At 38.3% G+C, this 72,089-nt stretch overlaps 2 protein-coding genes across 2 annotated transcripts in view; both read right to left on the bottom strand.

Annotated features, from left to right (window-relative positions):
• The window catches only part of LOC117288058 (macrophage mannose receptor 1-like), a 38,776-nt gene extending 16,843 nt beyond the window's left edge, over nucleotides 1–21,933 (bottom strand). The window contains exons 1-16 of the mRNA XM_033768750.1: nucleotides 21,897–21,933; nucleotides 21,132–21,311; nucleotides 18,455–18,618; nucleotides 17,281–17,377; nucleotides 16,234–16,475; nucleotides 15,523–15,691; nucleotides 13,468–13,719; nucleotides 12,833–13,015; nucleotides 11,552–11,728; nucleotides 10,706–10,875; nucleotides 10,238–10,343; nucleotides 7,681–7,928; nucleotides 5,998–6,187; nucleotides 4,325–4,452; nucleotides 1,837–1,981; nucleotides 161–328 (exon numbers count right to left, since the gene is read on the bottom strand). Of these exons, the coding sequence (XP_033624641.1) occupies nucleotides 161–328; nucleotides 1,837–1,981; nucleotides 4,325–4,452; nucleotides 5,998–6,187; nucleotides 7,681–7,928; nucleotides 10,238–10,343; nucleotides 10,706–10,875; nucleotides 11,552–11,728; nucleotides 12,833–13,015; nucleotides 13,468–13,719; nucleotides 15,523–15,691; nucleotides 16,234–16,475; nucleotides 17,281–17,377; nucleotides 18,455–18,618; nucleotides 21,132–21,311; nucleotides 21,897–21,933 (2,656 nt within the window). The remainder of the gene's footprint in view (nucleotides 1–160; nucleotides 329–1,836; nucleotides 1,982–4,324; nucleotides 4,453–5,997; nucleotides 6,188–7,680; nucleotides 7,929–10,237; nucleotides 10,344–10,705; nucleotides 10,876–11,551; nucleotides 11,729–12,832; nucleotides 13,016–13,467; nucleotides 13,720–15,522; nucleotides 15,692–16,233; nucleotides 16,476–17,280; nucleotides 17,378–18,454; nucleotides 18,619–21,131; nucleotides 21,312–21,896) is intronic.
• Nucleotides 21,934–29,967: 8,034 nt separating this feature from the next.
• LOC117287755 (fibropellin-1-like) lies at nucleotides 29,968–65,819 on the bottom strand. The gene is made up of 11 exons (XM_033768259.1): nucleotides 65,413–65,819; nucleotides 47,653–47,819; nucleotides 46,767–46,905; nucleotides 45,771–45,925; nucleotides 42,521–42,780; nucleotides 38,607–41,304; nucleotides 38,089–38,222; nucleotides 36,915–37,089; nucleotides 34,985–35,174; nucleotides 32,800–32,891; nucleotides 29,968–30,476 (listed from the first exon to the last, which is right to left on the bottom strand). Exons 1-11 carry the CDS (start codon nucleotides 65,464–65,466, stop codon nucleotides 30,248–30,250), a joined length of 4,293 nt encoding a protein of 1,430 aa, XP_033624150.1. The 5' UTR covers nucleotides 65,467–65,819; the 3' UTR covers nucleotides 29,968–30,247.
• Between the last annotated feature and the right edge of the window lie 6,270 nt (nucleotides 65,820–72,089).

Below are 72,089 nucleotides of genomic sequence, written 5' to 3'. Positions count from 1 at the left end.
CTAGTCCTAAGTTAGGACTAGTCCTAACTCTTTGTGAAATTGACCCCAGTGTCTTTAAAGAAAATCAAATAATCCGAAAAACTGAATAGACTTAATAGCCACAGCTATATAAACAACCACAAAAAATGAAACTTGTATTATGCAAAAAGTGTCTACATACGAGCAGGCGCTTGACAGGCTAGGCCTCCTGTCGTGAAGCAATCCCGACTGCTCCATTTTCCACCACCTAGGTCTTGTTGCAGGCCCATACAATCATTCGCCTCATCTATGGAATTCAAATCCCAATTCACGTAGTCTACTAAGGAGCCGTCATCCCACACATAGAACCCTGAAATGTATAGCAACAGTGGCATTTAGTACAATAAGATAGGATAACATAACAACTTTATTATCCCACACTGGGGAAATTAAAACTGACCTCGATTCAAACAGTACAATACAAAACTAGTTGAAGGATTTGGCTGCTTTTTGTAACACACAACACAGTGTCCACAGATTTACGATAAACTTACACAGTTGGAAGATAATGACAGTAGAAAGCGCACCTGAACATTGGTTGCTGAGGTGCTGTAGTTTTAGAGAAATGAGTAAAACAGTGTCACAAAAATACGTCAATATGCTAAAATAATTTTCGTCTCACTGAGACAACAATTATTTTTTTGACTTGTTTTTCTCATTTCTCAAAACCTACAGCACCTCATATAATATTTTTAGGGAAGCTTTCTGCCATCATTGTCTTAAAGCTGTTGAGACTTTAATGTTTGTGTTGTAAAAAAAAGGTACCAAGACTCTTTAATGTCCTGATGTTTGGACCCTAGCAGAGTCTTTCTCAAAGGCTATTAAAATGACCCACGAAAAAGACTTATAGGGTCAAAACAACAGGCCATTAACTCTTTTTGTGTGCATTTATACCACACGTTTTGGTTGGTATTAAAGGCAGTGGACACTGTTGGTAATTACTCATTAATTATTAATTAATTAGCATTAAACCTTTCTTGGTGACGAATAATGGGGAGAGTTGATGGATAAAACATTGTGAGAAACGGCTCCCTCTGAAGTGCCATAGTTTTCGAGAAAGAAGTAATTTTCCACGAATTTGATTTTAAGACCTCAAGTTTAGAACTTGAGGTCTCGAAATCAACCATTTAAACGCACACAACTTCGTGTGACAAGGGTGTTTTTTCTTTCATTATTATCTCGCAAGTTCGATGACCGATTGAGCTTAAATTTTCACAGGTTTGATATTTTATGCATATGGTGAGATACACCAACTGTGAAGGCTAGTCTTTGACAATTACCAATAGTGTCCACTGCCTTTAAGTTGTTTGCAACAGTTTATTCTAACTTCTCAAAAAACAATACAATACAATACAATAACAACTTTGTTGTCCCTGCATAAGAAACTTGAGTCAGGACCACAGCTACCACGGCTCACTGTTCCAGCTGAACAGCTGAAACAGAGCAACTGCCATATCTGAGGTTCTGATTGCGCTTTGAAGAAAACAGTTGCTTCTTAAGCTTTTCTGGAATTTCACGTTAACTAACGAATTCGTTTTTTATTGTATACAGTAGCGAAAAATTTAAAAGTTTTAAGAACTCTCTAAGTGGAGAATTTTGTGACCGCGCTATATTCCGACACCCCAATGTTCCAGGAGTTCCTTTGTGACAGTTATGGTATACTCTTTCTGCATTATTTTTTTCCAATAAAAAAAAAACAAACAAAGTAGTAAAAAAACTTCAGTATTACAGTAACAAAAGTACCTAGATGAAAATAACACTTTATACAGAGAAATACAATGAATAAAAACATGGTAATTGGCTAGTAAATATTCTTACCATTCACAGAGCGGTGTAATCCTAGCCAAATGTTTCGTCTCCCCAGTTGACGGAATGCATTGTCAGCGAATTTCTGGCTGGCAGATAGACTATGTAAGCTTGGTAGGGTAGATCGACTGTATCTTGTCCTGCACTCGTACTCTGCCTATATCACAAATGAGTAGACAAATAGTAAAGCTTTCATATACAAAGAAGTTTACTTCTGAGAGTCAAACTAAGTCACTACTCTTTTATTTTCATTCATAAATGTCTTTTTGGTTGAAATGCGTAATATAAAGTAAGAAACTCTGTAAAACTTATCCGTTTTCCGAACATCCTTGAGCTCTGTACGTGTGTGTGTTGCATTGACTGAGACAGCTTTCGGATATGCATTCGTAGTCTTGAGAAACGTCTTGCACCAAGACTAGCGCGTAGTATCCGAAAACAAGCGTTATGCTCCAGCTGGTTATTATCAACCGTTTAAACACCCCCATGTGACGCGCTCTCCACCAATGGGAATAGCAAAACTGTCGGAGGTTTTAATTTTTTTTTATATTAAAGACTAGACTTTTGAAAAAAACAAATGTTTAAATAACACAGGAAATTCCCATTAAAGAATTTGTGAGTTTGGCCACAAAAACTCCAAAACTATTATACATTGTGTGAGTCAGGAATGAAAAACCATGCCCTTTTTCAGCATGTTTGTAGTTAATTTTGGAATTGTAACAACGAGGATCAGCTGTTGTGTTTTTCTTTTAGATTTTCAATTTCAATTTTTATCTTATATGACTTCGATTCAGAGGGAAAAATTTCATCGTTAATAATGGTTAACATTAATAAAAAGAACTTCATAAGCTTTCACACTAAAATTATGCGCAGTGAGGGTTTTTATCCTTATTAATCCAGTCAAAATAACTTTAACAAGGGAAGGTACACGTTTGGTAATTACCCAAAACAAAAATTAACTTAAAAACTGACTTGGTAACGAGCTTTGGAGCGCTGTTGATAGTATACAACATTGTGGGAAACTACTCCCTCTGAAGTAACGTAGTTTTTGAGAAAGAGGTAATTTTTCACTAAAACAATAAAAGACTTCTAGCTAGAAGTCTTTTATTCTTATCTGAAAGCACACAAATATCCAACATTGATGTTTTTCTTTCATTATTTTCTTGCAACTTCGATGACCGATTGAGCCCAAATTTTCACAGGCTTGTTATTTTATGCTTATGATGGGATACACCAAGTGAGAAGACTGGTCTTTGACAATTACCAAACGTATACAGTGCCTTTAAAAAGTTTTACAAAAGGTTATTTTGAAATATTTGAAGGGGAAGGTATACGTTTGGTAATCACTCTTAAAATTAGTGGCGATCAAAACTTTTGGTAAGAAACCTACAACAGTTTTTGATGGTATAAAGCATCTTGAGAATCAATTCACTTAAAGAAACATTACAGAATTGGATTGCTAGCAAAACAGTTGCTGTCAATGTAAGCACTTTATGTAATCCATCATATACATAAACTGACAAAACTGTAGAAGTTTGAGATTGATCGACCTTCTGGGTCTCGAGAGAATAGTGACAAACCAATTACAAATTTTGCATTGCATCGATGCCAAAACAAAAATGAATAAAACGCTCACTGAGCGATAAACTCCAAATGCGAAATTAGATTATTTATTTCTCATCAAATATGCCATTTCAGACAGAAATATTTCAAGGGATGTTTCTACTATCATCATCATTAGACCGTGTAAGTTTTATGTAAATCTGTGATCTTCACGATTTTTGTTTCTGACCAATTCTGTAACGTTCCTTTAAAAGTAATGTGTTAATGTAAAAAAAAGATGTAAGTTTTTATCCCCCCAAAATTGGGAAGCGCTACTACATGTCAGAAACATCCCTCAGATTGTGTATTCCACCCACGAATTGTTCTTCCTGCGTGTGGACATATTTGCTCTGGACTTTCGAGGATTTCTAAAAAACGAGACCTTATGAAATGAAACATTCACATGTATAGTTTAGGTGTACACATTTATAAGGATTAAAACAACTGATTGGTTCAAAAAACCAAAGGTATACTTTACTTTTTGTAACACAAAACACAATGTCCTCAGATTTACATTAATCTGCCACAGTTTGAAGATAGTGATAGTTGAAAGCTTCCCTTGAAATATTACTTGCCGAGGTGATGTAGTTTTTGAGCAATGAGTAAAACAATGTCAGGAAAATACGTTTGACATGCTAAAATAATGTTCGTCCCCTGAGAAGAAAACTATTTCCGTGACTTGTTTTACTCATTTCTCAAAGACTACAGCACCTCAGTAAGTAATATTTTCAGCGAAGCTTTCTACTATCACTATCTTCAAACTGTGTAAGTTCAATGTAAATCTGTGGACATTGTGTTTTGTGTTACAAAAAGTACCTTAATCCTTTAAACCTTTTAGGGAAAAAAGTTTGGTTGAAATTTCCACTCAGGTAAGATTTGATAATGATGTCTGGTTCCCTACCTCATCCCAGGTAAAGTGTACTTTGGGATACTGTGGTGTGATTGTAGTGAAGATGTAGCACATCCTATCAATGAGTACCCAACCCTCCGGACAATGAACCTCCTCTATAGGAGGCTCATCAGGTATCTCTGAAGAAAAAAAGAGCCAAATAAAGATAGATTAAAGCCATTGGACACTTTCTGAACAGAACAAAAATTACAAGTTCACAGATTTAGAAATAACTTACAGGGTTTACAGAAGGTAATGGTGAAAGACTTCCCTTGAAATTTTAGTCCATGAAATGCTTTACTTTTTGAGAACACATTCGAGAATAACAGATTTATTTTAAACACATGTCATGACACGGCGAAGCGTGCGGAAACAAGGGTGGGTTTTCCCGTTATTTTCTCCCGACTCCGATGATTGATTGAGCCTAAATTTTCACAGGTTTGTCATTTTATATACAAGTTGTGATACACAACGGGGGCCATTGCGCAATACTGTTTACCGATGTTGTGTGATTGCTTTAAAAAGCAATTATTGTTTGTATCTAATTGCTGGTAATGTCACAGAGAATCCAGCCATCTCAAAAGTGCACCACAGTCTTGATATTTGGTCCTTTGAAAAAAGTAGAAAAAAGTAGGTTTGGCACACATACATTTGCACAGTTTTCTTGATTTTTAATAACCATTTTTATGATCTTTCGGAGTGTAAACAAAGTCAGAAATCAGACTAAGATAGGAAAATATTACAGTGTAATGGAGATCTACCTATCCTGGAATAGTTCTGAAAAGAACTGATCCAAGTTGTACGCTCCTTAAGCTGATTCAGTAGCCACACATTGGCTAACTGTAGCCACACATTGGCTAACTGTAGCCACACATTGGCTAAAGCCACACATTGGCTAAAGCCACACATTGGCTAAAGCCACACATTGGCTAAAGCCACACATTGGCTAAAGCCACACATTGGCTAAAGCCACACATTGGCTAAAGCCACACATTGGCTAACTGTGTTTATATGGCTGTGGTTTTATGGCTGTGATGTCCTCTCAACCAATCAAACTGGAGAAACTGTCCCTGGTATTTATGAATATGTAATAAAGAATCTCAGTCATAGATATCAGGCTCAAATTTTGAAGAAAAATCTACAAGCTTGCAGCTCAAAATTTTAAGAAACTTTTGAACAAACCATGCAGAATCGAAATGAGAGAAGCCCAATTTCAAAAACCGGTTTAACACAAAATAAGACCAAGCTATTTTATTCAGGGACACAGTTTTGCAACAATGTAAACTTTGTGTGTTTTTTTTTGCTGGTATCCAGGTTTAGATAAGCAACAGTTTTCTTGTCTATATTAAATTAATTTGGATATCCAGCTCTATTAAATATTTGAATATTGATTTTTTTGATCAGCAAGATTTTTCTTGGTTTTATTAAAATAATCTGAATGTCGCAGGTTCAAATCCAACTCAAGTACATTTTTTCTTTGTTCAGAACCAGTTTGAATTCTGTTCGAACTGCATCTAGCCACCGGGCTATAGCTCAGTACTGTGGTCTAGTGGTAAGACATGATCTGCTCTCAACGCTAACAAGAGGGTTCAAATCCTACACTAGTGGGATTTCTTTTCACAGAAACTGGAAAAATACTGTGCTTATAATGTGAGGGATAAAGAAAAATATCAGAATAACCTTACCCTCTGTATATTCACACATAGGATAGTACACTTCAGTCGTATCACAGTCCACAGTGGACCAAGTGGAATCTGGGTTCAGCAGTGTACATCCCTTCCCATCCGGCATGCCTTTTCCCCAATGGACGTACTCGAGTGGCCACTCCCCATCATAATTTCCAGGCCGCCAGGTATACTTATCGTCTATCAGATCCTGTAATAGTAATAGTTATAATAATAAACTGTGTTTGTTTAGTGCATATCACTGCAAAGTCCCTGTGCGCTGGATAGTAAAAAAAGAAAATTACAGGAAAAGAAATACATTTTTGAGGGGGTTGAACAAAGAATTGACTAGAGTGGGATTCGAACCAGACTAACGTGCCGGCGTCAAAAAGAAATACAAACGAAAAACAACTAGTTGTGAATGTAATAGTTTTAAATTCAAATCAGATAAACATTTATTTCCATACTGCTATGAGAAATATCAACAAGTACAGTACATATGAACATAAGTAAAGAAAATACAACATTTAGTAGCAGTAAGCAGGATGAATGTAATAAATAGATTATTGGGCTGTTTTGTTAGGAAGAAGCTTGTAAATAACAGCAGACATACATTAACAAACCCCCCTCCCTAAACAAAAAACCCAGAAAGACACGCAAACAGAAGTAAAAATGGCCTTTCCCTTTCAAAACTGAAATTTCAGGCCCAAGAAAAATGTACCCAACCACCAGCACAGCATAGACTTTCATCTCGCATCAAATTGTAATCTCAAGCAATGACAACATTGGGTATGTTCAGACATAGTACTAAGTTAGACCCGAACCGGTGTAACTTTTGAGGTGGTCTTAAAAAGTTGCTCCCCCGGACAGCACTGAGTTAAGCGTGATATGGTTCATCTTCGGTTTTAAGATGTCAAAACAGGCGTGTAACCATCACTCCAACATCCATGTTTTTTTTCGTGTTCATTGGTAAAAACCTTGTGTTTTTTTTACATAATGATCACGGAGGTGAATGGGTCATCTGTTGTACGTTAAACCGAATGTGGTATTTTTTATTCTGTCCTTAACAGTGTTAAAAGATAAACTCGAAGCGGTCTAAAGATAAACCCCTAGCTCGACAGTTTAACTTTTACGGGTTGAACCCGATTCATAAAGTTTAAGGCTTAAATACAACTAAAGTGCCTCAACTTGGATTTTGTTATTTTTTTAAAATTTTTTTTATGCAAGTCGCCTGACACACAAGGCCTGAATGCCACTTCAAGGTATTTTTTCCAAAGACCATTGCCACCTACTCCTAGGGATGAAACAGGGTTACCCCTTTCACAGTCCTTACGAATGTAGGGTATCTTCAATTTGAAGCCTAGCCGGAAGAGCAGAAAGCAATACCTCCCCATTTTTAAGTGTCACGACCGGGATCCGAACCCACACCCTGCTGATCAAACACCAGTGTTTGAATCCGATGCTCTTAACCGCTCGGCCATGACACATGCTTCACTGTGTTGAAAGCTTCTGTGCAGCAGCTCGGGGAGCAGATGCGTGCTTATTTTCGTTGTGCAGTTTAACTGTAGACCCGTTCAGACACACAGGAACCATGAGTTAACCGACTTTGGTACTGTGTCTGAACAAACCTCATTGACAGCAAGCAGATCGCCCAATATCAAAGTAAACAGTGAACACCAAACCCTATCTTTGCTCTCATCTCACCTTTGCCAAACTGATCCACACTTTTTCGGTTAGAGTTAGCTCAGTGACCATCAGTGTCATCAATGCGTTAGAGAATCCGTCGCTTGCTTTGGCCAACGTGGCATTCTCATCCAGACACTTCTGCCGAGCGTCATCGTAGGTCACTTTCTCCTGGATGATCTTGAAGCAGCTGTTGCGGTACTTGACGTAATCGCTGTGCTCGGCGTCGCATTTGTCTGGGTTTATTGGATTCGGATCCAACTCGGGCCCTGGTGAGAAGGTGAATCAAATAGTTTTAACCGGCACTGGACACTTTTGGTAATTGTCAAAGACCAGTCTTCTCACTTGGTTTATCTCAAACCTGTGAAAATCTGAGCTCAAATGGTCGTCGTAGATGCGAGATAATTGTGGAAGAGAAAAACCAACCTTGTCACACGAAGTTGTGTGCTTTCAGTTGCTTGAATTCGTGACCTCAAAATCAAATTCTGAGGTCTCGAATCAAATTAAAATATTTTAGTGAGAAATGACTTCTTTCTAGAAAACTATGTACTTCAGAGGGAGCCGTTTCTCACAATGTTTTATATTATCAACAGCTCTCCCTTGCTTGTAATACCTATTTATGACAATAATTATTTTGAGTTGTTACCAATAGTATCCACCGCTTTTAAGGGGGAAGCAATTGGTTGTCATAAAAAATCGAGTTAGTTTTGGGATGAACTTAAAAATATTTACTTGAGTGGGACTTGATTCTACGGACCCTGAAATATCGTATAGGCACTTTACCTAGTGAGCTACCCAGCCTTTTTTTCATTTTATGTTGGATGTACTTTTTCAAATATTTATTAACTTTCCTCCCTTTTATTTCATGTTCCCATTTTTTTGTATTTTCTGACAGTTTGACGATTATGATGGTAGAAAGCTTCCCTTAAAATATTACTTGCTGAGGTGTTCTAGTTTTTGAGAAATGAGTAAAACAAAAGTCACGAAAATAGTATTCGTCTCAGGAGACGAACATTATTTAAGCATTTAAAACATACTTGTGTAACAATGTTGTACTCATTTCACAAGAACTACAGCACCATCAGCAAGTAAATTATTTCAAGGTAGGCTTTCTACTATCATTATCTTCAAACGGTGTAAGTTTCATGTAAATCTGTGGACACTGTGTTTTGTTTTTCTAGAGTTTCAGGTTTTTTTTCTCGTTTATTTTATGTTGTAGCCATTTCTAATTTTGTATCTTCAACAATGACTGACCTATTGCTGCCATGTGAATCATTTCAAAGTATTCTTTTTATTATTCTGGTTTATTAAAAATGTTCAATATTCACAGTCCAAGGGCTGAAATACATCTGAATTTACAAAGTGATACAAACAAGCAACTACTAAAAATGGGAAAAGATACACACAAAACACAAAATTAGGAATTGACCCTTTGCAAACGCGGTACGCAGCCCTGTACAATGTGCCATGGAGATATCATTTCCGGCATTCTGGCAGTGAAGTCCTTTGTGTAAATTTTGACTCCCAAAACAGCCGACACGATATGGGGTATTGACCCATTTCACCTCACCTCATCATCATAAAAATCTTGAATGCGCCTACTGGTGGGCAATTTCACTGTGCGTTTTCATGATAACTCTATGCATAGAGTATGCTGTGCGTTATGCAGTGAAGTGCCCATTTTAGATGACGCGGTGTAACACGCGGTGTATACACGTAAACCTAACTTGCCCACCAACATGGTGAGCGTGGCACCAGTCGCCGCCTGTGACGCGCTGCAAGGGTCAATAACAGCGCTGTGAGTTGTGTGACGATTCAGTTAAGGAGAATGGGACGAGAAAGTGTAGGTTCGTGGACATTGTAGTCTATTCTCTGACTTAAGCTATTTCCTCCATTGGTTATGTAACTGTCTCAACGATATGGATTTCTCAATAGTAATAACACTAATTATCTTCAAGTATGCGTTAATCCTCCAATCAGATTGGCAGAATGGAGTGGTGATAAAGACCTATATTGCACGGCTAATATCACTACCATGCGTATTGTGTGTTCTATGTCACGCGCCAAGTTTGCTTGAAGATAAATACGTTATCACACGCGTGCTCGTGGAAATACGGAAAATATAGCGCGTCTGCGTCCCATATCCAAATCGGTCTTCGACCTCGTTGGATGGGATGCAGAAGCGCTATATTTTTCCGTATTCCACTCGCGCTTGTGTGATAACTTATATTAGTCTATCTCATTTCGTATACATTGTCAAAGGACAGTTGGTCAAATTTGATAATTATTTTACAAAATATAGGCATACTTTATAGTGCTTGCAGCTGTGTTTTGTTGCACTTCATGCTATTTTTTCACTTTGTTAAAGACAGTCATTTTAGGGTTGAACTGTTTACTTTAGTTTGTAATGAATCTACACACAATTCACTTAAGTGTAGATTTGTAATGAATCTACAGGTAAGTTTAGATTCGTAGAATCTACAGGTAAGTGTAGATTCGTAAAAAAATAATCTACACTTTGAACAATAGAGTGACGTCACAGAAATAGTTCAAATAAAGCAGAGATGATAAAACTCACTCCAGAAAGCTTCACAGATGTATCCTCTACGCTCTCGGCAGTTGACATCATCCCATTCGCCAGGGTGATCAGGATCTGCCTTCACTTCCACACAGTCTCGGAACGGCTGTAATCAACGAAGGGGGCAGAATTCAAAATTTGATTATATTGGTTTTACTTAAAGGCACTGTAAACACTATTGGTAATTAATCAAAATAATTGTAAGCATAAAAAACTTATTTGGTAATAAGCAATGGAGAGCTGTTGATAGTATGAAACATTGTGAGAAACATGTCCCTCTGAAGTAACATAGTTTTTAAGAAAGAAGTAATTTCTCACTAAAATATTTGAATTGAGTTCCAACAACTACAGCCCCTCAGCAAGTAATATTTTAAGAGAACCCTGTCGACCATCATTATCTTCAAACCGGGTAAGTTGAATGTTAATCTGTGGACATTGTGTTTTGTGTTACAAAAAGTACTCAATCACCTCATTTGGGAGTGCGATAAAACCATCCGGTTGATTCGGAGCCCACTGAGTGAAGTCGTCCAATGGTGTACCATCAGTCCAGACAAATGACCCTTCCTCCGCAGTGTCAGACAAACCAATCCATAGGTTCGTCTTTCCGACAAAGTCCTGGAGAAGTAGTGCAAGGAGAGCTGTGGCAAAAAAAAAGTTACTGTCTAGTTTGGTATCCTAAAAAGACACTGCATTGCCGATAAATCATAAAAAGTACTCTTTACTTAGAAAGTCAAATGTAAAAGATTGGGTCATTTTATTTGGTAACGACCCCAAAATGCTTTTTGGTAATGCTTTTTGGTACAACTATGCCTTACTATGTGAAAATAGTGACAAAACATTAAAGGATTTGGGTTCTTTTAGTAACACAAAACACAATGCACACAAATGAGTAAATCAAGTAACAAAAATGATTTTCGTCTAAGGAGACGAAAATTATTTTAGCATGTAAAATGAATTTTGTGTGATATATTTTTACTCATTTTCTCAAAACTACAGCACCTCAGCAAGTATCTTTTTAAGGTAAGATTTCGACTATCATTATCTTCAAACGGTGTAAGTTTAATGTAAATCTGTGGCCATTGTGTTTTGTGTTACATAAAGTACCCAAATCCTGTACAAGCAGAGACTCAAAAAGACCTTATCACTATTGTGTAATTTTTATGTTTAAAGGCACTGGACACTATTGGTACTGTTAGCAAAAAAAGTTACTTGTTAGCAATTAATGGGGTTATACAGATGTGTCGTACAAAAAATACTCAAACTATTTAACTGAGTACATGTATCTAGAAACTGATTGAGTACACAAATACTTACACTGTGCAGACTGGGTAGTGATTTGGAAGAGTTGCCCCCCTTTCTCCCTGGCACATTGGTCTTGGGCATCTTTAAAATCAAGTCTATCAATGTCTTCGATTCCCACTGCCTTGTAGCATCTATTACCCAGGTTGTACCATCCATCCAGGCATCCACCTTTAGAAGGTGGCTTCAGTACTGGGATGAAAACAAAACAGGTGAGCACGTTGATTTTACAATAAAATACAATTCAATACACATATAATATTGAGTAGATTGACCACAATATGAAGTAGATAGACCACACCAATGAACACCACATCACACCACACCACACTACACCACACTACACTTCTCCATACCACACAAAATTACACCAAACCACACCACACCCTACCACACCACACTAAATTACACTATACTACACTTAAAGGAAGCAAAGTTTTAAAGATCTAATTTTGAACAGCACTGAGGGCGCGCAATTTTCCTCTGTGAAAAAATGGAAATTGTAAAACACACAGAATATCTATATAGGATTTGAGGCATTGCATGGTGAGGTATCAATATATATTTGGTTTGCGGTAACACCATGTGTGTATCTACTTGCCAGGTAACGTTGTTCAGAGGGAACTGTCTCCTGACGATGACTAGAGCAAGCTAGTCGAAACGTTGAGACCAATTCAGAACTGACTCCGCGGCAGTACAGTTAATTACGATCCTATAAGCCAAAGTAGTAGTCCAGTCTATTTTCTATACCATCCGCCCAGGTAATAGTTACAAAGCAGGACAGTTCTTTCCAGAACTGAGAAGTCTCCCGATACTCTGATTATCTACTCCGCGGCAGTAGAATAAAGCAAGACAGTTCTCTAAGAACAACTCTACCTGGCAAGTAGATACACACATGGTGTTACCGCAAACCAAATATATACACAGAATATCTACACCATAATAATCAATTTTGAGATATATGGTAGACACAAAACTATATAGAAACACTGTAAGGTTTGTGTAGATCTTTCTGTATACACCCAAACCACACAGTGTACTCATTAAGTGGCCACCATATATCAAAAAAGGCTAAATGCCGTTTCCTGACTTTTGATTATTATGAGCCTGTTATTGACCCCTCGCACACATGTCACACGCGGCGACTGCGCCACGCTCACCATTTTGGTGGTCGATAGGTTTACATGTAAACTCTGCGTCGCCTAAAATGCGCACTTCACAGTGCCATTGCCGACTAAAATGATGCATCCAAGATTATTCTGATGATAACGTCAGGTGAATTGGGTCAATACTCACTTATAGGTGACCTGCACACATAGCCTCCTACATCAATACACCGGAATGTAGACCACTCCGCGTCTGTACTGCCCGCTGCGATTGACTGCATTTGTATGCAATCCTCACCATCCCCATGAGGTTCTCCACCTGCGAAGCTTACGTAGTCTACAGCTGAGCCATCCTCCCAAGCAAGTTGTCCACCTAAGATTGAACACAAAATTAAAGGGTTACGGTTAAAAAAAAATTCAAAAATGCTGATTTATTGGGAAAAAATCTGGAAAATGGACGAGAAAGTGTAGATCCTTGATTATGAGCAGAAGGCCCGTACATTGTAGTTACAAACTTAAACTTTATAATCTATTCTCTGAATTAAACTATTTTCCCAAAATGTTGTACTTTGTCAAACCAAGTTTGGTCACATTACAAAATTTGTCAGCATATTTTGTTGTGCTTGCAACATTATTAAATACAATGCTTTGTACAGTTGATGTTTTTTTTACTAAAGTAAATTGTTTAAGTGTAAAACGTTTTTGGAAATTTAAATACTTGTATAACATGTTTTCAGCTGTATTTTGCTCATCATGATCCTTCAGTTAAGAAAGTAATTTTCAGTAATTTTCTTGTCACTTCTGATTGTATCGAATACGACTTACGGTTTGCCTTGTGAAGTCCAATCCATAGAGGATTCGTAGTATTTGCACTCTGGGAAATCTGCGTTAACTCGTGCTTGTTATGCACGCTGGCCAGCGAGGCAGTTGAATGGATGGCCTCACATGCCGCCTTCGCATCTTCATAGCTGACAGATTCATCTGGTTCAATTTTTAAGCAATACCATTCATCGCCAGGATCCATGCCAGCTGGGCAATCTGAACTTGGTGGCAATCCCACAACTGGGGGAGGTTGGCCTTTTGAAAAATACAACCGAACAAAATAGCTTCAGAAACATTTTGAAAAACAAAATTTAATAATTTTTGTTACCCCTTGCCATGTTAGCCTTTTTGAGGTATGGTGGACACACTATAGGAGTGCACTGCTTAGGTTTGTGTGTGTACAGACAAATTAACCCAAACCAAATAGTGTCAAATAGTATTGTGTCTACCATATCTCAAAATTCTTATTGTCTAGTGCCAATTCAATCAACCCAATATGCATCATGCGTAATAGCATTGCCAATTGAATCAGCCTTATCGATCTATCCACAATCCATAAACTGCATGCCTAAAAATTACCTTTAGGATCGGAGGTATAAAGCCGTTAGTCCCAGATATAGTGTACTAAGGGAATCAATGTGTGGTGAAGAGGTTTTCAACTAGTGGTTTAAAGCCATTGGACCCTTTCGGTAAACAGTGTTGTCCAAGGCCCACACTTTGTGTACAACAACTTCTATATCAAATAACAAACCTGTGAAAATTTAGGCTCAATCGGTCATCGGAGTCGGGAGAAAACAACGGAAAATCCCACCCTTGATTCCGCGCGTTTCGCCGTGTCGTGACATGTGTTTAAAATAAATCTGTAATTCTCTTTGTTAACGAGAATTTATATTGTTTTCTCAAAAAGTAAAGCATTTCATGGAATAATGTTTCAAGAGAAGTCTTTCACCATTGCCTTCTGTAAACCCTGTAAGTTATTTGTAAATCTGTGAACTTTTTTTTTCTTTTTCTGAACCGAAAGGGTCCAATGGCTTTAATCCCAACGAGGCCTGTTCTTGATGATTTTACCTAGACGAAGTCGAGGTAAATTATCAAAAACCAGGCCTCGGCGGGTTTAACCAACTAGTTGAAAACTGATTCAACACACATTGATTCCCATTCATAAATACCTTTCCGGTCAAACCATCAACACTTTTTGGTCAAAAAAGTAAAATACATGGTAATGCAAAAGTTATAATTGTTCAATGATTTCTTTCAACACAACACCCCTCCAGCTATGAAATGGTAAAGCCCTCCGTCGCCCTCGGGTAAACAACTCCTTATAAGGGAATGCTGTGGGCGTCGCGCGTATCATGTGGAACAAGTGTTCAGCCGTTGCTCTCGACCAATAGGAATGAAGAAACTGTCTCATAAGAAAAGGTGCAAGCTCGCGTGTCATGCCCGTTGGTAACACTTTTTACTGGTCATAAACAAAGGTTTTTACACTACACACCCATGTGACATGCTCTCCACCAATAGGAATAGTGAAACTGTCTGAGGTATTTATGAATATTTTTTTAAGCACCTCGCCAGACACACAAGGCCTGAAGGCCACGGGTACCACACTTAAAAGAACCCAGGTTCTCATAAAGAGAAGGGATTCGCCCCGGTGTTCCTGGTTTGATTGGCAGCATGTTGTGCAACGGCACCTTGTAAACCAACTGTGCTATTAATAACAAGGAAAAGGTCTCATACATTAAAATGTAGCTCCACGTACCTTGCAGGAAAAAATATTGAGCCCTTTGATATGCCCCTAGGGGTTTGAAAAAGCACGATATAAGAACCTAGTTTTATTACTATTTGTTCAATTCGTTTTTTTTATCCATTTACACCGATGTGTGTCAGCACTGTATACTCAGTTACCGGAGTCCTGTGAAGAAAAATCACAGGCATACATTTTGGGTGGGATTCAAACTTTGCAATTCTAGAGCAGTGTCATACCAACTAGACCACCGGGATTGCCTAGTGGCTGCCGCTTTATCCCCAATGTAAATGTTACATCTATTACTTTGTTCTTACCCATGAAATGTTTACAAATCACGGGATGGCTTTCATCACAACGTTCGTCTCTCCATTTCAGGTTATTTTCACTCAGTATAGCGCACTCCATCGTAGTCTTTGGATAGTCAAGATCCCAGTTGGTGTATGTTACTGGATGGGAATCAACCCACGACAAATAGTCAAGAGTCTACAAAAACGAAGCAGAGAAAATAAATAGTGTTACCTTTCCATTCATAAAAATTGAGTCAAATTAAAGGGGAGGTATTATGTTTGGTAATCACTCTTAACATTAATGGCAATAGACTTTTAATTTGTTAGAATTGCAGCAGCTTTCGATAAAGCAAAGTGTACTTGAGAATCGTTTCACTTTTAAGTAATAATAATAATAATTGGTGGCTAGTCGTCCTTACTCGCAGCTAGAGCTGAATTGCGAAGGACGCGGCTACAATGGATTTGAGAATGGTAGATGACATGGTAGAAGTACAAGCCAGCCTAAAGGAAACCTTCCATTGGGAACAAAGCTTTAGTTTCAGGTTATTTTACCTGAGCAGGTTGACCATTGGACTCAGTCAAGTTTTACCTGGGTGAAATTTCCCTGGGCTGAAAAAGGTAAAGTTTATACCCATTTGCTTGGTTTGTTTTTTTTTTACCCCAAAAAGGCCAATGCAAAAAATTGGCTTTATATACATAAGGTGGACCTTTTATTTAGCAAACTTAAAAAAGTTATACCCTTCTAGTTTGCAGACCGAGCCAGACATCAGTTACTTTATCGTTCATGAGCAAGGTCTCAACAAAAGCTTCCTGGAACGCATCGTCAATGGAGGCTATGATTGTCCCATCCTCCTCGCACACACTCACTGCCTCGCTGAAGTTCTTAGCATCCGGGAAGATTTTGAAGCATGAACGGTGATAGGGAGTGTAGTCCCTGTGATTCTGACAATACCGAGTTGGTACGTCAGGTATTGTAGGATCTATGTTAAAGGAGTACATTTTAAGTATTTGTTAGTTTAATGAGCCATTTCCATGTTAGATTTTAATATTGTGTGGTACAATGACGTGCCTGATCAATAGTTACCACTTTTATTTGAATTCCTCAGACTATTGAGCAGTTTCTACGTCACATGATTAGGGGCATACTTGTGCATAGTTACGTACGAGATGGTGAACACCCATAGACAATTCTGAATGGATGTGTACGCCACAAGGGTACCAGGGTTTGCTCATCCGGAGGTTGCTAAAAGATTGCCCCGAACCATGTGACATAGCAACTGTCTCTTATTATCCACGTAACACAACAACTGGTTACTTTTAAGTTGAGGTAGCAGGCACTCCGCTTTGTTTGCAATCTTCACAGCCGAGTAGACATACTCATAGTAACACGCAAAAAGAATATACATTGATACCTCACCATGCAAATGCCCCGAAAAACTATGTTTGCAATGAATATTCATGGTTTGCGGTAACACCATGTATCTAGCCTTGCTAGGTAGATTATGTTCTCTAGAAAACTTGTCTTGCTTTATATTCTACTACCGCGGAGAAAATGGGATACTTCTCAGTGCTCAAAAGAACTGCCCTGATTTTTCACTACTACCTGGGCGGAAGGTAGAAAATCAGCCAGCTACTTTTACTTTTAGTGGAACGAGGGGGACTTTTCATTATTAACTTTACTACCGCGGAGTGAGTTTTAATATCAATATTGGTCTTAACGTTTTGACAAGCTTGCTCTAGTCGTTGTTGTGAGACTGACTGCTTGCAATCATTGGATATTTTTACCTAATGGGATCTGGCAGATATACTCCCTGTTGTAGTCACAGAATCCATCGTTCCACTCCCCAGGAAAGTCCTCATTGGATTCCAGATAAACACAGTCCTGTTTGGAATGAAATAAAATATTACAGTAAACAAGGGTGGATTCTGGTAGGTTTATACTTTTGAAGTGACTCTGGCAAAAACTGTAATTTTTATCTGAAAGCCTAGGCCACTTTTTTGTTGTATAAAGATGGTTATGGTAGGGTCATCATAATTATTCAAAGTATTATTTAATTCAAGTTGTTCATGAACAATATATCTTTAAAGGCAATGTTTTTTGTAATTGTCAAAGACCAGTATTCTCAGTCTCACTTGGTGTATCCCGACAAATCCATAAAAAAAAAAATCTGTAGATATCTGGCTGGACTTGATGTCAACGATGTTGCAAGAGAAAAATGAAAGAAAAACACCCTTGTTGCACAAATTTTGTGTGCTTTCAGAAGCCTAAAAAGGCTTCAGGCCTGAAGGCTTTTAATATTTGAACGAGAAATTACCTCTTTCTCAAAAACTATGTTACTTCAGAGAGGGGAGCCGTTTCTCACAATGTTGTGTACTATCAATAGCTCTCCATTGCTCGTTACCAAATAACTTTTTATGCTAACAATTAATTTGAGAAATTGCCAATAGTGTCCAGTCCATAGGACAGACGTTAAAAGAAATCCAAAAGCCCAACAGGATGTGCTAGAAAGCACCAAAATGAAAAGGTACAGGGACACCCAATCAGCAGGTGCCAGGATCCAATCCAGAAAAATAAAAAAAATTATTTTATTTCAAATATTGATGGTAACTTTTTAAAGACACTTGACACTATTGGTAATTGTCAAAGATCAGTCTTCTCAATTGCTGTATCTCAACATGTGCATCAAATAACAACATTTGAGCTCAATCGGTCATCGAAGTTGAGATAATAATGAAAGAAAAAATGCCCTTGTCACACAAAATTGTGTGCTTTTAGATACTTGATTTCCAGCCCTCAAATCTCAAAATCAAATATGTGGAAATTTACTTCTTTCTCGAAAAGCACTCCACATGTTTTATACCACCAACCTCTCCCCATTACTCGTTACCAAGATAAGGTTTATGCTAATATTTAGTTTCCAATGCCTATTTATAAGCATGATTGATCTGGGGTCCATACCTCTTCAAAAGCAGGGAATCCATTATCTGGCTGGTCTGGTGCCCAGTTTTTAAAGCTAATGTTGGTCCCATCCGTCCACTTGAATGTATTTTCAACATCCAGGTCGTTCAGTCCGATCCATACATTAGCCGAAGGTGCCCTTACCAAGAGTGCAGTTATCACAGCTGCCAAAGTTCAAGAAAATACAGCATTTTAACATCGCCACATTCTAAATACTGACTCTTCAATTTGTTGACATTTTAGTGTCAGAATCCATTCAATTCCATTTTTGTGAAAAGCACCACAGTTATATCATATCGAGTACCTCAAAGGAACACGTTGCCTTGGATCGGACGAGTTGGTATATAAAAAAGCGTTCGTAACCGTTTGTTATAAAATGCATATGATTGGAAAGATGTTTTATAAGTAGAATACAATGATCCACACAAATTTGTCGAAATTGCGTGGTTTTCCTTTTACTTTGCGAACTAACATGGTCGGCCATTTATGCAAATGGCCGACCGTGCTAGTCGACGAGGTAAAAGAAAAAACCGTGCAATTTCACGGCATGTTTGTGTGGACCATTGTATTCTACTTTTACACCATCTTTCTTTTTTAACCATATGCATTTTATAACAAACGGTTACAAACGCTTTTTATAGACCAACTCGACCGATCCAAGACAACGTGTTCCTTTAATAGTCTTCCTTGAAAAACCCCTATGAATTTATGTTTATTAGCTCGTAGTACTACTAGCACTACTTGAGTTATAAGCCCGGTGCATACTTCCTGCAAATACAAATGCTAGGAAACGAATGTTGACGTCACAAATTCGCAACAGATAATTTGCAGCAGTTCAACTCTGGGCAACTCACTTATGAATACCGCTGCGAAAGGAGGGTTGTGACGTCAAGTTCACATCAAATTCGCATATCATTTGTAGGAAGTACGAACCAGGCTTTAGGGTAAGGCGAATTGGCTCGTACCAATACTAGAATAAAGCCCAGTTCATACTTCCTGTGAATGCGAATGCGAAGCGAATTTGACGTAGATTTGACGTCACGACCTCTCTTCGCACCAATATTCGCAAGTGAATTGAGCAGAGTTGAACTGCTGCGAATTATTCATTGTGAATTTGTGTCGTCAACATTCGTAACGCATTCGCATTCGCAGGAAGTATGAACTGGGCTTAATGAGGGTAAGGGTCAGGGTTGGGGTATACAGGATTTGTTTGATTGAGAACTTGACAAAGCTCTAACACGGGATTTAACGCTAAGTTAACGATCAGCCAGTCTCTCTCATACAAACATTGTTTTAACATATATGATCATGAATTGCACAAATCAATAAACAACATTATACACATATTGACTGGCAACTAGGTAACTAGTATACATCTATTCTCTCAAGGGACTTTGAGTGACCAGAAGGTGCGAACTATTTTCTGAGGTCGAAGGCCGATGGAAATAGGCCCTCTTCTGGTCACTCACAGGCCCGAGGGGGAATAGACGTACACTATAGTTACCAAACTATGCCAGTCAATATGTGTTTTATAACACAGCTCGGTCTTAAATGTAAAAAAAGAACAGAAAAGGGAGTTTTGTAGTTGTTGTTCACGGTTCAAGTCAAGGGAGGGCGCTGTTACCGTGGGCACTATATTCAAAGACTACTGCCCGCTTTGGTACTATTCCCGCAAAACACGCGCGCGTGATCACTAGCCTATATTAGGTTAGCCCACCTTGTTAAGCTGTTAATGGCTCCGCTTTTACTATCGGTCTCATCACTGTCACCACTGGTGACAGTGATGAGACCGATGTTAAAAGCGGAGCCATTAACAGCTTAACAAGGTGGGCTAATATTAGGTCATCCCACGTGACCATGTTTCAGCCAATACAGAACGAGCAAGAGGTGTGTTATAATGTCATTTAGTGACTAACTTATTCAAGTGGTCGTAAAAACAGCAGGTAGCTATGATAGCTTGGCCGAATTTTGAACCCACAACCAAACCTTGCGATAGAAACAGTATATTAATTTCATTTTACCACTTGCGGACAAAATATGTTTTTTAATGGACACCCACAACCGTTGTGGTGCCGTCTTTTTGGTGGCTATAGCTTTTCAAACCCACCCAGTTGATCTTTTTGTGACGTGCACATTTCCCAGGTCTTTTCCTGGGTTCCTTTTTGCAAATAATTTGTTTTTATTTATTAGTCACTGGTTTTTGCCTAATGGTTGATACAGCACAGGCAACAAGCAAACTCTTTGAGTCCTGGGAGAATAAAAGGAGGTTGGGTTCGGGAGGGTTGTTTACGCTCAAGTGAAGTGTGAGAACGAAAGAGTCCACATATTTATGTAGGGACTTGAAACACTATGTGTATCCACACATACATTATACACTGAGGTATTGAAGAATATGATAGCCCTTGTAGGACGTCAGTCAGTCTGTCCTTACTCTATGGTCAGTGCCTGCAACGGAGGAGTCCAACCTGGGCTAGGATTTTCCGTGTAGCCGACAGAACAAAAAAGGAAATTTCACAAAGTGACTGCAACATTTTACCTCCAGTCCATGCTGTAACACAAAGCTGTTTGAACCGGGCTGAAACAAATACAGTAACACTCACCCACAACACTTAAAAAAAATAAAGACAAAATAGAAAACCCTGTAAGTAAACCTCAACTGTCATAATAGGCTACTCACATTGTACCTCCCTTGAGTCGATAACAGCCAGAGTCCCTCCTTGTTCATTGCAGTATTTCTCAGCTTTGTGCCACGATAGACGTGGAGTGCCGTCAATCTCAATGCCGAACAGACCGTAGCATTTATCAAACAACCTTAGAAACGGAGCTGCACAGCCACCGTCAGCCGTTACACTTTTCACTATGGTACCAAAAATACCAAGAAAGAGGAATTAACAGGCATAAAACCATAGGAACTATTGGTATACTTTACAGTGAATCAGATTGTATACATACAGTTGTAGAATTTCCTCCGTGACTATTTCGTCCCCCATAGTTGTAATGGCTGCGGAATGCGAAACTACTGTACCTTATTCGAGCACCCATCAGCACGTCTGCAGGATTTACATTGGTAGCCCTGTAGGCCGCCTACATTGCACACGTGTGTAAAGTGCACATAAAATTAAAAACAGGTGGCGGTTGAAACAGGGGCGGGGCGGGCTTAGTTTCAGCATAGAGAATTAGGGTTTCACACTGAAGCCGCATGGTATTCTGCTGATTGTATAGGATTTGGATCTTCTTTTAGGTTGATATGACGATATGAAAATGAAATAAAACTAACCTGTAGAAATATCATTTCAAAAGGTGTTGCGTTTTTGAGATAGCGCTGCAGGGCACGAAGGAAAATAATTCGTTATTGGAATACACAATGTTGGGATAATAAAACTGATATTTTTTCAGGTGCCTATACACACTTAAAACTCCCGGGTCGACAAAGGGACGTTACCCATTTCAGGGTCACTCTGATCCAGTTTACGGGTCATTTTGTCGCAGATTCCGGGTCAGAGTGACCCAAAAAGGAGTCAGGCCCATGGGACCCGAAACAAGGTCAATTTTGACCTGGGAGTTTTCAGCGTGTATAAAGTATAACAAGGTGTATTCTATTCAAACACTTCATTTTTGTCATGCCTAACTTATAAAAAATCCACTTTGTTCTCGGTAAAGGGCACAGTAAACGATTAATGGTTTAACTTCATTGTTATAATGCTCATTTTAAATCCACTCGGTTCAATCGGTAAAGGGACAATAACCGATTAGTGGTTTATGTTCTGTTCCGTTATACAGTAATATTGAAATCCTAAAAAAAAAAAAAATAGAAAGAATTGCAAAAACGTTTTCCCACTAAAAATGTGAAATTTCAGTAAGTTCTCTCTTAATAAAAGATAAGTCGAAAAAGCTGACGATCTGAGTTACATAATAACATGTCTAACTTTTAGTCTTACGTATTATTGTATTTTTAAAACGTTCAAATTTCTTTATAAGGGGAATAGTCGAGGTATGCGTTTAACTACTCTTATCATAGGCAGTACTTTTTATTTAGAAGCTTACATCGGATTTCGAAAGTACAAAACATTTTGAAAAACTTTTTACTTCGAAGTACCAGTTATGAAAAAAAAATTCACTTCAGCTTCCAGAAATTTGAATTGAAGGATTTAGTAACGCTTCTCGGATTGTGTATTTCAATGTAGATTCTTCTTAATCGCTCCAAATTTTCGGAGATATCTAAAAAAAAAGCTACCATCTTTTCAAATGAAATGAAATGTTCACACTTAGGTTAGTTTGTAGGATTGAGACAACCATAGGGTTCCAATTACCCGAATCGTGTACAATCATTTTAAAGGGAAGGTACACGTTTGGTAATTGTCAAATACCACTGTTCTCACTTGGTGTATCCCATAACCATAAAAATAACAAGCCTGTGAAAATTTGGGCTCAATCGGTCATCGAAGTTGCGAGAAAATGACGAAAGAAAAACACCCTTGTTGGACGAATTTGTGTGCTTTCAGATAGGAATAAAAGACTTCTAGCTAGAAGTCTTTTATTTTTTGAGTGAGAAATTACCTCGTTCTCAAAAACTACATTACTTCAGAGGGAGTCGTTCCCCACAATGTTTTACAATGTTTTATCAACAGCTCTCCAATGCTCCTTACCAAGTCAATTTTTAAGTTAATATTTTTTTTGAGTAATTACCAAACGTGTACCTTCCCTTTAAACAATATCTCAGCGCCCCGCACATAGCCAATCAATGATCAATGTGGAGTAAAGTTGAAGAGTAGCCTACCCGAAACGAAACAAATTCACAAGTTAAAAATAGTCTAAAATACACAATGTTTATAAAGATTCTATGTCAGATTTTTTGCCCCAAACATTAAAAAATAGATTTTTTGAGTGAATGGTAGTTCAAAGAGTATCACCCGCTCTAACGAAAAAAGTTTAACTTTTACTTTTAATGGTCAGGAACGATGACAAAAAACTTAAACGTTTCTTATAAAACCCATAAGAATTGGTCACGTGATATATATATTGTCGGGATCCCGACAAAAACTAATTTTTAGCACTTTATTTCACTGCTACTAATAATTGGCAGACTTTTTCGAGCAATGGCTCAAATGAAAGCTTGTAACTTTCTCGACCCCATCAAAATACCTATTGAATTTTAAATAAAAAATGTTGGGTCAAATCGGCCAAAAATCTGACATAGCATCATTAAAGGTGTGATAGTTTATGATTGATTAAAGCTGTATTTTCATTACAACCCTTTTAGTTTTCAATAAAATTGCCTTGGCACTACCATAATCTGCGAAAAGTGTAATCAAATAATGTGGTGACGTATTTTAAAAGACCAGCGAATCTAATATGATACAGGTAACGACACAATATTCAGAAAAACAAGTGTTCAATCCTCGATTTGCATGGCTGCGAGATTGGTAAGCGGACAGTGGTTGATTTGCCGGATTTTCTGATACACATACCTGTTTGGGTGTTCAAATGTGTCTCGTACCCCCTGATGGCTGGTTGTACACTAATGATAATTTGAAAGAAACACCGACCCATACAGACAAAAACTTTTCATAAAGTTTACTCGAGTTCTTAATTTTTTTAGTCAAAAGTTCAAGAAGCCACTTACCTATGAGAAGTGAAAAGGCGAGAATTAATAAGTATCTCATGATGTCAGTGTCTTGCCAGAGCTACATGTACCATCAGAAGACTCTCTGCGGACGGGTGAAGATTCCTGAAGCATTCAGCCAACAACACTCAGCGGCTTTACTCATCAGCTACAATGGGCGTCGACACTATTCCAGGGTCACTTAGTCCACTTTCAGCAAAGATACTAACCCGGTGACAGCCGACAAATTACCGGCCAAAGTTCTGCTGTGCCTGGTTCAAACGACGAGGGTTTAGAAATGAACAATTATTCCACTGATACCAATCAGTAATTATGATTAATCATTAATATGTGGGGACCCAAAACTAGTGAGAAAAACTTATTTGATGTGAAATGGTGATTTGGACTATTTTTTTTTTTAGTGATGGGAGTGCATGGTCTAGCGTGGTAAATTTGAACTCAAAATGTATGCTAATATTAGACAGCAATTAGGGACGGGCTTTTTTGATTTGAAGAACTTTGAGAAGAGCTTGTAAAGTGCAACCGTGATTTAGATAAAATAAACTATAAACACAGTAAAACCGAAGCAATGAATTAAAAATATGTGGTAGGCTGGGAAACAAAGATTATAGAGCGCTATACAATCTTTGCTGGGAATTAACTTAGCCCGTGTAGGGTGTCATGGCCGAGTGGTTCGGATCATCGAACTCTCTTTTCAGAGTCATCAGGGTGTAGGTTCGAATCCCGGTCATGATACTTGTGTCCATATAATTGCTTCTTATCACCCAGGGGTATGGGTATCCATCCCATGTGGGGGCAGAGATGATTCTTGGGATTGATTTAGCTATGGTGTGCTATACTCGGCAGCACACGCTGTATGCTCCCAAGGAGCTGAGATGGTATAACGAGTGAAATAAAAATGGCACAGTGATCAGAGGGTAATGATCAGAGGGTGATGCTAAGTGTCTTGAGCGCCACTGAGTGACTTCAAATATCCACATTAATATAGCGATAACACTTTCAACTTCCACTATTATAAGGGTTACAATTTGCAGAACGTTGTTTGTTCTCTTGACCTTTTGCTTCTCTTATGCACAATGGTGACAACTATAGCTACTGTAAACTGCCCATTGCTATAGTTGTGTTCATTGACTACTGTTTGACGGCTGTGACCTGGGACAAATATAACTTCTGTACTTTGCCTCGCGCTTATTAAGAGCTAAACTGATAAAACAGGCGTGAGTTCAACAGCGATTCACCCAGAGTGACAAAACAAGACCACCGAAACCAGAAACGTAGACATATAATTTGTGGATTTTGAACAAACTACTTGAAACTCTATACCGATATGATGGTTATCAAACATGATAGGAAGTTTGTATCGCCGTGTTTTAATTCATACTGGACAGTGCATGCTCATGGTGGGACCATTCCTTAAAGGCACTGGACGCTATTGGTAATTGTCAAAGACCAGTAATACCACTTGGTGTATCCAAACATTTTGCGTAACAAATCAGTCTGTCCAAATTTGTACTCAATTGGTCATCGAAGTTGCAAGAGAAATAATGAAAGAAATAACAGAATTTTTGCATCACAAAGTTGTGTGTTTTCAGATGCCTATTATAACTTATAAATAAAAGGCTTCAGGCCTGAAGTCTTTCACTATCCGAGTGAGGAATCATTTTGTAAAAAACTACGTCACTTCAGAGGGAATCGTTTCTCGCATTGTTTATAACATCAACAGCTCATAATTGCTCGTTACCAAATAACAAGTTTTATTCAAAAATTATTTTGAGTAATTACCAAAAGTGTCCGGTGCCTTTTAGTTGTAGTTTAACTTTTAAAATTGTAATTCATATCTTGTTATCAATCTTATCAAAAGATTGGCAACATTCTTGAGGTACTTCTTCAAATCGTCAACAAAGAAAATGTCCATGTTTATCACTACAAGCGATTTTATTATCGTTGGTTTATTGAGTCGTATTATTTAGCATGCGGCTTTAAGTTCAACATGCATGGAAGTACATTTGCTTGAGATTAATTTGATGCATCGAAATGTGTGAGAAAAGCACAACAAAGCATCACAAGCATGCGCATCATGTATGCCGCGTGCGCATTACTACTTGAGCACAGTACACACATGAGGCGCCCTACTTGAAGATCACATGGCTTAATGCGTATATTACTTGATAGCTAAGCAAAGTTTTGTGCTAAGCAGTTCTATGAAATTGGGCCCTGACCGGGTAAATTTGTATTGTTTACGTATTTCTTATAGCACACTCACATTACCTGGTAAATGTGCTGCCACCTACGTGTCCCAAAAAGTCCCCCATTGTTAAAATATCAAAATTACTTTAGTTTGTCTTTATCCCAAGGCAATCATTACATCCGTTAAATCAATATAAACTATCATTACTTAAGCCATGCCTTCATACATACAGCAATTAAATCGAAATATGCAATAAGTCCATAGTACAAAAGAGTTAAGAATAAATATTTACAGAAACAGTTTAATATGGAAAAGTTATTTAAACGATAAATTGGGTTTCATTTTTCAGCCACTTACATGATAAAATAGCAAACATTGTTTCAAGAAACTTTATGAGTGGCATCAGTATAAACTTCATTACCTGAACTACAAATTACCCGATTAGCTATTCTACAGTAAACTTTGTTTTGACAGTGCTGTTTGTTTGTTTGTTTTTACATACAATAAACAACAAAGCTTATGATCAAAATGCCATTTATACGTTTTCCAGTAAGAACTCAAAGCAAGTTCTTTTTTGAGAAAAAAAAAGCAAATCAGAACGAAATTTAAAATCAAAATAGCCTAGTCTATTTATTAAATAAAATCAAAATTAATGTTTTCACTCAATATAATAACGTTCTTAGATTTCAGTTCGAAGTTTTAGCAGTCCTTTGCCGAAAAGGAAAATAGTGCAGTGTACAAAAAATATTGAAAAATTTCATGGCCAGGTGCAAGTTTGTCAGCCTATATTCTGTACCCACTTTTCTTATGATTCTTAGCCTAACTTTGCAACCCACTCTTTAATGTAATTTTAATGTGAGTGTAAATACACACACAGGGCGAGTCAAAATACAGAAAGGACCGACGAATGTTTCACACAATAATATAAATGTGAAGATTTTACATTACAGGTTTTCCCTGCAAATTAACCACCTTGTGGCACAGTTTCGTTTGAAAATTAATGCTTTGTTGAATCACCATTCAAGAGCAAAAAGCAGAAATTCAATTAAACCAGTTTAGCATTCACTGGTCATTTTAGGTAATTCAATTTCATTAGGCCGCAAGACTCATTCAATTACGTAAAAGCCAGTAGCAAGAGCTGGTCAACTATTCAATTTCATCAATATTGTAAATAAGTAGGAGACATTAAATTTATGAATTATCAAAGTGCATTTCTTGAAATAGAACTAAGTAAACGAAACTCAATGAGAAAAAATGTAATCATGTGTGCACGAAATGAGAGGATTCGGGTAGACCCGGGATTTGAAAGTGTTTTAAAGAAATTGTCAGTGGATTTTTTGCTGAAATTAGTTGTGAAAAACTATACTATTATTCTAAATTCCCGGTTGTGAATGTATCCCAATGTTAAAACAATTGTAGTACCTACATCATTGTACAAAAGTGCTTTTTACAGCCGACTTTTTCTGGATAAGGGTATTAACAACAAAGTTACACACAAGTTCAATGAAGCATTGACATTTGGGTCAGAAATGTACAGGCCATATCGGCGTTAGAAAGATTTTATTATTATACAAAACTATGTTATAATCTCGGCGGAACTATAATGGTGGCAATAACCTTTCGGTTCAGTCATTCCCAGGTGGGTTTCACAAGTAAATTGGACGGAAAGGGGATACGCATTTATATCACACTAATAATCAACTATCATATTCATACACATTTGTCATAATTCAAATAAATGTAAAATGAAATACTAGTAAATAAATAAACTTAAAAAAGGTTGGCTTAATTTAGAATTCCACTTTTCTTTACTTAAATATTTACATTACATCACCCCTCCACAATTAGGCCTATGTGGTGAACAATTCATTCGTTACCTTTCAGTATTTTTATTCTTATCATAACTTTTAGCCCATAATTTTTGGTAATTTTTTTTCTTTCTTTTCTTTTTCTTTTGATTTAAAAAATTCATTATTTTGAAAAGTTGTTCTTTTTGAAACAAATACTTCTGAATTTAATAGCAGGTTAATTTATGTCTCAAGTGTATGCCGAACGGATTTGTGGTCGGTAAGCTTGATCTGGTAAGCATTGTCCTTTGAGCTTCAGCAGCTCCGTGATATTGCTCCCGGATTGTTCTGCTCAACCACACTTGGCCTGCAGATCATTGAGCTTGATCATAGGGTGTCGTGGCAGAGTGGTTAAGAGCATCGAATTCAAGCTCTTATGCTAAATCACCGGAGTGTGGGTTCCAATCCCGGTCGTGACACTTGTGTCCTTGAGCAAAATACTTTACTACAATTGCTTCTCTTCCCCCAGGGGTATAAATGGGTACGTGCGAGGGTAGAGGTTGATTTTGTGAATGAAAAAGCCTTCGGAGCGCCACGGCAGTTCGGGGCTGTATACTCAGCTAATCAAGATTAAAGGGATGTTATTGGCCCAATGGCGGGACTATAATGTAAAGCACTTTAATACGGTTTATTGTGAAATGCGCTATATAAGAATTTGTTATTATTATCTGGGGACACAATTATTATGCTACACAGGCCAGCAATACTGTACATAAATAAGGCAAATTTATTAAATATTTTCACTTTTTGGCCGGATCTGTGTTTTGTTTCATAATAATTAAGTATTTACTTTGTCAACATACAAGATATTGACCAAGTGAAAAATAAATAAAACAAAGTAAGTTATCAGATATAAAAATATTCATATCAAGAAAAAAGTAGTGCCTTGTCCGAATAAGCCGTTTGCAAGTTAGATTTGAATAATAACTCATACAATGACTTGCTTTGTCGCAAGTTGCTGACTAAATTTGAATTCTTTTGACAAAAGAGACAGTTGCTATGTCAAATGGTTTGGGGCAGGCTTTTGTTGCTGCCAACAGATGAAAACAAAACCTGGCACCATTGTGGCATACACATTCATTCAGAATTTTGTATGGGTCGTCCCAAGAATCATAATAATGACATATATAACAACTGTATAGACTGTGGAATTAAAATAGCACGTTGTACCAGACCTTAAAGGAACGTTACAGAATTGGTAAGAAACAAAAATCGTCAAGATCACAGATTTACATAAAACTTGCACGGTCTAATGATGATGATAGTTGAAAACATCCCTTGAAATATTTCTGTCTGAAATGTCATACTTGATGAGAAATAAACAATCTACATGTAACTTCGTGTTTGGAGTTTATCGCTCAGGGAGCGTTTTATTCATTTTTATTTTGGCATCAATGCAATGCAAAATTTGTAATCGGTTTTTCACTCTCCTCCGATCGATCTCAAACTTCTACAGGTTTGTCAGTTTATGTATAAGGTGGACTGCCAGCAACTGTTTTGTTAGCAAAAAACAATTCTGTAATGTTCCTTTAATCAAATCTAACTCGCAAATGGCTTATAATGGCTGCTGAGGTTTTAACTTGCTAAGCAGTGTCTCCCTTAACAGTGGTGAGCTGGCCAAATACTGTAGTTTAACAGCTCCAGTCACAAAACACTCCAAGTGTCTGGCTGGCTGATTTAGTTTTGAGAAGCATCCTTATTTCTTGAATTACGGACTAGTGAGAAAGCTAAAGGAGTCATAAATGACTGCAGCTGATTTCACGAAACGCTTGAGTTAGGACGAGTCACTCATCCTAACTTAGGATGGGTACAGAAATGAACTCGTCCTAAGTCCTAGGATTAATCCTAAATAAGGAAGAGTTTGATGAAATCGACAGCTGCTAACTGGTGCTGCTGGCCAGTCACTGAAAGGGTTAAGGGCAAACCCTGCCAAGGGTGGTGCTATGGACATCTTTAAGCTTCAACCATTGTTCATCTGATGATCAAACCGAACTTGTAGCCATTTATTTTGACACAGGCTTAGTAACAAAGGAGAAAAGAGACTACAGAGTTGGCTGTGACCCCACCCTCTATAAATGGAAGACACTTTGACAGAAACAATACTGTACAATTGTTGGTTGTGAGTAGAAAGAAACTCAGCTTGGGCTGAATGTAGACATCGTCGATACTCCGTTACTCAATCGTACATCTCTGCCTGGGGAGTCATTGGAACCCATGACAACGGTGCCACTGATAAATGTCTGGCCGGCAATAGACGTAACGCAGGGCTCTTCAGTTTGAGCTGGGGCATATGAGGCGTAGACGGGGTTGGAGAAGGTCGATGAAATGTTGCCGCATCGAATGAATTCTCCTCTCCTGCGTCTCCTAAAAAAAAAAAAAAAAAAAAAGCTTGGTGTTATTTGCTGTGTTCACATTGGATTAAGCCAGGTGCATACTTCCTGTGAGTGCAGAGCAAATTTGATGTCACAACTCTGTTTAAGCTGCAAATGCCTGGCAAGAGTGGAGCACAGCATTAAAATGAGCTCCACCCTAAATTTGGTACACCTCGCCCCATCTAAACCTAAATCTACTGCACTCCATGAGGCATGCAAAAACACAACATCTATCTATGTATTTCGTAATTTTTACAAAAAGTCTAGGCGCCATGTCACACGAGGCAATTACAGGCAACCAGTTCCAGGCAAGAAGAAAAGGCACTAACAATTTACTGTTCATATATTTGCTTTGGGTTCGCAGACATTGTTTTAAAATTGAGTTGTTTGAAAAGTAATTCTATAGCATGCACTGCATTTGGCTGGCTCCAAGTTGCCTCAGCTGTAATAAAAGTTGCCTCGTGTGAAAAGGCCCCCGACTACAAATTACAAGCGATGTCATGCATCATCAAAACCTGCACACATGCACTACATCCCCTAAACAATGTTCACTCTTCACTTCTTTAGAATTTAAAACTAACCATGGTTTGACAAATGACTCATTATTCATGTTATATTCGTTTATGAATAACTATAACCAACTCCAAGTTGCACCTTTGCATTTGCTTATGATAGTCAGTTTATAGTTTTCTAGTCCAATACCTTTACGAACGAATAAGGAATCGGCCCATTGGTCCAAGTATGTTATCTGTATATGAGTCCGTTCCCCTTCCAAGCACTCGGGCTTAATTCCATAAAGCTAGCATAAGCAAAAAATGCTGCTTAACAAACTTACTTGCTTAGTAATTCAATTTCAGGGCACCGATCAATACAATGGAAACTGCAATGGGGTTGTGGTCAGTAACCCATTTCTGCTTAGCAAAATATTTTCTGTAATAAGCAACCCTTGTATGCTTATATATCACCAGCTTTGAAATTGGCAAAAATCTGCTTCAAACTGTACCCGTGTAAAACAAGCCCAAAGGAGGACCCAGAACTATAATTTTGTTCATGCAAATTGAAAAATATAGGAAACAGATTATACTTCCCCCCGACCCGACCCCAACTACAAAGCGTGGAGTTCACTCATATCTATGACTACATAATCTAGAATAGTGTGCTGGTAAACTACAAAGAAGTACAGGCAGGTCACACAGGGTCAAACAAAATGAAACACAACCCACCATGGAATGGATGGACAGAATTCTTTGGACAAACAGAAACTTGAAATCGCTGCCCAAAATAGGTACACCTAAAGGAGTTGTTCAGATAACTTAATCAAGCAATTACAACACAAATATAATACACAAATAAATGGTATACTATAGCTTTTTTAAAAAGCTGTATGAAGGTTATTACACTTTTTAATAAAAATGGCTTCAAAAGCAGTCAGCATTTATAATGAACAGCAGAGAATACATTTTTATCAATATACAATACATTTTAAAGGTGCGTTGTTGGCCCAGGACCAGGGCACTATATGTAAAGCGCATTGAGACGTTTTTTGTGAAATGCGCTAAAAGGCCACATAACAAATTGTTGATCGTCCTTTTTTTTTTGCGGATGGGGGAGGGAGGGAAGTTTTGTTGACATGCCAAATATGAAATCAAGAATAAAGAAATCATCACAATCACTATAAAACAGAGGTTTTTTTGTTGTTTTTGATGTTTTCAATAGATTTGTCAAACAAATTTAACTCCTAGATGACTTTTTCTGTAAACTTTTTCAAACAACTAAGCACAGTTTAGCCCAAGTAAATATTTGAAGAATTGTTCTTGCTTTGCCAACATGAATTAAAACCTTTGTTAAACATCTTTTCAAACCTGTATATTTTGAGAAAAAAAAACAGCTGAAAAGGTTGTTTTTTATGATTGAAAAAAAAAAAAAAAAAAAAATGGGGTCAGGGGATTTTGAACGGTCGGGCGGGGACGATCAACAGTTTTTATTTTTTATGTGGCCAAAGAACTTGTTATTACAAAGAACAGCTATCGTCCAATCGTTTGCCTCCTTTTGGCCCCAGTGAGTGAGCTCGCTTCTCGACCACAGTGAGGGCACACATGCAAGAGGTATATTATCAGTGGAATTGTGTCACACTTGTGATCAGGGGTTCTCGGTTTTAAAAAGACACAAAGCGTTTCGTCAGTCAGATTTGAATGTCAGGTACAAATTCATTTTTCTTCTTTGTGAGAAATTCGGAGTGAGCATGTCATTTCACCAGACAACATCTCCTTCAGACTAATGGCTCATTACAACGAGGATAAAGGATGACTACTCACTTGTAAAGACCTCTTATAACCAGTAGGAGAATAAGAACCAGTAGAACCAAAGCAATGATAAGAACGACGTACCAGTGAAGTACCAACCATGTCTAGCAACAAAACAAGAAAAATATATAATAATTGATTTTGATGTTTTTTATCTTGTAAAATGTCATGCAATTTTACGCAATGTGATAATGTTAATAAATATACTAATATACCAATGATGAAATATGTAGACTCGTATTGGTGAAAGTACAATAATATGGGGGTTTGTGGTGCCATTATGTTGCAACTTTATTTTTGGTTCACCTGAAAAAAAAAAAAATAATAATAATAACAACAAAGTCTTATATAGCGCACGTATCTACCAAACAAGGTACTCAAGGCGCCGAGTATATACAAACTTTCAGTAAGATAGGTTATTGCAGTGATGAATTTTGAGACCCAAATAGTTAGCATCTTATAATGGTTTACAAGGTGCTATGGCGCATACAGCAGCCACAGCCAGGAACACTGGGGCGAACCCCTTCTCTTTTCGATAAGTGCACTGGGTTCTTTTACATGCGTTACATAACACATGGGACCAACGGCTTTACGTCCCATCCAAAGGACGAAGCAATGGTTAAGTGTCTTGCTTAAGGACACAAGTGTCACGGCTTGGGGTTCGAACCCACACTCTGCTGATCAGAAACACCAGAGTTTGAATTCGGTGATCTTAATTAACCGCTCAGCCACGACACTCCTGTTGGGAGTAGTTTGTTCTCTAGACATAATCACAACAAAGATCTTATACAAGTACTCTATACCCCATCCCCTTCTTAAAACATTCTGTATTAGTATTGAATTGTATTGAAAATTCAAATCAATTCAAATAATATTAATTTTGGTTTTTACCCATACACCGATGTGTGTTAGCACTGTATACTCAGTACTTTCCCGAGTCCTGTGAAAAAATATCACAGGCATGTTACTCGGGTGGGATTCGAACCCACGACCCTTGCAATTCTAGAGCAGTGTCTTACCAACTAGACTACCGAGATCGCCCGGCAGCTAGAGGCAGTTCGAATCCTGTGTTTTGGCAGCGGGTACCGCAACGATATAATAGATGTTAAATTTGCATCGGGGATAAAGAATATTAATTTTGGTTTTTTACCCATACACCGATGTGTGTTAGCACTGCAATTCAAATAAGGCGTAATCCCTGGCTATCTGCATCTTAGACTGAATCAATTCTTATTGCCCCCCCCCTACCCATATATGGTAACATTGGGAAACGCTCGTCAACGTAAATCTAGTTGGTACATAAACAGGTCACAGGTTCAAATCCTGCTCCAGTCAATTTGTCTTTGTACTCCCTGATATTGATTTAAAGGCATTGGACACTGTTGGTAATTGTCAAAGACCGGTCTTCTCACTTGGTGTATCTCAACGTATGCATAAAATAACAAACCTGTGAAAATTTGAGATTGATTGGTCGTGGGAGTTGCGAGATAACTATGAAAGAAAAAAAAAAAAACCTTTTTACACAAAGTTGTGTGCTTTTAAATGCTTGATTTCGAGACCTCAAATTCTAAACTTGAGGTCTCGAAATCAAATTCGTGGAAAATTACTTCTTTCTGGAAAACTACGTTTCACAATGTTTTATACTATCAACCTCTCCCCATTACTCATTACGAAGTGAGGTTTTTTGCTGATAACTATTTTGAGTAATTACGTACCAGTAGTGTTCCAATGCCTTTAACCCATCCAATCAGTTTCCCAGCTACTAGTTTGGTTGTTTCTTAAGTAACCATCTCGTTACGAGTTGTGGTGGTTCTGAGAAGAACCATTTGGCGAACAACTCAACATTTCGACTAGTGTGCTCTGATGGTCTTCAGGTCCAGATATATTAAATAAATAATAAATCAATATTACATAGTAACCCTGTAGAGACTGATTTCTGTATAATCAACACAAAATGCCCAGACATTGCTAATTGTTAATTTTCTGTAAAATTTTTTAAACAGAAAATTTGGGAAGTTGGTTAACAATTTGACAATTTCATATCCAGACATATGACCTTTACTCTTTATGTGAATGGAAGTAGGTCAAGCCTTGCAGCTGTTAGTGGCCGCTATGGTCATTTTGGTACAAGGCGCTTGTGGTCGTTAGGGTTTCTAAAGGGTTGAATTAATACACAAAGCAAATTTTCCGATCTTACCTCATCCTCTTTGCCCGATTCCGAGTGAACCTTTTCTGCGTTCATAGGAGGTTCTTTAAATATCTGATAGGGAGACAGCAAGAGCGCCACGTCCTGTGATGACGCACTCTCAAAGACATCCTGGAGCCGCTGGTTGGACTGAATGGTGCCATTGACGCTAGCGTAGAAAGTGACTGTGGTATACGGGGCACTAGACAATAAAAAGTATTTTATACCAATTGTAACTTTGTGTCATGGGGTGCTCATGGCCGAGAGGTTTAGAGCTTCAAATTCAAGTTCTGGTGGTTTAGTCATCTGGGTGTAGGGTTCGAATCCCGGTCGTGACACTTGTGTCCTTGAACAAGATATTTTACTATGATTACTTATCTTCACTTATGGGTATATCATGGGTATCTGCAGGGGTAGAGGTAGTCTTGGTTCAGGACTCTCCTGGATTTGTAACAAGAAAGCACGCTATCACCCCCAATGTGCTATCAACCACGAACCGCTATCACGCACGTCCATTTGCAAAAAAAAACATCCCCAAATTGCGAGTTAAGAAAGAATTAGTTTCTCTTTTCTATTAAAGCCAACATTCCCATCATTTTAATTTCAAATAAATGAACTCGGGTGATAGCGGTTCGTGGTTGATAGCGCGTTGGGGGTGATAGCGCGCCCTGTTGTGACAAATCCAGGAGAGTCTTGAACCAAGACTAGGGTAGAGGTTGATATTGATTTGAGAAAAGCCTTTAGGAGCACCGTGCATAGCAGCCCGAGCCTGCATGTTTACTCCACAGGAGATACAAAAGATTACAGGAATGTTATTGGCCCAATGACCAGGGCACTTATGTAAAACATACTGATTTGTTATTGAAAAATGGGCTAAAGAAACTAGTTAAATTATCCCCTTGTGAAAGGAGACAGTACAGGTAACCAATTCCAATCAATCTCCATGTTTTTACTCTTTATAATCAGCAATGGAAAGTTTGGATAAAATGATCGCTTTTTAAAAGTTTCTATTACGAATGTAAAAATAAAATTGTGTGTATAGTATGTATTGAATTGTGTCTGTTATTTGTGAATAATTTGGTTCTGAATCCCGGACTCTCAAAAAGTCCACCAACCAAAAACTGGAAGTCTTTGAGATGAGATGCCTCCGCTCCATACTAGGTATCTTATTAAGAGACAAAATGAGAAATCAAGAAATATGCAGGCAACAATTAACAGATGAACACAACAATAGCAGATGTAGTGACCAGACGTCACCTGAACTGGTTTGGCCATGTCATCAGAATGCCCGCCTACACTACGTGCTATACCCAACCTAATTTACTACAATGACTTCAACACTCCACGCCAACGAGGACGCCCACCATTCCCAGGTCGAAATTCCAGTTGAACCTAGTTAAACTGGGTTTAACTGGAACTAGTTGAAACCAGTTGATAAACTAGTTAAACACAGTTAAAACCAGTTGGTTTAATAAGGAAAATTGACAGAAACCAACTGGTTTATAATTTCAACCTAGTTGAACACAGTTAAACCTAGTCCAAACCAGTTGGTTAATATGGAAAATGGACGAGTTTGGTCACTTTCCAGTTGAACCAGTTGACCCCAGTTAGCTAGGTTCAACTGGAATTTTGACCTGGGTTGCGCTGGGAAGGCGCAAATTCAGGATGATGCCAACATTCCACTTGACGAGGCAGAGCATTTAGCTAGATAGACCTCAATGGGGACAGTTTTCCAAGGAGGCCAAGGGAGACACCCAGTCCTAAGCAGCTACAGGTAAGTAAAGTATTACGTATTGAATTTGAAAGTTTTAAGATCACACCAGGAAAACACCTTTCACTTTTATTTTTAAACTGAAAATTTAATTGGATTCAATTGAATCAAGATTGAAGTGAAGACAATATTAAGACAATTCCCATTTCATGTAAAAAGTATAGGTCTTACTCTGAGATAAGTGAAACAGACTCCTTCATGGAGATGATAGTGACATCCACAGGTCCAATAAGATCACTGCCTTTGAGTCGATTCTCCATCACACGCTGAAGACGCTTGGCTATAACTGCGGTTTGTGTAGGGTGTCCGTTGAATTGTAAGGTGAAAGAAGCTTTGGGTTCATCAACTGCGAACAAAGTAACAGCAAATAGTTTAAACAATTTGTGCCTCTCTGATAATGTCAGCAACAGAGTGTGGATTCCGATCCCGGTCATGAGACATGTGCCCTGAGCAAGGCACTTAACCATATGTGACCATCCACCACCAATTGGCTGTAAAGTTGACACTTTTACTGTTATGGGCTTAATGCATTTTTGGAGAGAGTGTGTAATATCAGCTTCAAAATGATACCATCCACATTTAAATCAGACTTTTCTTGACGAAGTTATGATTTCTCAAAGCCACATATTTTTTTATTCAGATTTCTCAAAGTTTCTTGAAAACCCAAACAATTTAATAGGCTCTGCAATATACAAGTGTGACTTTACAGCCCATTGGTGGTGGACGGTCACATATTTGCTTCTTAAAAAGTTTGGAAGGAAGTGCATTCTGCTCCAACAGCCAGGCTCCTAGTTGATGATACATCCTTACAGTTTTAAGTTTAGAATTTGTTTGTGACAAAGCTTGGGGGTATGACAAGGCTGTATGTCACAAGAAAATTCATTCTGAACTTACAGTTTGTGATGAGCAGACCAATTTTTTGAAATTCTTCCCAAGTTTTTGAACAAAAGTATTGCTTTAGACATGAGATAAGATCCAGCAGAGCACAACTTCGAACTTACCCTTTCTTCAGCAATTACCCTAGGTGAAAAACCCCAGAGTTCTCTTACACCCATTGGGGTCGCAACTAAAGTCATTTTCCAGGCATCTTTTCATTTAAATCGTATGGCCTAAAAGATGCCAGAATATGCTCCATTGCCTTAATAAATTGTCAGCATTATTTGTCAGAAATTCTCGCATGAGTCAATTATAGACCCCTTGCATAACGCAAACGCAAGTTTTCAGGCACAAAGAGCAGCTATCGTCCAATAATTTGCCTCCAGTGAGGGCGCTTTTTTTTACCCTAGTGAGAGCGCTTTTTGAGCGTGTAACACACATGCAATGGGTCTATTGAAACATTATTCACCTTTGTCACACAACGTCCCGGTGATAAATCTGTCACATGAGCAATGAAATGAATCCTGATTGGTTGATTCAGTACAAGTGCCGTTGACACATGGTGAAGAGCTGCAAAGCCTGATGCGGCTCTGGATTTCACATCTGAAAAGAACAAATGTATATCCTAAGACAGTGGTTTGGTTTGGTTACAGGTCAAATGAAATGGCATAAAATAAAGGCACTGGACACCTTTGTTGGTAATTGTCAGTAGACAGTATTCTCACTTGGTGTATCCAGACATAATGATTGGTCATCGAAGTTGGAAGAGAATAATGAAAGAAAAATACTCTTGCTGCACAAATTTGTGTGCTTTCAGATGCTTAAAATTCATTCAGCGAAAAACCTTTATGTATTACAGAATGAATTTAATTATAATGCCTAAATGACTATGGACAAGCTCACCAAATGTCGACTAGCCTTTTAAAATTCTATTAAAGTTTGCAGTCAGTACCTTATCAAACCTTTAAATCTAAACAAAAATCATACCTGTATCCGTCAGGTAGAGCGACACAACTTCCTGTCTCTCCACATGGTGAGCTTAGGCAGACATCTCCATGGGGTAGGGGCGTGACAGGGCTGTGACACCTGTACCCATTAATCAGATCAACGCAGGTGGCACCATCCAAACATGGTGAGCTGAAACACTCGTCCACATTGACCTGGCAGTGTTCACCGGATGTGCCGTCCAGACACTGACAATAAGGTCGACCATCACTCGATGACTCCATACATGAACCCTGATTCTGACATTCCAACTCTGCGCAGGTAAGCGCTGCCAACTGGCATGTGACACCCTTGAAGGCCTCAGAGCAAACACAGACGAATCCGTTTGTCTCGTCCAAACAGGTACCTCCGTTTGCGCACGGGCTACTTGCACATTCGTCAACCTGGACGTTGCATAAGGTTCCGGTGAAACCTGCCACACAGGTACATAGAAACCCATCTGCTGTTTCCATGCATGTCGAGCCTTCCATACATGGTGTGCTTGCACATGGTTGTGGAATCTCACATTTGTCACCACCGAACACGACAGGGCATATGCACGAGAAGTCGTTGATCCCATCAACACAAAACCCTCCATGCTGACATGGACCACTCAAACATTCATCAACATTCTCCTCACAGAGAACTCCCTTGAAGCCACCGGCACAGACACAGTGGAACCCATTCACCCCATCGTCACACAAACCATCATTCAAACAAGGCTGACTCTCACATTCATTAATATTCAACTCGCAGTTGACTCCTGTGTAGCCTTCAAAGCATGAGCAGTGATACTCGTTCAATCCATCGACACACGTTGCATTATGCATACAGGGTTGGTGACCGCAGTCATCTGCACTCGTCTCACAATCTAAACCGACGAATCCAAGTCTACATCCGCACTGGTAGCTGTCGACCAGGTCAAAGCAAGTTCCTCCGTGCATACAAGGCAGGCTTAGACAGTCATCTATATTTGTTTGACACGTATTACCACTGAAACCTTTCAAACACGTACACTCAAAGACGTTTAATCCATCCACACAAGTTGCGCCGTTGTGGCAAGGCATACTTGAGCATTCATCAATGTTGGTTTCGCAGAGACTACCACCATAGCCCAAGGTGCACGTACACTGGTAACCGTTAACAAGATCAATGCAACTTGCACCATTCAAGCAGGGTTGACTTTCACATTCATCGGTGTCGACCTGGCAAGACGTTCCTTGGAATCCAGCCACACAAAGACACTCAAAACTACCTGGGACGTTCGTACAAGTTGCGCCGTTTTGGCAAGGCGAGCTTTTGCACTCATCCACATCAGTTTCACAGCGACGACCATCATAGCCAGCTGGGCAGGTACAAGTAAAATTCCCAATGTTATCAGTACAGGTTGCCCCACTACGGCAAGGCTGAGTGGCACATTCATTTATTTCAGACTCGCACTGCACCCCTTCAAAACCCAGAGCACAAGTGCAGACAAAATGTGCGGGAGAATCTTCACAAGTTGAGTTGTTCTGGCACGGATCGCTCTCGCATTCATTCACATCGGTCTCGCATGTGGAACCAATGAAGCCTGTTAGGCAGGTACACTGAAACAGACCAACGCCATCGAGGCAGCTGCCACCGTTTAAACAAGGCTGGCTCTGACATTCATCAAGATCGATCTCGCACATCTGACCAGCATAACCATCCAAACAGTTGCAGAAGATCCCGTTCACCAGGTCAGTACAGACTGCACCATTTAGACAAGGGTTTGCAACACAATCATCCACATCCATACCACAATCAGTACCCGAGAATCCAGCAAGACACAAACATGTAAAGCTGGCGATTCCATCGACACAAATGGCATCGTTGAAGCAAGGCTGAGCACGACACTCGTCTATGTTTTCTTCACAATAAATACCTGTATACCCATCGAGGCATCCACAATGGAAGTGTCCTCTCGTGCTTGTACAGGAGGCTGCGTTCCGACAGGGAGCACTCAAGCAAGCATCGACTTCCTCCTGGCACCTCTGTCCAATAAACCCTTCCACGCATGAGCAGTTAAAGCTACCAACTCCATCAATGCATGTGCCGTTGTTCTCACAGGGTGATCCAGAGCAGTCATCAATGTCAACATCACACAATTCACCTTCATACCCTAAGGCACAAACACACTGGAATGAGTCAACACCATCTACGCAAGTACCAGCGTGCCGACACGGTTGCTCCGCACAGTCGTCAATGTTAACGTCACACCTCACCCCCGAATAGCCAGCCCTGCAACTACACTGAAACCGATTCACCAAATCTGAGCACGTAGCTCCGTTAAAACATGGGTCGCTCGCACACTCATCTACACCAACCTCACAAAGGCTCCCCTCAAAACCCTCCCAACAAACACAGGTGAAGTTTCCGATGCCATGCTCGCAAGTTGCGTTGTTTGCACAAGGAACCGAAAGACACTCGTCAACGTCGAGCTCGCACCTTTCGCCAGCGAACCCCAGAGCGCAGTGACATACAAATTGCCCAACTTCATCCATGCAGACCCCATCATAAAGGCAAGGTGAGCTTGAGCATTCATTTATGTCTAGTTCACAGTGAGTTCCTTCATATCCAATCGAGCAGTTGCATACATAACCACCAGGCTGATCCGTGCATGATCCTGAATTTAAACACGGAGAGCTGGAACACTCGTCAATATCCGTGTCACACAAACGCCCTGTTGAGATCAAGTCCAACAAACCACAACTTAGACATGTCATTACACTTTAAGTTATCAGTGATGGTTTAAAGGCATATAGAAACCTTCTGTTATTGTCAAAGACCAGTATTTTAAAGGCAGTGGACACTATTGGTAATTGTCAAAGACTAGCCTTCACAGTTGGTGTATCTCAACATATGCATAAAATAACAAACCTGTGAAAATTTGAGCTCAATCGGTCACCGAACTTGCGAGATAATAATTAAAGAAAAAAAACCTTGTCACACGAAGTTGTGTGCCTTTAGATGGTTGATTTCGAGACCTCAAGTTCTAAACTTGAGGTCTCGAAATCAAATTCACGGAAAATTACTTCTTTCTTGAAAACTATGGCACTTCAGAGGGAGCCGTTTCTCACAATGTTTTATACCATCAACCTCTCCCCATTACTCGTCACCAAGAAAGGTTTTATGCCAATAATTATTTTGAATAATTACCAATAGTGTCCACTGCCTTTAACTCGGTGTATTCTAACATAAGCATATAAAATAGCAACTCTGTGAAAAATTTGACTTGATTGGTCATCGAAGTTGCAAGAAAATAATGAAATAAGAAACACCATTGTTTCATAAATTTGTGTGCCTTTAGAAGTGTAAAAAAGGCTTATCAGACCAAAAGAAATTACCTTTTTCTCAAAAACTACGTTACTTCAGAAGGAGCCCTTTCTCACAATGTGTTATACTTTCAACAGCTCTCCATTACTCGTACCAGGCAAGTTTTTATGACAACAATTATTTGTCCAGTGCTTTTAATCAGTGATGGTTAGGGAAGGTGAACCTTTTAATCCTATATAAAGGCAGATGTATAACTAACCTGTGAAAGTTTCATTCGCAAAGAATCCAGAGCGAAAATGTCCAAGCAGGAATACACAATCTGAGAGATGTTACTGTCAGTAATGCTTCTCAAATTAACCTCCCCCCCCCCCTACCACCAAAAAAACAACAACATCCCAGTTATAACCTACAATGCACTTGTAGATCTTTCTTTCCTGCGTAATCAATCACAAACTTTGAATGACAGGTGGCAGCAGACTAACCTGGTAAATTTCCAAAAGGAGTTCTGAGGAGCATATGCGCATTACTGAGAAGAATGGATTTACCGGGTAAGTCTGCTGCCACCTAGCGTCCCAAAAGTTCCACTTTAAGACTAAGTCTAGGTTTGCACCTATAAATCTTACCCGTAAACCCTTCGCTGCAGATACACTGGAATCCATTAATACCATCAACACAGTCTCCGCTCAGGCAAGGATTCGAGGCACATTCGTTGATGTTGGTTTTACATACACTTCCAGCATAACCCGGGTTACAAATCTTGGCTCCGGTCGAACTATGACATGTGTAGTGACCCTGGGCATCACTGTCGTGTGGGGTGCACTGCACGGTGCAGGCTGGCCCGTAGAATGTTGGATCGCAGTAGACTGTCATTTCAACTATCATTCTGTTTAAAAAAAGGTGAAGTCTGATCAATAAAAGTATTGTTGTCTTGTAATAAGCAGTTGGGCAATTCCATGGTCAGTCGCATTACACTTTTCAGTGTCATTTATCGATCTTGGTGCTAGAAGTTCTATGTGAGATATTCTTTCCACTAAGTTTAAAGACTGATTTGTACTTGACACCAAAGGCTTTGAAGTGATGATATTAGAAATGTAGTGGGCTTTGCAGTCTGGATGTTATAACGTTGTAAAAAGCGGTCAGTCGCATTACACAAAAAGGACATGGGAAAATACACACTTGTCACAATTTGAAAATGTCCTATATCAAAAAGCTTGCGAAAGTGCTACTATATGTAACACACAACTCTTATACATGAGTATCCAACAGGATACTTATAAATGGTCAGCAACTTGAACTTTTAGGTATACATGGCAAAACCATGGTCAGTCGCATTACAGTCAGTCGCATTACAGTTTTCCAGACAATGTAGCCACGCCTACCTGGAGCCCAAGCTGAGTTCTTATTTGGACAATTTGGGTTCATTCCTTGTCAACAACTAAAAATAAATTGGTTGCATATGTTAGCTATAACTCCTAAGTGGAAAGAAAGTTGTGACAAAAACTTGATTTTTTGGTGTCCTGTCCATGTTTGCTTGGAATTGCCCATTTGCGTTTTTACAAAATCCATTCATTTGGCTGTTTTTACAAAGTTACCAGCCTGAATGCAATTTTTTTTGTCACAGCCTACAAGGAGGTCTGTTCTTTGGAACATTGTCATCTTTTTAAATCTTGAATTGTAGCTATTTAAAAAATGTCTCAATTGTATGCTAGTATTTTTTAGCATTTTATGTATAGTGTTTGCAGATGTCTTTTTGTTTTAAACTAGTTAGGCTCAGTTTGTGTTTGTTTTAGTTGTAGGTAGTTTGCAAACAAAAATGATTAGGTTGTTTAAATTTAGGTTGCTTTCCACTCTTTCAAACTTTGTGCCAGTTTTTACTCATTTCAATTTTTGACACAATTCATTTTTTGCCTGTTAAGGTCTTTTTTGCACCAAACAATTTTTTGCACTAAACCGCTGTTAACGGACCTCGCCTCCGGCTCGGTCCGTTAACAGCGCCAGCCACCAACCCGGTCATTACCACGCAGTGAAGACCGGGTACTTGCACTGTTATTCCCTAATTTCATGACGACCCTGTACTTCGAATCAACGTAAGGAGGTTGACTTGAAAAAGTAATTTCAGGAAATGTCTCAAATGTGGAATTACCCTCCTACATCCTACACTCTAAATTGGTTCCAAAAAGGAAGTCAGGCTTATCATTCATCTCCATCGGGGGTTTCCTTTATACACCAGGGCTTGTTTACAACTCCAATTTTTTTCACCACATATTTGTCACCACATTACTTCAAAAGAAAATTATTGCTTGGTTGTAGCCACAAGTTTACTAATATTTATAGTTTATTCTCATACTTCAAACCATACAAAGCTTCAAGCATCACTTCCATAATGCAACTGGACTTGATTCAAGTCTTAAATCATGGTTATGTTTGTTCTTTGTTTGTGTTTTTATGCCGAATAAATAATAATAATAATAATAATAATAATATTCTTCTGCATCTCAGCCACGAAAAACGCCCCAACATTATTAGCTATCACGCCCCCTAACTCGCAATCTAAATGATGAAGGTTGATCACAAGGGGGCGCTGTTTGAAGCGGCTATCAGGACGACTAAAAAGCCACGATCAAAGACTTGGAAGCAAGTCTATAAATGCAACTTGCTTTTAGTCTTCTTTGGAGTCGATAGACTGGGCAAGGCACACATTATAGTCATACAAGGTGTGATATTGTTTCTTTGCCATCATAGACCTTCACAACACTACCTCCAAAGGAAGGAAGTTGCAGGAAAACCCCTTTGGCAGCCAACCACACGGTACCAATAGCTACGGAGCACAGAAAGATATCCAAAGTGTTTGATCTTTCCGGAGGCAGGAAAACTGAGGGGTTGAAGAAATACCCTCATACGAACACACATTTTTGTTTACATATGGCCCTAGCCTGGAATGCGAATCGAACCAGGGTCACATACAGGTGGGAGAAGATGACTCTACGCACCAGCCACCATCAGAAGTATGAAGCAATTATGAATATAAGTATCTTGCTTAAAGCCACTATACACTTTCGGTAAACAGTATTGTCCAAGTCACACACTTCGTGTGTCACAACTTATATACAAAACAACAAACCTGTGAAAATTTAGGCTCAATCGGTCATCGGAGTCGGGAGAAAATAACAGGAAAACCCACTCTTGTTTCCGCGCGTTTCGCCGTGTCATGACATATATATTTTGTTTTACCGTTTTCTCAAAAAGTAAAGCAATTCATGGACTAATATTTCAAGAGAAGTCTTTCACCATTACCTTCTGTAAACCCTGTAAATTATTTGTAAATCTGTGAACTTTTTTTGTTTTTTTTCTGTACCGAAAGGGTCCAATGGCTTTAAAATCAAGGACACGTATCAAGACCAGAACCAAAATGTCACACTTTGACACCACCAGGACTTGATGCGATAGACTGCTTGCCATCAATCCTAGCTAGCATGCTCTCAGTTAATAATAATAATAATAGTGGCTACTTTTATAGCATGCATATCCGTCACTCAGTGGCACTCAAGGCGCTTTAACATACAATATTTTCCTGCATGATATGTAGGACAACATTCTAGTTTTGAGACCAATTCCTTTCACATAGCAATGGTTTACAAGGTGCTGTGGAGCAATATGCTGCCAATCAAACCAGGAACACCGAGGCGAACCCCTTCTCTTTTCGATAAGTGTACTGGGTTATTTTATGTGCATTACACAACACACAGGATCAATGGCTTTACATGCCATCCCAAGGATGAGGCAATGGTTAAGTCTTGCCTAAGGACTCGGGTATTAATACCAGAGTTTGAATCCGGCGCTCTTAACTGCTAGGCCATGAATCAATATACTTACGTGGCGTATCCTGGGCCATTAAGAATGTAGGAAGTGGCTCTTGCAGTGCTACTGCTCGATGCAGGAGTTGCCCTCATGTTTTGAAAGAAATTATCCACATGATCATCAGCATTGTTGTCGTCATCCCATACCTGAATCTTCAATCTTACACCACCCTAGAAAAAATATGGGAAAAAAAAAAAAAATAAATAAAAATTAGGACAAAGAAAAGTTTAATAGATGGAGCAGTGCCCGCTGCTAAAATATAAGATTCGAACTGCCTCTAGCTGCCACGCAATCTCGTTGATCTAGTCGGTAAGACACTGTCCTGCAATCGCAAAGGTCAGGTGTTTGAATCCCACCTTTGTAACATGCCTGTAATTTTTTTCAAAGAGCTCGAGAAAGTACTGATATAGTGCTCATCACACACATCAGTGTGTATGGGTGAAAACCAAAGTTAATATAAAGAAACATATTATGCAGTTCTTTTTAGAATGCAACCGAGAGATCATCAAAAGGGATTCAAACGTATAACTAGTAGTTCTAAAGAAAATGTGTTGAGCCGACATGAAGAAATGCTGGTTTTAGATGTGACTGCCTGCTGGAGATTCAGGAACAACCCATAGGAAAAAAACCTGGAATCAGGTAAGGACTGAAAACCTAATCAACCTGCAAGGCTTCGGTTTAAAGCGGGATCAAAACGGGGGCTGGATGAAACCACCAAGCCAACAAGAATGTCCAATTTAGATTTCATGCACAGGATGTTTAGAGGTATGATATACCTTGGTATATACTAAAAAAATCATAACCATAAAATGAAGAGATAATGTATAAAACTTTGAGAAACCATTCCCTTGGTTTTGGAGAAAGGGTTGAAAAAGCCCTCAATATGACAGCCAGGTATCAAGAGCAAAAGTGGCATCTTTACAAATAAAAGTTTCATAAGACTGAAATCAAATAATGTTGCATAACCCTCCTAGATTTTATGGAAGTTGTTATTCCTTATTTTATACTCACTGGCCACCTTCCGAAGTTCTTGCGAATGGGGTTTTGAATTGACGCTGGGAGGACGGAAGGAAAGTTGAAGACGTCGCTGCCTTCAGCCACTACACCAGTGATGATGAGTCCATATCTGCACAAGTGAATCTGAGTTGATCTATGAGAAAAAGATCAATACAATAGATAAATAAATTTAGTAGATATGAAAGTATTTAGGAGACTTATGAGACATAGGTTTTTGAGAAAGCAGTAATTTTCACTGATTTTGATTTCAAGACCTCAAAATCAAATCAAGCATCTGAAAATGAACAACTTCGTGCCACAAGGATGTTTTTTCTTCCATTGTTATCTCGCCATTTAGACGCCCAATTAAGTTCAAATTTTCAAAGGTTTGTTTATTTTCGCATACATTGACATACACAAAGTGAGAAGACTGGTCTTTGACAGTTATCAATAGTGTCCAGTACCTTTAAGGCTGAGTCACACTGCAGCAATAGCGAAAACGACGCAAAGAGATAGGCCCACACTCATTCCATTCTTTTTTCTGTCTCGTTATTGAGGCCTGTGTGACAAGACCTTTATCCTCAAGGGAGTGTCTTAAACCTTTTAGAGATTATGGCGGACACTATAGGAGTGCAATAGTTGGTTTGGATGAGTATAGACCAATCCGACGAAACAAAATTGGTATCGCCCTCTATTGACCTTTTTACAACTGCAGTGTCTTTGTGCATAATCTAGGCATTGGAGACACCGAAGCCAATGGCGCACCATGCTCCACACTTGTGCACCCATTGAGCATTAGATTGGTCTATACAGACAAATTTACCCAAACCTAGCATTGTGTCCACCATATCTCAAAAAGGCTTCTGCTGACAACACCGTCGAAAGAGAACTTTAGACTTACGTATCCAGATCGTGCACACAGATTAAGAATCTGTTGTCACAAGTGTTTGAGCATCCACTGAAGATGTTATCACAGCAATCCCCATCTGATTCTCGACTGGATGGATTGCTGTAGGAACGTAACTTGAGAAACATGCTGGCTGATGCCTCCACTGTTATACATCCCATCTGTAATATTTTTTATACAAACAAATCGATATTTTAATATTTAATGCAAAATAATGTGAGTATCTGTGAAGCATAATACAAAAATCAATATTTCAGGAATAATAATTAACAATAATATTGTAATAATAATACTTATTTTGTAAGTATAGAGCTTTAAAGCATTCGATAGTAAATTTTTTAAAAACTTGCCATTTGTCAAGTTTTTAATTGTTAATATCCATTTTTAATCACACAGGAGGCTTAAAGATGCTATGTCAGATGTGTGGCCGATTTGACCCAGGTATTTTGATGGGGGTCGAGAAAGGTACAAGCTTTCAGTTAAGCCATTGCTCGAAAAAGTCCGCCAATTACTAGTAGCAGTGAAATAAATTGCTCTAAATTAGTTTTTGTTGGGATCCCGACAACATATCACGTGACCAATTCTTATGTGTTTTATAAGAAACGTTTTAAATTTTGGTCATGGTTCCTGACCATTAAAAGTAAAAGTTACACTTTTTTTCATTAGAGCGGGTGATACTCTTTGAAATACCGTTCACTCAAAAAAATCTATTTTTTTTAATGTTTGGGGCCAAAAATCTGACATAGCAACTTTAACAAGGTTTTGTGGCTCTGCGACCAGCCTGAAACAATTTACATCTACATCTATCATAATACTTGCCAAAGCCTTTTCAGCATCTAGTCAAGGCGCGAAAGACAATGAAGAAATTTAAGTTTTAGAATTGGGAGGAAAACCACGGGGAATTGTCCTCTGGGAAACCCACAAAGTCAAGCAGGGACTGAAAACCCAATCCACATAGTGCCCTCAGTAGGATTCGAACCGGGGTCCCCAGAGGTGGAAGGTGAGGCAAGACATCACTGCGCCAATCTGACTTCCCATTTTGGCAATCTGTAACTCTTAATGATCAGCTTGTTACGGACACAAGTGTCACGACCAGGACTCAAACCCACACTAAAGTCACTTTTACTGATCAGAGACACCAGAGCTTGAGCCTATTTAGTGGTTCTACTATCTTTCTCGTAAGGAACCCTAAAAACAACCGGCTACAAGTAGTACAAAATGTTTTGAGCACTTTTTGTTCATGAGGAGCTTCATCGATTTGATTGTTCCAAACTAACATAGGCCTATCTTACCAAATGGTTACCCAAGTAGGGCTTTGGGCTATATATATATAGGCATTTCTCTTCCAACTATAATTAGGCCTAAGCCCCCTCCAATGTTTACCTACAAATCCTCATCAAACCCAACCCCAATCGCTAAATCAATGTTCAACAAACACTTTTCATGAAAAAAGTTTAGGCATTACCTGTACAATAATGTTGCAAAAAATGCATGTGAAACCTAACAACTTTACCACTGAGCTGATCTGACTCCTTACACCCCAAACAATAGAGGGCAGCAGTGCTTCTTACTGAAGTATAAATAGTCCCTACATCATCAGTATTCAGCCGTTGTCAACAGATCATCCACCAGAAAGAAATGAATATTCAATTATTTCCCACCCATTGTTTGAGGTAGAATCCTCTCATGTTTGGATCAACACCGATTCAAGTATCAAACAGCGCTTCCAAGTAATGAATATAATGTCAACAAATAAATCAAGTTTGTTTGAAATCAAAGTATGTCAACACCAGATTATTTCCCGTCAAAAATTTAAAACTACAAGGACGTCCATCGCTAAACACGAAACCACAGAGTCTTTACACAAACACAGAAAAGCCCACAACAAACACACTGAGATTGGAGACTAGTTAAAACAACTCGGTATACACACATTCTCAGTGATGACAAGCAAGATACTGGAATTGACCTCGCCGACTTGCGACAAGTAACTTTGAAAAATAAACGCAACAGGTCAAAGTGAAACTCAGTAGAAAATAAATTCATGCAAATTATTTAAAGTCAGAAGTTCCAGTTACGTTCACAAAGGTTTTTATAAAACGTTTGACTGTTTTTCTTCTTCATTCTAATGAATTCATTGTTTACAAATAACTTATTTATGTTGGTATTAAGATCGACCTTTCCGCATTTTATTTCAATATTTGCATGAGGAACATTTCACGGTTTAAATTGAGTAGAAAATACATTCATAGAAATTATTCAAAGTCAGAAGTCCCACCAAAGTTTTCAGCGAACTTTGGTCATTCAAAGAATTCATTGTTTACAAATAACTTATTTATGTTAAAATTGAGATCGACATTTCCGCGTTTTATTTCAATACTTGCATGAAGTTTTCCCGGTTTAAATTCAGTAGAAAATACTTCATGCAAGTAATTTAAAGTCAGAAGTCACACTTACGTTCACAAAAGTAAAAAAAACAACTTTTTTATTCTAATGAGTTCATTGTTTACAAATAACTTGTTTATGTTGGTATTTAGATCGCCTTCTCTGCGTTTTATTACAATATTTACATGAAGTAAATATTCCAGTAAATTCAGTAGAAAATATACTCATGCAATTATTTCAAGTCAGAAGTCCCACCAGAGTTTTCATCAGACTTTTAATTGTCAAACTTTGTTTCTTAAAGAATTCATTGTTTACCAATACCTTATTTATGTTGGTATAAAGATCAGCCTTTCCGCGTTTAATTACAATCGCATGAATTAACTTTTACGGTAAATTTAGTAGACTATTCATGCAAATGGGCCTAATTCAAAGTCAGAAGTCCCGTATTTGCGTACACAGGTTTCCAAACCTTTTTCATTCTAATAAATTCATTGTTTACAAATAACTTATTTAGGTTGGATTGAGATCGGCCTCTCTGCGTTTTATTACAATATTTGCATGCAGTAAATTTTCCGGTAAATTCAGAAGAAAATATATTGGGTCATCATTTCAAGTCAAATGCACAAATTTCTTAAGTCCCACCAAGGTTTTAATCAAACTTTTGCCAAACTGTGTTTCTTACAGAATTCATTGTTAACAAATGCCTCATTTATGTTGGTAAAAAGAGCGGCCTTTCTGGGTTTTTTTTCTTCAAAATAAATTATTTGCACTGAAGTAAAATTTCCGGTATCCAGTAGAAAACTATTCATGCAAATTATTCAAAGTCACAAGTTCCATTTACGTACAAAGGTTTCATCAAACTTTTCTTTCCATTCTAATGAATTCATTGTTTACAAATAACTTATTAATGTTGGTATTGAGAACGACCTTTCGCGTTTGATTTCAAAATTTACATAAAGTAAATATTCCGGTTAATTTATCTTTGACCTTTACGGATTAATTTAAGAGCTTTGGGGGCCAAATGTTTAAACAATGATATTATTTGGTTAATAGTTCAGGAACAATTATCTAGGATTTTCCGAATTCTCATTTAAGACAAGTTTAAGTTCGGTGAATGCCCCCCAAAAAGCTAACATATTTGTTTTATAAAGTGAATTAAAACGTTTTGACAAATTATTCCGAACTACGAGGGTTAGGCGATCTGCACGCTGCACTCTTTTATTATTACCTCGCAACTTCGACGACCGATTGAGCTCAAATTTTCACAGGTTTGTTATTTTATGCATATGTTGAGATACATCAACTGTGTGAAGACTTATCTTTGACAATTACCAATAGTGTCCACTGTCTATAAGGGAACCCTATTTTTAAGTTTCTACTGGATCATTTCCAAGCCACCAAGGCAATGAATGACCAGGGGGCATCGAGGCAACCGCCTTCTTTGCCCCCGTTAAAAAATATCGGGTCTGTTTTAAGCATATCTTGCAGTTGAATTGAGGGCTTGCAGGGCCCCTGGGAATAAGGGGGGGGGGGCCCATAGTGGCCCAAGACATTATGCACATACAGAGAGAGTGAGAGTCAATGAAATGCAACCATATCCTTTGTGTCATAAAATTATCTCTTTGTTTCTGTCGGTCGGATGTTTTAGGTTGCATAAGGTGTTTCCGGCTGGAGCTACAACTAGACGTTTAAAATACAACATGCAACAAAGCAACCCAGCTAGAAGAAGAATAACAATAACAGTAGGCCTATAATATTCAAATGAAAAACATAAACATAAATGAACGAATGAATAAATCAATAATGAACAAACACTTTTGTTCTCTAATTAAAAAAGTAAAAATACAAAATACACAAATCAAATTAATAATTACACAATTGGAAATAAATATGAAACTTAAAACAAAAAATAGTAACAACTCAGTTCCTCACTCGGTCATCCAATAAGGCCAAAAGGTGTACGTTAATATTTTTGTTAGACAGGAAACATTGGCACTTCAGTTAGTAATTGAGTCTAGAGCAAAATAACTAGCTATGGATTTCTGTAAACACTTTCTCAAGAGTGCAGCACAGGCTGAATAACCCCGCAAAGTCTATTTTTATTCTACAAAAATTTAACATAATCCTTACACAAGCAATCCTGCGACCCCTATCCAATGGCCGGCCTTTTATTGACTTATGTGTGCCGGTCTAGTTTCAAATAATGTGATGCGAATGTATGCCGAATGACCGTTAGACTTGAGTCAAGTCCATAGAGCTATGGTCAAGTCCCAATCCTGTGAGAGTCCTTATTAGTTGACGGTGGATATTCTTAGGGACCTCTCGCACGAGAAGGCGACTTGAATCAAGTCTAAAAGACCGTGGGCAGTATTGTCTCTCTATAGCCGTTCTGCTTCGTATGCAGTGCATGACATGATTTCACCAGCCTTGTAGAATATTCCTGCGGATGTAGAGACAGTGAGCCGAGGTTCACAATTTGAAACCATCCAAACACTCAATATCAATATGTCTCTCCGCTGAGGAAATTGATGAAATATGATAAACCCGAGACTTTGTGCATTCAACAATGACTTCGCGAGGAGAAGAGACAGAGAACCAATAATATGATACATATAACTCTGGAAAAATGGGCATCTGGAAAAAATGAAATCTCACAATAACTTTCCCTCAATATTAAAGCATGGAGCAATTGCTCCATGATTAAAGGTACTGTTGACATCTGGGCCCAGCTATGCGCTGCTTAACGGTAAGCAAATTTGCGTGCTTACTGTAGCAGACAAAAATTGCTTAAGCCTTAGCGTATTTCACAGGTTAATAGAACAATTTGGCGGCCATGTTGCGTGTTAATTAACCGTGGATTTGCATTGTGACGTCATTTATTTTCGTGCGGTAAGCACCGGAAGGTTAGCATGCCTTTTCGTGTGCTTAACGGTTAGTAGCGCTATGAAATAGAAATCGCAAAGTAAGCACAAAATCGGCCGCTAAGCAGCGCTATGAAATTGGGCCCTGGTAATTGTCAAAAAGTCGACCAATAGTCTCACTGTGTGTATCCATAAAATGTCATAACAAATTGGTCATCGAAGTTGCAAGAGAGTAATGAAAGAAAGAAAAACAATTTCAGGATGTCTAAATACAGGGCTTCAGGCCTGATATTGAATGAGAAATTACCTCTTTCTCAAAAAGCTACGTTACTTCAGAGGGAGTCGTGTCTCACATTTGTTTATAATCACCAGCTCACCTCACCATTGCTCGCAAGTACAATTTGATGCTAAACATTATTTTGAGTAGTTACAAGTTTAGTGTTCAGTGCCTATAAACCAAATGATTGTGGACAGAAATTGTTTACGCTGTAAAAGTATTCACTTTAATGACGATAATGGATGTCCTACTACGTGATATCTGTTTCAATTTAAATGCAGTGGATACTATTGGTAATTGTCAAAGACTAGTCTTCTCAGTTGGTATATCTCAACATATGCATACAATAATAAACCTGTGAAAATTTGAGCTCAATCGGTCATCGAACTTGCGAGATAATAATGAAAGAAAAAACACCATTGTCACACGTAGTTGTGTGCGTTTAGATGGTTGATTTCGAGACCTCAAGTTCTAAATCTGAGGTCTCGAAATCAAATTCGTGGAATATTACTTCTATCTTTCTCGAAAACTATGGCACTTCAGAGGGAGCCGTTTCTCACAATGTTTTATACTATCAACCTCTCCCCATTACTCGTCACCAAGAAAGGTTTTAAGCTATAATTATTTTGAGTAATTACCAATATATTGTCCACTGCCTTTAACAAAGCAAGTAAAGCAAAAATGATACACACTGTACATTGTTCAAACAGTGATGCTAAATGACAGGTGAATTTTTTTTCTGTTAAATTAATTTTGTTGATTAAAAAAACAAATGAAAATAAAGGGTGAGCAGCACAGGTATGCAATAAGATTTTTCATAGAAGTTTAATTTACTCGACTGTCGCCAAACCTTGATGCGACAAGGGTGTTTTTTTCTTTCATTAATATCTCGCAACTTTGACGACAATTGAGCTCAAATATTCACAAGTTTGTTATTTTATGCATATGTTGAGACACACCAAGTGAGAAGACTGGTCTTTGACAACATTACCAATAGTGGCCAGTGTCTTTAACACATTGACAGCTGCTGCATTAGGCCTACATTCATTTACATGGATTACAATAGTAATAAGACAACCCTCAAAATGTCATAACCTGAACGTCAACCGTCTACTAGCAGTGGGGCATCGATGAGTGTATTCCCAGCACATCTCATGAGACTTGAAAATTGCTTATAATCATGGTGGTGGCCTCGAACAATGGTCGCATTAACAGAACCCGTGTATATTAAAGGAGGGTCAAGATTTGTTTTTTGTCAATGTAGTCAATGTAGTCAATCAATCAATCAGTCAACCAATCAATCAATCAATCAATCAATCAATCAATCAATCAATCAATCAGTCAATCAATCAGTCAATCAATCAATCAATCAATCAATCAATCAATCAATCAATCAATCAATCAATCAATCAATCAATAAAACATTTATTTCCACATTCACATCACATGGAGGCATCATCCTAAACGCCGAGGCTTGTGGCGGATGTGCCCGTTGAAAGATTACAGAACAAAACAGGAAAACAGCACAAAATAGACGATTATTTTGATACAATTAATATAAAAGATACAGTTGAAGTTACATAAATAAACGTTTCAGCAGTGCACTGCAAACACTGGGGTGCTGATTGTCTTGGTATTATTCTGTGGCAACACTGACACACATGTGCTAATTTCACCAACGATATAATTTAGTGTTAACGGAAATAAATAAAACCAGGTTGGTGTTGTCAATTTAACACCCCAGTTTTGAAGTGTGCCTACTTGTTAAAAAAACATGAACAAACCTGAACAGTCTACCTGCAGTACACTAATGCCCATTGTTATTTATCTACAGGGATATGCGGCGTTTTTCATGCGTGACCTCGGTTTGAATACTAATTAGTCAAAAGGGCTTCTGGAATTCGGTAATTTTCAGCCTTTGCTGAAAAGTCTCAACCAAAATAATGTACCAGTAAATTGAAACGAAGAGCATATCTGTCGTTATGTATAAAAACAATCGGTGCAACTCAAATTTTAAAAAGAGAAATGTGTACGTAAAAAATGGCTTCAAAACCAGAGAAAACAAGTCACAAAAACACGGAAAATGTTCATGTTATGAATGTCGGCAACAGTCCCCAACTATTAGGGCCACTGATTTTCCGCGATCGCGGAAAACGGACGGAATTCGCGGAATCCGCCCTTTGAAACGGAAAACGGGATTTCAGAAAATTTGATTTTTTTTTTTTTTTTTTTTTTTCTTGACGCCAAAACTATTGAAATTGCATTCTTTATTAAGATTCTTTTTGTTAAACTAAAAAGGCATCAGAAATCAGACCATTAAAAAGTACGAGATCGTAACCGTGGATCATTCTGTTCTACTTCACACCATCCTCAATGTTTACACACATTATGTACACACGTTGTTAACATGGTTAAGCGAAGGGCATTATTCGCGGCACGTTTTAAACATTTTTTGTTCACCCAAATTGCATTTTCTCCCTCTCTTTTACCAACAATAATACACAAACTAGCTTACCTATGATCTATAAGAACACATACAATGTTTTTTCATCTCGGAAAGGTCTAAAATAAGCCGTAAACTGTCAACATTCTGTCGCCAAAGCGAAAACAAAATGGCTGACATTTTGTTTGTGGATGGAGAATGGTCACGTCCATAGACTTGTTCCCAAGTCTTTGATCATGCTGAAACAGCGCCCTCTTGTGGATACACTCCTGTCATTAGCCTACAATGTGGCTGATGCAGAGAATCAACTGCAGTTTTAGACTTGGAATCAAGTCTATCACATCATGTGCATTGATACTGCAGTCACAGTGCAACCTTTTTAGAACAGCAGTATACAAAATAATCCACAATTATAAAAAAAAAGTATTTTTTTGAAATTTGTCAGTTCAAATGAACATTTTACGAAGTCAACAGTGCAACTTATCTCAAATTGATTTTTATAAGTGTGTCCCTGGGTATTAAACAACCTTTTATCTAATTAAAAAAACATGAAACGGAATTTTTTGTGCCTGAAACGGAATTCATGTTTTTGCCAAACGGAATTTGCACTTTTCTGAAACGGAAAATCAGTGGCCCTAAACTATGGATAGATTATTTCATATTCTACCTGGAAATGTTAAAAGCGAGACCGGATCGTTCCTAGTCCAGTCAGGATACAGCGATTTCCACCGTTAATCCAAATCTCACATTACGAAAAAGTCAACTATTAGACAGATTGGTTTTCTTGCACGGGTGATTGGCTGACGATGACATCATCGACTGATAGGGCAGCATACTGTTTTTCGTTGGCATGGTACCTTGACCACCAAGCCTAAGTTAGTCAATAACAAAAGCGCCCGTCTATACCATGGGCTGAATGAGAATTCAAGCTTTTGATATGCTCTTTGTCTCAATTTACTGGTACATTATTTTGGTTGAGACTTTCCAGAAAAGGCCGAAAAAGACTGAATTTCAGAAGCCCTTTGTACTAATTAGTATTCAAACCGAGGTCACGCAGATAAATGACAAAGGAGACTTATTAAATCGAGTGTTCTGCGGGTGGACTGTAATAGTGGAATCCATCCTAGTTTAGCTTTATAGCAAGGTAGCAACGGCCATTGCCTTGGTGCCCTTGAAATGCCCCAGTAGAAATTTCCTCATAGGGTGCCGCATACAGGCCTGAGCAGGGATTTTCTTCCTCCATGGGCAAACCGACGGAATATTCACCAAGTCCTTTCATCTCCGGCAAAAGCAAATAGGGTCATTCCGTGTCAAATCAACCAGTGGTCCCCAGGTGACCCTCTCAGATTTTGATGAAACTTCATCAGAATGATTGGATGTTGCAAAAATGAACACATACAAAAAAGCTAAGTCATATTCCATGTCGTTGTCGAGATATGACCGTTTGAAATTTGGCCGAGGCGGCCATTTTGTGCTCGCGCGAGACGCGAAAAGTGATTTTTGTGATAATTTCCGACTTTGAAAGCTCATAATTTAGTTTTTGTACCAGGTAGAGAGCTCAAATTCAGTATTCCATCTTACTTTTTGCCAAATTTCATGAATCTGCACTCAATTTAAATGTATTTCCTTTAATTTTCTAGTTATGGTCACCCAAAGTAGGCACTTTAATCAGCCGAAAATGTTTTTTGTGATTTTTGGGGTCACCCTGTGCCCACATGAGGGGTCAAATAAATCCTATATTCCCTAGGTATTATCTATGGGTGCATGTTTATACCCATAAGCAATTATAAGCTCACCAATGCAATAATTTAGAAATAGCATGGGCCCAAAGTTGGTTCCAGCCAGAAAAAGGTCAAAAAGACCCCGCCCGTCTTGACCCCGGTTGACCCCGCGATCAATTGAAATGTTTTTTGAAATTGATACCAGTTAAACATATATATCTACTTATACACCAATTTTCAGCTTTGGCACTCAACTCCTTCATGGTGTGGTGGCAATTTGAATATTATATGTTTTTGGCACATTTTAATGTAATATCATACAGTATACAATGTCATGTACATGTACATTCATGTACACATTGTACAATTTATACATGGTAAAATAATGTTTGAAGCTTGTGTAACTTATTTTTTTCTGGCTAGCAAAAAGGTAAGTTTATTTGTGTTATTGTTTTTAGAAATGGGTTGATGATGCATGTTTTTAACTGCAATAAATAATTTAAGGCAGGTACCACGAAGTGCTGCAAAATTCTCCCATAACACACACAAAATATTGGAACCATACCCCAGTATGGAACCATACCCCAGTGTACCGTGTGTAGTTTCACTTGAAACATGGATCAAACCACACAATACAAATTAAATCTGCCAGTACTTAACACTAACTATCTGTCATATTCTTCTCTGGTTTTAACCCAACCCCAGTCCCCTTTGTTTCCTCCATGCTATGTTTATGCTGGTTAAACTTTCCAATCACATGGTCACCTCATTTGCATATTAAACGCTGGTATTACTTTCCATACACTACTTTTTTAGAACAATACTTCTCTAATGTGTATCACATGCAAACACTCATTTCTCAAACAAATGTACTTGTGTATCACGCAGACACCACAGATGCCAATGCGTTGATGTTACTTTTTGCTAGCCAGAAAAAAAAAGATACACAAGCTTCAAACATACCATGTATTGTATGTGTACATGAATGTACATGTACATGTACACTGTATGATATTACATTAAAATGTGCCAAAAACATATAACATTCAAATTGCCACCACACCATGAAGGAGTTGAGTGCCAAAGCTGAAAATTGGTGTATAAGTAGATATAATATATATGTTTAACTGGTATCAATTTCAAAAAACATTTCAATTGATCGCGGGGTCAACCGGGGTCAAGACGGGCGGGGTCTTTTTGACCTTTTTCTGGCTGGAACCAACTTTGGGCCCATGCTATTTCTAAATTATTGCATTGGTGAGCTTATAATTGCTTATGGGTATAAACATGCACCCATAGATAATACCTAGGGAATATAGGATTTATTTGACCCCTCATGTGGGCACAGGGTGACCCCAAAAATCACAAAAAACATTTTTGGCTGATTTAAAGTGCCTGTTTTAGGTGACCATAACTAGAAAATTAAAGGAGATACATCTAAATTGAGTGCAGATTCATGAAATTTGGCAAGAAGTAATATGGAATACCAAATTTGAGCTCTCTACCTGGTACAATAATTAAATTATGAGCTTTCAAAGTCGGAAATTATCACAAAAATCACTTTTCGCGTCCCGCGCGAGCACAAAATGGCCGCCTCGACCAAATTTCAATGGGTCATATCTCGCAAACGACATGGAGTATGACTTAGCTTTTTTGTATGTGTTCATTTGAGCCACATTCAATCATTCTGATGAAGTTTCATCAAAATCTGAGGGGGTCACCTGGGAACTTTTCTGAAAACTGGTTGATTTGACACGGAATGACCCAATACACCCACGGAAATTTGAATGTCGAGAAGTTGCTTGTTAAAGGCGATCCGATCACCCAGAAGGTCTAAATTTGTCAATACTTTTAGGAAGACGATGTAATCAGGATGTACCACCATTGCTATATTTATAACAAGTATAAGCATAAAGCCGAAAATTACCATCGCCAGTCTAACTTAGTGCTTAGCTCAAAAATAGTATCTGAAATCCCAAAGGTTAATTCGTCTTAGAAAAAACGACAACAATCAAAGAACGACAACAATCAAAGAACGAAAACAAGAAGGACCCGGACTTTGTCCCAGGATCCATCTAAAAACAACCGCTTCATGTTTTCACAAAAACACCGCAATAACAGAAAGTAGTAGTTTTTCCATAAACACTTCGATGACATTTAACCAGAAGTGTGGATTTCCTTTAAAGAGAAATTTTTCACAGAGGGAAGTCATTCCGGCGTCTACAACTTTCGAGACAAGTATGTCTTGAGACTATAATCTCGTAACATATATGATGACGGTCATAGATTGTTCAAATATATATGAATAACTAAATATTTGAAAGGGAAGATAGTTGATTTGTGGATATGGTTCGGTTCAAAAGCGATCTATGGTATTAAATGCATTTCCTGCAGAAATAGATGTTGTTTTTGTGAGCAACATGCCTAAACGCTTCAAAATAAAGAACAATTTTATAAATAAACCAATCAACAGATAAACGCATTAATGACAGAGTATCTTAAAGGCAGTGGACACTATTGGTAATTACTCAAAATAATTATTAGAACAAAACCTCATTTGGTAACGAGTAATGGTGATATTGGGGGAGGGGTTGGTAGTATTGTGAGAAACGGCTACCTCTGAAGTCGAGTAATTTGTAGTTTTCGAGAAAGAAGTAATTTTCAACGAATCTTTCTTTCGAGACCTCAGATTTAGAATTTGAGGTCTCGAAATCAAGCATCTGAAAACTGAAAGCACACAACTTCGTGTGACAAGGGTGTTTTTCTTCTTCATTACTATCTCGCAACTGCGATGACTGATTTTTCACAGCTCAAATTTTCACAGGTTTATCTTTTTATGCATAATATGTTGAGATACAACAAGTGATAAGACTGGTCTTTGACAATTACCAATAGTGTCCACTGTCTTTAATGGATCTTCAAACCCGAAATATTTCAAAACTATCGCCAGTGGGTACTCTTAAAAATCTGAAATCCCGAAGATAACCCCAGCTTGAAAACAGGACAACAACAATCAAAGATCAACAACATGAAGAAATCCGGACATTGTTCCAAGACCCATCTCAAAACAACCGCTTGCTTTAAAAACACCCTGATAACAGAAACTAGTAGTTGTATAAACACATCCATGACATTTAACCAGAAGTATAGATTTCCTTTAAAGAGAAGAGGTGTTTTTTTAAAGAGAAGTTATTCCAGGCGTCCATTATAGTTTTCAAGACGCGGCATGTCATGAGACTATCCTATTGTGAATATTTACGATAAAAATAAGGCGCACAGATTGTTTTAAATCTTATGCTTATATAACAAAATATTTTAAAGGGAAGAAGACTATAAATGGTTGATTTGTGGACGGTTAAAAAGCAACCTCAAGTCATTTTTTGTTTTAACGCAGTGGACACTATTGGTAATTACTCGAAATAAATGTTATCATAAAACCTTACTTGGTAACGAGTAATGGGGAGAGGATGATAGTATAAAACATTGTGAGAAACGTCTCCCTCTAAAGTGACGTAGTTTTTGAGAATGAAGTAAGTTCTGGCGAATATGATTTCGAGACCTCAGATTTAGAATTTCGTGTGACAATGATGTTTTTTCTTTCATTATTATCTCGCATCTACGACGACCGATCGAGCTCAAATGTTCACTGGTTTGTTATTTTATGCATTTGTTGAGATACACCAAGTGAGAAGACTGGTCAATTACCAATAGTGTCCAGTGTCGTTTAAGAGAAGCGGTGGTTTTTCAAAGAGAAGTTATTCCAGCCGTCCATAGCTTTCAAGACGCGGCAGTGTCTTGAGACTAATTGTGAATACGGCGATAAAAGTAAGACGCTCGGATTTGTTTTAAAGGCAGTGGACACTATTGGTAATTGTCAAAGACTAGCCTTCATAGTTAGTGTATCTCAACATATACATAAAACAACAGACCTGTGAAAATTTGAGCTCAATCGATCATCGAATTTGCGAGATATGAATGAAAGAAAAAAAAACACCCTTGTCACACGAAGTTGTGTGCGTTTAGATGGTTGATTTCGAGACCTCAAGTTCTAAATCTGAGGTCTCGAAATCAAATTCGTGGAAAATTACTTATTTCTCGGAAACTATGGCACTTCAGAGGGTGCCGTTTCTCACAATGTTTTATACCATCAACCTCTCCCTATAACTTGTCACCCAAAAAGATTTTATGCTAATAATTATTTTGAGTAATTATCAATAGTCTCCACTGCCTTTAAATCTTATGATAAAAGCAATATATTTTAAAGGGAAGAAGTAATGTGTTGATTTGTGGACGTATCAAAGGCAAACTCAAGATACCAGCAAAAAAGAGTCTGTTTTTTGTTTCTTCCCTCCACATGCTTTAAGCAAACAACGGTAAAGAACAAAGTTATACTATCTTTTTAAGGGGTGCACTAAATTGATGGTCAAACTAGTGTGAACAAACGTCAACAGAATTACATGATCACATTTAGGTTTGATGTTATGGAAACGTTATGTTGCACAACCTTCATTTTCTTAAACTTTCCCGATTTACGAAAGTTCCATCGGGACTTTGGTTTCTTTAAAGCAATCGCACAACATCGGTAAACAGTATTGTCCAAAGGCCCACATTTCGTGTATCACAACTTATATAAAACAAAATAACAAACCTGTGAAAATTTAGGCTCAATCGGTTATCGGAGCCGGGACAAAATAACGGGAAAACCCACCCTTGTTTCCGCACGTTCCGCCGTGTCATGACAAGATTGTGTTTAAATAAACCCGTAATTCTCAATATCGAGAATTGATAATTGTTTTAATGTTTTCTCAAAAAGTAAAGCATTTCATGGAATAATATTTGAAGGGAAGTCTTTCATCATTACCTTCTGTAAACCCTGTAAAGTTACTTGTAAGTTTGTGAACTTTTAATTTTTGTTCTGTTCAGAAAGTGTCCAATGGCTTTAAATAAACAGAGAGTATAGCAGTTTGTAAAATAAATAGGTGCTAAAATACATTTTAGTGTCACACTTCCCGGTCACTATACAACACAAGTCAACAACCATCACGAACATACCCGAATGCGATGACCTCGGTTGCCCTGGTGTTGGACTTAGTGCCCCCTTCAAAGGTTTCCAGAGACTTTCCCTTTCAAAAAGTGCCCATTACAAATTAATTAATTGCTCTCCGAGTATCTCATCAAGTTGCAGGCATGTCACTATAAGCAGTTTTTCCCCACGTCTTTAAACGCAAAAATCCATAACCTCCGGTGGAAATACGATCCACAGAGCGAGCAGTTTGTTAATGGATTACTTAGTATATAGAAACAAGTTAAAGAATAAGTTATGTTATAAATAATAATAATAATAATAATTATAATAAAGGGTAAAGAGTAAAGATTGTTTTAAAATTGTAGAAAGCATGCAAGTGAGTGTGCTAAATATTTCATGTAGTAATACTAGCACAATAGCAAAGCAAGGAGCGAATTAAAAGTTCTTCTTTACAATCTATAATTAAAATTTTGGGTCAGAATTGAATTCGAGTTCAAATTTGTAATAAAAATAATAATAAAAACTTTCCAGGTCAGCATGACCCATAAATTTAGGGGGGGGGGGGGGGGTCGCAGACCCTCCTGCCACATGGGCCCCATAATATAACTGCTTCATTGAGGATTTCAGAGGGAATTATTTCTCTTGAAAGCATTTGTATATTGCGGTTAAATCCCCCCTCGTTAAATTACCGTATTGTTTTAAAAGCAGTGGACACTTTTCGTAAATGTAGGTCTACTCAATATAATTATTAGCAAATTTGCTAATAATTGTTTATAAAACCTTACGTAGTAACGAGTAATGAAGAGCTGTTGATAGTATTTTGAGAAACGGCTCCCTCTGTAAAGTAACGCAACCCTCCTAAATCCCCTTGATCCACGGAGGAATTGAGTACTTTTGCAGGCCCAATCCGGAAACAATGATGATTGCTTGTCATTGGGCAGGCATTCACACAAATCTTATCTATGTCTAAACATTTCAGTGTGAAATGACAACAATAAGTGATAAAAGAGGATTGATGTTACCTGTGGGCAACTGGGCCTATTTTTTTATTAACGCAATTTTCCAAGAATAAAACCGGATTATGGAGAAGGGTATTGACACTTAGTTTAGCCTTGACATCAGAATACCACCATTGTTTAAATGTCTGTTTCAAGTTAAATTCAATAATATATTTATTCCTTTTTGAAAAGGTAAATCAGTCCAATTTAATATCATCCTTGATTATGACATCATTGGTGTCATCAGTTTGGGCCTAAATACGAATACATTGCAGAAACATGCATGTTTCACCTTTTGGTTTCACTTCTACCACCATATTACCATGGTTTCACCATGGTTTCACCGGTCATTTCTCTATGGTCATTGGTTGTACCATGGGGGTAGCATACAATGATCAAGCGTTGACAAGCGGCGGGATAGGGAACTGGCCCCTGAACTTAAAGCTACCATGTTGATGTTCCAAACCCTACAGTCCGGAAGTGTTACGTAATAATTGTTAGAAACACAAACTTGGTGGTCACCGCAAGGTCCTTGAGGAGCGCAGCTTGGAGAGGGGGTGGAAGTGGTACAACCAAACACAAAGGGGCCTGGCTACAATACTAGGGATTGGGTGAGCGGAGGGGGGGGGGGGGGGGGGGGGGATGTCTTGAGTCTTTGCTTGCATGACTGCAGTTGGGTGCAGATTTCCAAGAAGAGGAATGTACTAAATTATAATCTCACATACAGCTTGGGCAGGAATGTTCACAATTGCAGGCCCTCCCACCTAGCCCTCCCACCCAAAAGGAGCACAGGATTCTTCAGTTGCTAATCTAATATCTCAGGAGACCAGCTGAGCATTGTTCAGAGATGGTGTCATCCCTTAGGGAAGGTACATGTACCCGCGTGTGGTAAAATAACAAACCTGTGAAAATTTGAGCTAAATTGGTCATCGAAAATGCGAGAAAATGATGAAAGAAAAAACTTCAATGTTGGGACGAATTTGTGTGCTTTCAGATACGAATAAAAGACTTCAAGCTGGAATTAAGTCTTTTATTATTTAAGTAAGAAATTACCTCTTTCTCAAAATCTATGCTACTTCAGAGGGAGCCGTTTCTCACACCGTTTATACTACCAACAGCTCTCCAATGCTCGTTACCAAGTCGGTTTTAAGTTAATACTTGTTTTGAGTAATTACCAAACGTGTCCCTTCCCTTTAACAAAATCTATTTAAATTTCAGACATTGGCACACTAAAACTATTGCAATTATCCTTTCACTTTGTCATCAAGTTAAGGCCTTATATTTTACTGTTTAAAACTTGTTATGACCTCCTTTCTTCATCTAAAGATTTAGTGTCAACTTTTAGTGTTATTTTTTTAAACAAATTCTTCAAATCTGTATTGTTTTCCCCATATATTGTAAGTTGTTGCAATTCAGCGTGTGGCTGCTTATTGCCAATTTTGTAATAAACCATTCTATTGTTTGTTACAATTTGCCTTTTAACAGGTGAGATACTAGTACTACCAATCCATGGAGGAAGGAATTGTACGACACTGGTCAATTGGGATTTTAACATTTTGTGTACGAATTTCCATTTAAATTAAAGAGTTGTAAAATTACCAGCCAAATAGTTTTGTTGATACAACCATACGATGTTTTTATCCATGTATGATACGACACGATCCAAATGGATAGATGGGGATCAGTTTATGATGTTCCCAAACTGCAAGTTTTATCCTCAGAGTTTATTCACAGAGCCAGAGGGTCACTGAACATTCCTCCCCATCAATGATGATACAATACTAATTAATACATTACTAATAATCTATCTATGCTCGTAGTCGTACAATGTATCCAGAGCAAACACAATAATAATGTTATGTACAAATTCTCAGCTGAGACTTGGACAGTGTAGCTTGTTCAATCACACTAGGTTTTGACGAAGGCATGGTGAAGGAAAGATAGAAAGAAACACGTAAAACCGTCCGGACTCTTGAGGAGATGTACATCAAGAATAAACAGCAGTGATGACAATTATTATGCTTGCATGCTGATTGTACTTACGTCTAGGACCGTGAATAGGCCGACAACCAGGATCAATGCTTGCCCATCCCACATAATGAATCTTGACGAACGGTCTGCTCGGAGACCGTAATGTCTTTTTGCTGTTTCAGTTCACTGCTCCTCCTTATTATTATACTCTTGATGTTTATGAGTCATACACTTCCATCAGGTGCATACAACTGCTGTGCTGTATAGTTTAAGAGGTAGATGATCTCAAGCAACAGAGGTGTTCTCCTTCCTTATAAAGGTGTTTTTAAAACAATGTTAAACCTTGCTGAACATGTGTAACGTATGGTTGTTTGACTTGTCGTTCATTACTACGCGCGTACGCATGGAGTACATGTAGTAGTAAATCACGCTGTTCGGCGCTGCAAACACTGTACTGTGGCAATGCAATGAATCGTGTGGTTCCGAACCCTCGTGCGCGCTTTGTATACAAACACACTTTTCACGCCCAATATTTTCATGAATGAAAACAGCATTGAGGTGTTTACCGTGTAGTTGGTGTAACGGCAGCCATGCGCGTGCGCATCAAGAGGCCGGTTGAGCAAAAAGTCATGTTTTTTTCTACTCGGCTATTTCTGCAAAACTTTATCCTGAGGTAAAAAAAAAAAAGGAATCAAAGATGTTTTGCATTGTAGCAAACGGCACAACGACTTTAGCAATTATCCTTTATTTCCCTCATTTAGGCACCGAATAGGTCAAAAATAAAAAATTAATTAACTGAAAAAACAAACCCCCAAAACACCCCAAATTAAAACAAAAAAACAAATTAAAACCCCAAAACAAAGAATAAAAATAAGCAAAAACTAATAATTATATTAACTAACAAAATCATATAAAATTATGAACGGAAAAGTATTTAATAATGGCTTATTAATACCAGCAGGAAGATGCCACGTGTCTGATGACTTTCTCAATGGGAGCATGGATGTAGAAATAGATGGCTTATTAATTGCTTTATGTTCCATGGTACATGTGGTCCATACACATGCCTGGTCGATGACCCGTGGTAGATTGACCACAAATAGTCAAGTTCATTTATTTTCTCTCCAGAAAACTACACATAAATTGCATTAGTCCCTGACATACAAATGGACGGGGGAGTGCTATAAAATACGACAAAAATGGCCGTAAACAAAATAATAACAACTCGCATATTAATGTCTCCATCTCCCTTGTTCATATTGGAGTTTTCTTTTAACAATTTTATTTTTATTTCATTTGTGTCCAGAAAATCATTTTGTTCTCTACCGATAACAAGACTTTTTTGTATCATCTACTCGTTGAGAACTGTGTCAGTTTCGGAAGTTACGCTTACTACGCGCCCACTCGCGTGATATGAAGATTCTGGGCAAAGAGCCAATAAAACCTTTCCACCTAAAAACACGATGATACACCACTTCCCGACATGGCCTGATCAAAATTCAGTTTTGCCAAAACAACCCACGATCCAGTAAAAACGCCTGTACTTTAAACATTCTAAAAACTGTTTGTGGCATAGCTAGCTTAGGCAATACTCAGCTCTTGTGAGTGCCCATCAATCCATGCGACCTTGGATGCGACCCAGCACGACCAGTGAACGATCACATAGCATGGGTTTAATTGGAAAATTATTTCTTAGGAGACTTGTCTATGCACCAACCAGATCTTGAACCCCAGCGTGGTGGTCATCGGCATCGGGCCGTAGTCCGCACTGAGGACCCCGTGGTCATTACATTAAGACCGGACGGCCTTCGAAAGTAAATTTCAACCGCCGGAGTTTCAGATCTTTAGGCTGGGGTTACAAGTTCAGCTCGGTCTGTCGGCAGTTTCTACCATCAGTTGGGGTTCAATAAAAGACATACCTCCGGCCCCTCATTAAATGTTGGGTGGGACCGTGACCAGTTTGTCACAATCCTCGCTCTATATGATTTATTGTTTTATGGGGAAATTTATTTGTAAATAAATAATGCCACCCTTGTTTTCTGTTTTATAACCAAATCGTGATAGTAGTTTGTGTAATGTTTTCTCAAAAACTACGTTACTTCAGAGGGAGCCGTTTCTCACAATGTTTTATACTATCAACCTCTCCCCATTACTCGTCATTGGGATACAAAGGGATTAAACAACATTCAACTAATGAAAAAGTATAACATGGAATTTAGATGTGCTCAGCCAAATCTTTTATTCGAATATGATAGCCATGCTGTCCAATGCCCCCAACAACTAAACACAAGATGGCGCTATCTAAGACAGTATTTAACGATCACATAATTATATTACAAACGTATGGCTAGTCCTAACTGTAAAATCCACTCCAGGACCACCTTTTCGTAAAGTCACAAAATATTGCCAAGCTCATGAACTCCTATAATTTTCAAACCAAACCCATGTATTTTTTGTGTGCTTACTCTTTCCCTGTATAGAAGCAAATTCATAAGTATTTTGGGTATGGCTTTCAAACGTTTGTGCTATCTTAGAGTATTGTTTCGGAGGAATATTATAATTAAAAGTTATAACTAAAATGTATTGAGCATGATTAATTTTTAGACGTGCTGTGAACACTGGTATGGCTATGGTGGCAGTGACCTTGTATATAGGGATATTGTGACTCTACTGGTATGAAAGCACCGTAGATCTGTCTGTAGTTTGACCAGGATGCTATAATCTGATGCAAAACAACCAGTCAATTGGTACTTCCCTCAATAGTTTTTATAATTTTCCTATCATAATTATTTCCGTTTGAAAGTTGGTGAAACCATGGAGTCCTCCATGGGTCCTCCATGGTGAAACCAGTATTGTGCACGACCTCGAACTTAACCCCCAGTTCACTCGGATTACGTGTGTTCACACGTTTTGGCCCAGAAGTCAGTGACGTAAAACTGGTAATTGGATTACACGGTGACCACCCCAAGGACACCATGGTTTGATGTGGCTCTTATCAAAATCAAAAATCAAGGTCGGTCCAAAAAACAAAATATTTTGTTTTCTTTCGAAATATAGATAACTTCATTGATTTATATTTGATAATTTTAGTCTTATCTTGATTGTTGTAAAGCCTTACATTATGTCACGGTTAAAGGCCTATCCATGCCCTGTATTAGGCCTATGTTAATTTCTAAAGAATATTTGGGGGCTGGGGGGGGGTAGATGGGGTGGCTGTCTATAACATATCGAGCTATGACATCCCACACGATTACAGGCAAGTCTCATTTTGTTTGTTTGTTTGTTTGTTTGTTTGTTTAGATGACCTTCCCATCAAGGGAACTCGGCAAACTCCAACAGTGGTATACAAACACCAAGCTGGCAACATTGGTTTATCTTCTATGATTATGAATTGCACAAAATCAAGAAATTCTGATTCAGCAACTATAGACGACAATATTTATTCTAGTCATTTGAGAAAAAGTACATTGCTCAATGGATTTTTCTGATTTGAAATTAAATGAAAGTGAAACGCATTCAAAAGTTTTAAAGTGAGACAAACCACAAAGTACGGTAGTTTTTAGGCCTATAATTATTTCAATTTGCCTCTAATCCAATGTAGATTATGTGAAAGAAACTGAGTAAATCTTTAGTCTGTAGTTTTAAAGTGAGACATACCACAAAGTGAAACAAATCAGTTGAAAGTGGAACCAACAAAATACTGTGATGAAAACAAAACAACTTTTTTAGGCGTATTCTGTTTCAATTTGCCTCTTATCAGATGTAGCTTCTGTGAAAGAAACTGAGCACAGTCTGTGTCTCTTAACCATTGGACACTTTCGGTAAAGAGTAGTATCCAAGGCCCACACTTCGTGTATCACAACTTATATATAAAATAACAAACCTGTGCAAATTTAGGCTCAATCGGTCATCGGAGTCGGGAGAAAATAACGGGAAAAGCTACCCTTGTTTCCCCACGTTTCACCGTGTCATGACATGTGTTTACAATAAATCCGTAATTCTCGCTATGGAGAATTGATATTGTTTTAATGTTTTCTCGAAAAGTAAAGCACTCATGGAATAATACTTCAAGATAAGTCTTCCACCATTGCCTTCTGTAAACCCTGTAAATTATTTGTAAATCTGTGAGTTTTAGTTGTTTTTCTGTACCGAAAGTGTATAAAGGCTGTAAGTACATCGAGTACACTCTAAAAACTAAAGAGTTGGATGAGTGCGGTGAGTGACTACACTTTGAAAGTGATGAATCCAGCATTTTATATGTTAAATCCAGCATTTCACCCAGTCAACAATTTAAGTGCCAGTTTATAAGCTGATCCAGCTATTCCAAGGAATATTTTTGAGAAATGTTGAAATAACACTTAAATTGTTGAATTAACCCTTTTTGCGTTGAATCAACAATTTAAAATGCTAGAGTTAACAAACAAAACGCTGGATCAAAAACTTTCAAAGTGTAGTCACTCATTGAACTCATTGCAAGCGTTGGCTTCAACCCTTTTAGTTTTTAGAGTGTAGTTTTTGCCTTAGATGTCTGTATTGATTCTCTATGGTTGATTAATCAAGAACAAGGCCGTTTATCCTTTGGTAATGCTCATTTTATATTTGTGTTTAGGGTAGGGGGAAACAGTTTAAATAGACATACCGATAAATACCAACAATAAGAGCGGGGTACCAGTGGCAAAATTTTTAATATATACAGATCGACGTGTAAAGAAAACCATAATCATAATAATTATTAGGTTTTATTAGGTTTATATACGCTTTTATTACTTATAAGTTAACATCACGACAAATATTAAATTCATAAACAGACGATAAAAGGGTTTAAATTGCATGTAAGTGAGGGGATGGGTGGCGAGGGGGGGGGGGGGTGGGGCTACCTCTGGAGCGGGGACATTGGTGCGAGGTGTTGTCAACAAAAGTTGTGTACTACGCCAGGGTTTAGTCAAACAGTCTCAAAATTCACAGTTTTGTCCGTTGCTCTCCGACTCTCTCTCCCCCTGTCTCTCTCTCTATGAGCTCTCTCTCTCTCTCTCTATTCATGTATCTCTACGTACCTGACTGGTACGTTACACTTTAGTTACCTGCTCAAGTTGGTTACGTGTTGTCATTTTAGCCTTTCTAGAAAGACTCTGCTAGGGTCGAAACGTCAGGCTATTGACCCTTTTTGCAGAATACTTTATAATTGAAACATGATCAGATAGTCGGGTGATTGGCCCCTGTCTGAACCATTGATCAAGAAATCGACCACGGGGAAGACCAAGACCAAGACCAAGACGCAGAGTCGAGCCCAAGACCAATATCAGTGTATGGCAGGCCTGCTGCATGAGACTGCATGAGACTGAAACCGGTCTCATGCAGTCGGTGTATTGCGCCCTCTACCGGAGACTAATACTACAAGGGTCGTCAAACAAGACTACGAAGCGTGCCCTCCCCCTCTTTACGATGACCTGCAAAAGCATGCAGTGAAAACAATGTTACGGAGAGGTCGAGTGACCTTTACTTGGGAACGACGTTGTAAACTGGCCTTAAAATTGAGTTGTTCATTCAGGAGAGAGGGCAGGGGTGAATTAACAAAAAACAATGAAAGAACCACGGGGGGGGGGGGGGGGGGGGGTGTCATGTTGTAAATTGGGAGAAGCCCTACAAGTTTCATTACTAAATTTGACAAAACTTTAATATTGAAAGACAAATGCTTGAGTGATTAGAAAATGGAGTCTGGAAAAAAACAAAAGAACATTCATAACACTTTAAACATAATTAATTATGAAGATACATTTAATCAAACCAGTAAACCGCCATAAAAGATGAGCAGGTCCGTTTCAGCAAAGGCAGAAAATGGGCCCACACTTCATGAATATACCTTGACCAGTGAACTAAATACTTTTATTGCAAAGCCGGCAAAAGCCTCTTAACTATTCTCAACCAAATACTAATTTGGCAGTTCGTGTTTGCTTCTTTGAATACATGATGATACGAAAGGCATGTCATCAAATGGGTTGCTGTGAAGGAGAATGTCGCCCTCTTGTGACCATTTGTTTACATCCGATAAGTTACGGCCGTCAAAACGCACCCTTGGCACAAACCTTCGAGGGTCGTCAGAAATTACGCCAGAGATTTGCCTTAAATGCAGTGGACACTAATGCGTCGTGTGCCCGGCAAAAGGGCGTAAGGCCTTACGCCCTTTTGCCGGGAACATAAAGTAGTTCGTCCCAGTAACAAAAGGACGTAAGCAACAAAATGGCTCCTGACATGAAAAATATGTCATTTTTGTTTGTTCTTTTGCTAGAATTACCCTGAAGACATGTTTCCCCATTCCCCATGCAGAATTTAACCTTTCTAGAATGACTTTTGCATGGCAACAAATTTACCAAACTTTCCCGCTCATAATTCTTGAAACACAAATTTTAACATAAATTGCTTACGTCCTTCTGCCGGGAACTTTCCCTTACGTCCTTTTGCCGGGCACACGACGAATGGTAATTGACAAAGACCAGTCTTCTCATTTGGTGTATCTCATCATGTGCATAAAAAAACAAAACTGTGAAAATTTGAACTCAATTGGTCGTCGAAGTTGCGAGATAAGAGTGAAAGAAAAAAACATCTTTGTCACACGAAGTCGTGTGCATTTACTCAAATTCTAAACTTGAGGTCTCGAAAACAAGTTCGTGGAAAATTACTTCTTTCTCGAAAATTACGTCACTCCAGAGGGAGCCGTTTCTCACAATGTTTTATACTATCAACCTCTCCCC

Source organism: Asterias rubens, chromosome 3 (assembly GCF_902459465.1).
Source record: "Asterias rubens chromosome 3, eAstRub1.3, whole genome shotgun sequence".
NCBI lineage: Eukaryota > Metazoa > Echinodermata > Asteroidea > Forcipulatida > Asteriidae > Asterias > Asterias rubens.
The sequence above is the reverse complement of the archived record's forward strand: the minus strand, read 5'-3'. Positions and strand labels throughout refer to the sequence as shown.

Coding starts and splice junctions, on each gene's coding strand:
- LOC117287755 (XM_033768259.1), bottom strand. CDS start 65,466: ATGTGGGATGGGCAAGCATTGATCCTGGTTGTCGGCCTATTCACGGTC. Junction 47,820..65,412: donor GCCTATTCACGGTCCTAGAC/GTAAGTACAATC, acceptor AAAATATTACAG/ATGGGATGTATAACAGTGGA. Junction 35,175..36,914: donor TCTGTTTCACTTATCTCAGA/GTAAGACCTATA, acceptor TTTATTGTCTAG/TGCCCCGTATACCACAGTCA.